This window comes from Palaemon carinicauda, chromosome 8 (assembly GCF_036898095.1).
Source record: "Palaemon carinicauda isolate YSFRI2023 chromosome 8, ASM3689809v2, whole genome shotgun sequence".
Lineage (NCBI taxonomy): Eukaryota > Metazoa > Arthropoda > Malacostraca > Decapoda > Palaemonidae > Palaemon > Palaemon carinicauda.
In genome coordinates, this window is record NC_090732.1 from 152,482,055 (window position 1) to 152,554,143 (window position 72,089).

General features: G+C 38.8%; 1 protein-coding gene and 1 long non-coding RNA gene across 4 annotated transcripts; one reads left to right on the forward strand and one right to left on the reverse strand.

Moving 5' to 3' along the window:
* Positions 1-5,461: 5,461 nt before the first annotated feature.
* LOC137646023 (uncharacterized) lies at positions 5,462-14,267 on the forward strand. The gene is made up of 4 exons (XR_011045381.1): positions 5,462-5,620; positions 12,673-12,799; positions 12,946-13,100; positions 13,248-14,267. It is a non-coding gene; the product is annotated as an uncharacterized lncRNA (long non-coding RNA).
* Positions 14,268-16,093: 1,826 nt separating this feature from the next.
* Positions 16,094-24,269, reverse strand: LOC137646022 (uncharacterized). Of its 3 annotated transcripts, none has more exons than XM_068379152.1 (4): positions 24,158-24,269; positions 18,051-18,463; positions 17,446-17,647; positions 16,094-16,960 (listed from the first exon to the last, which is right to left on the reverse strand). In XM_068379152.1, exons 2-4 carry the CDS (start codon positions 18,051-18,053, stop codon positions 16,812-16,814), a joined length of 354 nt encoding a protein of 117 aa, XP_068235253.1. In that variant the 5' UTR covers positions 18,054-18,463; positions 24,158-24,269; the 3' UTR covers positions 16,094-16,811. The 3 variants fall into 3 exon arrangements, with proteins under 3 accessions (XP_068235253.1, XP_068235252.1, XP_068235254.1); XM_068379151.1 differs by lacking the exon at positions 24,158-24,269 and adding an exon at positions 21,364-21,521; XM_068379153.1 differs by lacking the exon at positions 24,158-24,269 and adding an exon at positions 21,212-21,282.
* Between the last annotated feature and the right edge of the window lie 47,820 nt (positions 24,270-72,089).

The following is a 72,089-nucleotide window of genomic DNA, read 5'->3' on the forward strand; positions in this document are numbered from 1 at the left end:
GTAATGTCCTTCCAGGTGAGGTTACGAGATAATTTGCACCTATCAATAACAGGGTGGTGCATGAGTTCAGTGAGTAGAGTTTGACCAGCTTGAAATGTTAAGGCATTATCGGATACGATGCAATGAGGCATACTAAATCAAGCTGGAAATCTTCATATCACTTGCACAGATTCAATGAGGGTTAAAGAAGTACAGTAGTAACTTCTAATTCTACTACTCGCGTAGCAGGGCATATGAATAGCAAAACCTAGACTGTAACTACATGACTGGTAAACTTTAAAACCGGTGTAATCCATCTCAGTCACAATGAAGGCAAACCTCAGCATTGAGTTGATTAAGGTGAACCGGAGCTAAAAGGGCCATAAGAAAAGGAGGCCCCTGCACTCCTGCAGTGAACACACTGCTTGAGAATATTCTTAACTTGTTGACGCATTTAGGGGACCCAAAACTCCTTACGTAAATGAAAAAAGAGTCGGGGTGTTACAATGAAATAATAGGCTGACAAAAACTGCAGTGGTGCTCTCAACAATATTAGGTCTTCATAATGGGACACTCTTGGGCAATGCTGAAACACGAACATCCTCTTAGACTACCGTTCCTATCAATATAAGGATTTCTTTGACAAAGAAAGATATGCGTTCATCGGAGTTGAGTGCAGTGGGCTTGCCTTTCAATATTCTAATAATATTAGGATAACTACAACTTCTGAGATTCTGATACTAGCTGTAAAGAGTTCTTGTGGAAACTTCCACGACAAATGGGGCAGTTTGTGCTCTATCCAGTGTCTGGTTATGCACAGAAGTGCTGTGTAGCTTCTCTAACTGCCTCGTTGAGAGAAGTATATTAGCAACCCTTTGGGTTTGTTGTGGGGGGGGAGTCTAATGAGACATGCATGTGTTTCCAAGTCAATAGGAAACTTGCCTTGCTCTGGTTATGATGTAGGATCAATAAACCAGGAAGGACCGTGTAGTCATGAATCAGTTTTAAGAAGGATTTTGGAAGCGACTTCATGACGCGTGGTTGGCCGTGTTTCATGTCGAGGGAACATGTTTAAGGAGTATGTTGTAGGATAACTTAATGTAAATTATTTCCTCGACTCTGTTGAGAACTTGTGGGGACGTTCTATTCTGACTGTGCCTCCATTGCAGGGCCGTGGAGGCATCGGACCACATGATAACAGAGGCATAAATATTAGGATGCAACTCTTGAATATTTGGACAAGTAAGACCCGAACAAAAGGGTGGTTAATTCAAGCTTAGGAATGGATTGGCTTTCATCCAATTATAACATGCATTTAGGAATGACGCGAGTTTTAGCAGTAAGAAGATGGCCACTCAAAGGATACACTTGGAGGGATCGGAAAAAACTTGCAATGACGCTTGACTTCCCTGATGAGAATTGTGGGGAACTTTTGTGTTCTTGAAACCCTTGTAATTCTTAATGTTATTGAGCTCATGAATAAGTTCAGAATTAAGGCGGGAATATCAGCCTTCATCCATCATTCGAAGTTTCTGAATAAAAAAAGTTTGTCTAGAATAGTGACCAGCAAAATCAGAATGATAGGATCATAAATTGATGAAAACTGGGAAACAACCCTCCATTTGTTATTAATGTGCAAATAATCGTTATACATCAATTCAGAAGTCATAATGGACAAGGTATCTGACTCTATTGCAATCGAGATTGTAGTCATAGTGGGTGGCCTTGTTAAAGTAATCCACTTGGGCAAGGCATGTTTGCTTCATCATGAGGGATTCGATGAAAATAATTAATGTAGGAAATATATTTGATTTTCAAAGCTATTACACTGTGTTGATTATCCAAATATTGCTGGATAGTCTGATTGAGTAAAATATGGACTTGAGGTAGCGCCAAACAAGACTACTTTATAGTGATAACCAACAACCTTTTCAAAGAAAAGGAACTGACAAAAATCTCTGTGCTCTGAGGTAATCTCTATCCGAAGTAAAGCTTTGGATATATCCTCTGTCAGGCCAAAGGGTTTCTCTCTAAACATTAAAATCACGGACTGAATTTTAGATGCAAGGCTAGGTCCTGTATATAGAAAACTGTTTAGAGACCTCAAATTAGGTCATAACCTAGATGTGGCATTAAACACTATGTGTATCAGAGTAGAAGTTGAGATTTTATGGATGAGATGATGTGGCAAGTAGTGCTCTTGGCGGTCACTAATGCTACTGGTTCAATGAAGCTGTTTGTGAAGGATGTTTTTGTACATGGCAAACAATTGAGGTTTTAAGGACAAGATGATGTGGCAAGTAGTGAATTTAGCTGTCAAAATGAGGCTCTAATGCTACCTGTTCAATGAAGCTGTTCATCTATGAGAACATGATCGGCACTAGGTGGTTGGGAGATGTAAGAGGACAGCCATATGGATCCCTGAGAGTTTGACCTAGTTCAACTTTCTGCAATCACTATTTTTCGGGAAGTGGGGTGTTTGGAGAAGAGAAGCTATTCTCCTCTCCCCGAAAAAAAAAAAAAAAAAATCAGGGCATCTTTGTATACCTACTCGGTCTTGAGGTGCCATATCGAGATCAGAAAACGTGATTAATTTGTCTGTTGAAGTAAAGGTCTTATAGGGTGTCAATACAGAATACTAGGAGTAATATTGTGGTTCCATGAAAATATAATCTGTCTTAAGAATGAAACCTACCTGTCTGGCTTATGCAATAAATGATTTAATGAGGAAAAAAAATCAGGAAATACAATTCCTAATCAAACAAACTTGAAGATTATGCAAAGATGAAATAAAATTACACAAATCTAATGTATAATTTGTAATCAAAACTAGAAAAATAATTCATCCTAGAATACGCAGCTCAAGGAAATAACCATTTCATGCAGACAGCTAATTCGTACCTGAGAATTCTACTTGTCATGCCTTCCCGAACAGACATCTAAATTTATAAGATGAACAACAGAGGGTAACTAAATAAATATTGAGTAAGAGACTTAATTAGAAAACGGGAAATGGGGATAAACTACATCACGCATGAGCTAAATAAAAATAAAAGATTAAAATAGTGAAGATAATTCTTCGCAAACTGTGATAGTGCAGCTGTAATGGTCTAATGTGAGCGTCCCAATGTAATGTCATGTCGTCTTGGACATTACTATCAGGGTTTGATTAATATCTGCCCTTAAACCCACATATCCTGATTGTCATTTGAGTGGTACGTATGTGCTTGTATTCAGTAATATTTCTTTCGGATTTCATCTTGAAAACATGCTGTTTACGTGATAGTTTCTGACGTTCACAAACCAAGAAACGGGGTCCTCATTATTTTAAAGTAAATGTTTTATTTGCTTTGGAATTTATCTCCTTATATTTTTATGATAGTTTTAGTCAAGTTAAGTAATTTATACGACTTGATTACGTTGAAGTAGTGAACTATTAGGATTTAAATTAGATACCCAATAAAACCGTTTTCTGTCTATAAAATAGATATCAAAGAAAATGAATTTTACTATAGACTAATATAGAATTTTTGATGCCCAAAAACAATGGAAATAGTTGTCTTTGGACGTACGGATCTGGAAAAGCACAGCCCTCTGATTTATTAGCGGCAATTTATTTCGGTTAGTGTTTCTAGTTCCTTGTACTTGTTATAAATCCCATAATATGCTAGTATTATTTTACAGCTGGGAAGACCTTTGGTTCCAAGAAATCCTCAGCAGAGTAGGCTACTAGACCAGTCGTCCGTGACGCCCTCTTACAGATTCTTAGCTCACAGGTATGGTAGGACCAGGAGCCCCCACAAACAGGTCAGCAAGATAGGGGATTATTAGTGACTTATAAATCTGATGTGCCATTTTCTGGGCCAAACTATACCTTCCTGGGGCCTGGCTTAGTCAGTACTACGATTAATCCTTTATCATAACGCGTATTAGCAAAAATAGGCTTAATAATCACTAGATTCTGATTGTAAGAAAAAAAATAATAAATAAAACAAACACACAAGATAGACTACTAACGTTTCCAGAGGCCGTGTAATAGTGTTTTTTTTTTTTTTTTTTTTTTTTTTTTTTTTTTTTTTTTATAAATAATTCCTAAAATAACTGTTGGATTTCCGTGATATCAAAGCAGGGAGTGCTTCATACAATGGCTTAATTTTGGGAAATACTGTGCATTACCAATTACGTTTCATTAACTTTCTTACTTAAGAAAATGAGGCTAAAGCCAGTCTTAGCCACCCACACATTCGCAAAAGTGATGACGTCCTTCAGTGACGTAGTTATAATGTTTCTTCCCTTGTACCTCCCATCCCCCGAATTGTTAAACGCCTGTTTAACTCCATAGATAATTGTCATATGACCTACCCCAAGCAATACGAAATTCTTTGTCAGTAAAAGTTCAGCATACCTGGTAATGTGATTCGTGACTTTAGAGTTTAGAGTGAGCTCACCTTGAATTACAATGAGGCAATTGTAACCGTAACTGTCTTGGAATACTAAGCAATTGCATTATGGAACACCTCCAATGTTAGTAGAAATTATTGTTTGCATCCGAGTTAAAGCAAGTTCATATTGAATCCATCATCATCATCATCATCTCGTCCTACTCCTATTGATGTAAAGGGCCTCGGTTAGATTTTGCAGTCATCTCTATCTTGAGCTTCTAATTAAATAGTTCTCCATTCATCATCATATACTTGACACTTTATAGTTCTCAGCCATGTACGCCTGGGTCTTCCAACTCTTCTAGTGCCATGTGGAGCCCAGTTGAATGTTTGGTGATCTAATCTCATTTGAATTACTGGAGGCAATTTTATGTGGAAGTGTCTTGGGATGCTATGTCTGTGCATTATAGAACACCTCCAGTGTTAGTAAAAATCATGGTTATCAGCTGAATTAAAGTAAGTTTACCTTGAGTTACAGAGAGGCTCAATTATATCTGGAACTGTGTCTGGATAGTAAGCGTTTGCATTATGGAACACCTTCAATGTTGGTCAAAACCATGTTTGTAGCCTAGTTAAAGTGAGTACACCTTGAGCTATAGTGATGCAATTGTGTCAGGAACTATCTTGGGATAATGAGTATGTACATCATGGAAAATCGTGGTTATCAGCCGCGTTAGAGTATACCTTATGTTACAGTGTGGCAACTGTATTAGAATTGTCTATATATACAATGTATGTGTATTATGGAACACCTCCAATGTTTGTCAAAATCTGGTTTGCGGCCAGATTTAAAGCAAGTTGAATTTGAGTTACAGTGAGGCAATTTCATCCAGAACTGTCACAGTATCATGATGGAACAGCTCAATCTTTATAGTCAGAATCATGGTTCGCAGCCAGATTTATAATGAGTTCACCCTAAGTTAGGACGAGGCAATTTTATCCATAACTGTCTTGGGATACTGTGTGCATCATGGAACCCCTCCAGTGCGAGTAAAAATCATTGTTACTAGCCGAGTGAAAGTAAATTGACTTGAGTTATAGACTGAAATCTTTCTACCCGGAGATAGCTACCCGAGGATAGCGTTATGTTCGGCTAGCAGTAAATAACTCTCTCGATTAGTAAGGCCAGGTATAATAACAGACGATGCTTTCGGATTTGTTTATCTGGAGGTATTTGTACACGAAAATACATAAAGAAGGTTTGTATAGTGTTTCAATGTTCACTTATCTATTGAATATATCACTATTACAGTAGTAGACGTGTGGGTGGATATATGATAGAGGCCACCTGTATGTATAGTGACGGTTGACGAAGAATAGGGCTGTTTAAGGGGCATGGCTTGTAGGTTTGGTAAGAAGGAGTGAAATTAGTTAGTATCCCTTTTTTATGCACGTTTGGGGGAGCTGACCACTCATATATAATGGTCCCGACCTGTATCGATAGGACCTTATTACTGATAATCATAATAGACCTATCACTGTATCAGTCCGTGACTGGACCCGTGGGTTTGAATGACTGCACAGACATTGAAAAAAAAAAATTCTCATTCCTACATATTATTATTATTATTATTATTATTATTATTATTACTTGCAAAGCTACACCCCTACTTGGAAATGCAGGATGCTAAGAGCCTAGGTGCTCCAATATTGAAAATACCCCAGTGAGGATAGGGAGCAAGGAAAAATAGAATATTTTGAGAACAGAAACATTAAGATAAATATCGCCTATATAAACAAAACAGGAGTAAGAGATTAAGATAGTGTGCCCGAGTGTACCTTCAATCAAGAGAACTCTACTCCAAGGTAGTTTAGGACCATGGTACAGAGGCTATGGCACTACCCAAGAATAGAGAATATTGAAGTAAAATATTGTATAATATTGTATCTAACCCATTTCAGAATTTTGCGATAGAGGGGTAAAAATGGGTAATTTTCACTTTTTTGACTTTTCTCGACTGATATACATATCTGGTTGCCAGACATAGAAACAATTTTTGCGCCACATTGAGTTGGTATAGAATTTGAGCCCCATACATAGTATAATCAGAATTATGAATAATATTGTATCTAACCCATTTCAGAATTTTGCATTAGAGGAGTAAAAATTGGTAAATTTCACTTTTTTGACATTTCTCGACTGATATACATATCTGGTTGCCAGACATAGAAACAATTTTTGCGCCACATTGAGTTGGTATAGAATTTGAGCCCCATACATAGTATAATCAGAATCATGAATAATATTGTATCTAACCCATTCCAGAATTTTGCATTAGAGGAGTAAAAATTGGTAAATTTCACTTTTTTGACATTTCTCGACTGATATACATATCTGGTTGCCAGACATAGAAACAATTTTTGCGCCACATTGAGTTGGTATAGAATTTGAGCCCCATACATAGTATAATCAGAATCATGAATAATATTGTATCTAACCCATTCCAGAATTTTGCATTAGAGGAGTAAAAATTGGTAAATTTCACTTTTTTGACATTTCTCGACTGATATACATATCTGGTTGCCAGACATAGAAACAATTTTTGCGCCACATTGAGTTGGTATAGAATTTGAGCCCCATACATAGTATAATCAGAATCATGAATAATATTGTATCTAACCCATTTCAGAATTTTGCATTAGAGGAGTAAAAATTGGTAAATTTCACTTTTTTGACATTTCTCGACTGATATACATATCTGGTTGCCAGACATAGAAACAATTTTTGCGCCACATTGAGTTGGTATAGAATTTGAGCCCCATACATAGTATAATCAGAATCATGAATAATATTGTATCTAACCCATTTCAGAATTTTGCATTAGAGGAGTAAAAATTGGTAAATTTCACTTTTTTGACATTTCTCGACTGTTATACATATCTGGTTGCCAGACATAGAAACAATTTTTGCGCCACATTGAGTTGGTATAGAATTTGAGCCCCATACATAGTATAATCAGAATCATGAATAATATTGTATCTAACCCATTCCAGAATTTTGCATTAGAGGAGTAAAAATTGGTAAATTTAACTTTTTTGACATTTCTCGACTGATATACATATCTGGTTGCCAGGCATAGAAACAATTTTTGCGCCACATTGAGTTGGTATAGAATTTGAGCCCCATACATAGTATAATCAGAATCATGAATAATATTGTATCTAACCCATTCCAGAATTTTGCATTATAGGAGTAAAAATTGGTAAATTTCACTTTTTTGACATTTCTCGACTGATATACATATCTGGTTGCCAGACATAGAAACAATTTTTGCGCCACATTGAGTTGGTATAGAATTTGAGCCCCATACATAGTATAATCAGAATCATGAATAATATTGTATCTAACCCATTCCAGAATTTTGCAATAGAGGAGTAAAAATTGGTAAATTTCACTTTTTTGACATTTCTCGACTGATATACATATCTGGTTGCCAGACATAGAAACAATTTTTGCGCCACATTGAGTTGGTATAGAATTTGAGCCCCATACATAGTATAATCAGAATCATGAATAATATTGTATCTAACCCATTCCAGAATTTTGCATTAGAGGAGTAAAAATTGGTAAATTTCACTTTTTTGACATTTCTCGACTGATATACATATCTGGTTGCCAGACATAGAAACAATTTTTGCGCCACATTGAGTTGGTATAGAATTTGAGCCCCATACATAGTATAATCAGAATCATGAATAATATTGTATCTAACCCATTCCAGAATTTTGCGATAGAGGGGTAAAAATGGGTAATTTTAACTTTTTTTACTTTTCTCGACTTCAATACATATCTGGTTGCCAGACATAGAAACAATTTTTGCGCCACATTGAGTTGGTATAGAATTTGAGCCCCATACATAGTATAATCAGAATCATGAATAATATTGTATCTAACCCATTCCAGAATTTTGCGATAGAGGGGTAAAAATGGGTAATTTTCACTTTTTTTACTTTTCTCGACTTCAATACATATCTGGTTGCCAGACATAGAAACAATTTTTGCGTCACATTGAGTTGGTATAGAATTTGAGCCCCATACATAGTATAATCAGAATCATGAATAAAATTGTATCTAACCCATTTCAGAATTTTGCATTAGAGGAGTAAAAATTGGTAAATTTCACTTTTTTGACATTTCTCGACTGATATACATATCTGGTTGCCAGACATAGAAACAATTTTTGCGCCACATTGAGTTGGTATAGAATTTGAGCCCCATACATAGTATAATCAGAATCATGAATAATATTGTATCTAACCCATTTCAGAATTTTGCATTAGAGGAGTAAAAATTGGTAAATTTCACTTTTTTGACATTTCTCGACTGTTATACATATCTGGTTGCCAGACATAGAAACAATTTTTGCGCCACATTGAGTTGGTATAGAATTTGAGCCCCATACATAGTATAATCAGAATCATGAATAATATTGTATCTAACCCATTCCAGAATTTTGCATTAGAGGAGTAAAAATTGGTAAATTTCACTTTTTTGACATTTCTCGACTGATATACATATCTGGTTGCCAGGCATAGAAACAATTTTTGCGCCACATTGAGTTGGTATAGAATTTGAGCCCCATACATAGTATAATCAGAATCATGAATAATATTGTATCTAACCCATTCCAGAATTTTGCATTAGAGGAGTAAAAATTGGTAAATTTCACTTTTTTGACATTTCTCGACTGATATACATATCTGGTTGCCAGACATAGAAACAATTTTTGCGCCACATTGAGTTGGTATAGAATTTGAGCCCCATACATAGTATAATCAGAATCATGAATAATATTGTATCTAACCCATTCCAGAATTTTGCAATAGAGGAGTAAAAATTGGTAAATTTCACTTTTTTGACATTTCTCGACTGATATACATATCTGGTTGCCAGACATAGAAACAATTTTTGCGCCACATTGAGTTGGTATAGAATTTGAGCCCCATACATAGTATAATCAGAATCATGAATAATATTGTATCTAACCCATTCCAGAATTTTGCATTAGAGGAGTAAAAATTGGTAAATTTCACTTTTTTGACATTTCTCGACTGATATACATATCTGGTTGCCAGACATAGAAACAATTTTTGCGCCACATTGAGTTGGTATAGAATTTGAGCCCCATACATAGTATAATCAGAATCATGAATAATATTGTATCTAACCCATTCCAGAATTTTGCATTAGAGGAGTAAAAATTGGTAAATTTCACTTTTTTGACATTTCTCGACTGATATACATATCTGGTTGCCAGACATAGAAACAATTTTTGCGCCACATTGAGTTGGTATAGAATTTGAGCCCCATACATAGTATAATCAGAATCATGAATAATATTGTATCTAACCCATTTCAGAATTTTGCATTAGAGGAGTAAAAATTGGTAAATTTCACTTTTTTGACATTTCTCGACTGATATACATATCTGGTTGCCAGACATAGAAACAATTTTTGCGCCACATTGAGTTGGTATAGAATTTGAGCCCCATACATAGTATAATCAGAATCATGAATAATATTGTATCTAACCCATTTCAGAATTTTGCATTAGAGGAGTAAAAATTGGTAAATTTCACTTTTTTGACATTTCTCGACTGATATACATATCTGGTTGCCAGACATAGAAACAATTTTTGCGCCACATTGAGTTGGTATAGAATTTGAGCCCCATACATAGTATAATCAGAATCATGAATAATATTGTATCTAACCCATTTCAGAATTTTGCATTAGAGGAGTAAAAATTGGTAAATTTCACTTTTTTGACATTTCTCGACTGTTATACATATCTGGTTGCCAGACATAGAAACAATTTTTGCGCCACATTGAGTTGGTATAGAATTTGAGCCCCATACATAGTATAATCAGAATCATGAATAATATTGTATCTAACCCATTCCAGAATTTTGCATTAGAGGAGTAAAAATTGGTAAATTTCACTTTTTTGACATTTCTCGACTGATATACATATCTGGTTGCCAGACATAGAAACAATTTTTGCGCCACATTGAGTTGGTATAGAATTTGAGCCCCATACATAGTATAATCAGAATCATGAATAATATTGTATCTAACCCATTCCAGAATTTTGCATTAGAGGAGTAAAAATTGGTAAATTTCACTTTTTTGACATTTCTCGACTGATATACATATCTGGTTGCCAGACATAGAAACAATTTTTGCGCCACATTGAGTTGGTATAGAATTTGAGCCCCATACATAGTATAATCAGAATCATGAATAATATTGTATCTAACCCATTCCAGAATTTTGCATTAGAGGAGTAAAAATTGGTAAATTTCACTTTTTTGACATTTCTCGACTGATATACATATCTGGTTGCCAGGCATAGAAACAATTTTTGCGCCACATTGAGTTGGTATAGAATTTGAGCCCCATACATAGTATAATCAGAATCATGAATAATATTGTATCTAACCCATTCCAGAATTTTGCATTAGAGGAGTAAAAATTGGTAAATTTCACTTTTTTGACATTTCTCGACTGATATACATATCTGGTTGCCAGGCATAGAAACAATTTTTGCGCCACATTGAGTTGGTATAGAATTTGAGCCCCATACATAGTATAATCAGAATCATGAATAATATTGTATCTAACCCATTCCAGAATTTTGCATTAGAGGAGTAAAAATTGGTAAATTTCACTTTTTTGACATTTCTCGACTGATATACATATCTGGTTGCCAGACATAGAAACAATTTTTGCGCCACATTGAGTTGGTATAGAATTTGAGCCCCATACATAGTATAATCAGAATCATGAATAATATTGTATCTAACCCATTCCAGAATTTTGCAATAGAGGAGTAAAAATTGGTAAATTTCACTTTTTTGACATTTCTCGACTGATATACATATCTGGTTGCCAGACATAGAAACAATTTTTGCGCCACATTGAGTTGGTATAGAATTTGAGCCCCATACATAGTATAATCAGAATCATGAATAATATTGTATCTAACCCATTCCAGAATTTTGCATTAGAGGAGTAAAAATTGGTAAATTTCACTTTTTTGACATTTCTCGACTGATATACATATCTGGTTGCCAGACATAGAAACAATTTTTGCGCCACATTGAGTTGGTATAGAATTTGAGCCCCATACATAGTATAATCAGAATCATGAATAATATTGTATCTAACCCATTCCAGAATTTTGCATTAGAGGAGTAAAAATTGGTAAATTTCACTTTTTTGACATTTCTCGACTGATATACATATCTGGTTGCCAGACATAGAAACAATTTTTGCGCCACATTGAGTTGGTATAGAATTTGAGCCCCATACATAGTATAATCAGAATCATGAATAATATTGTATCTAACCCATTTCAGAATTTTGCATTAGAGGAGTAAAAATTGGTAAATTTCACTTTTTTGACATTTCTCGACTGATATACATATCTGGTTGCCAGACATAGAAACAATTTTTGCGCCACATTGAGTTGGTATAGAATTTGAGCCCCATACATAGTATAATCAGAATCATGAATAATATTGTATCTAACCCATTCCAGAATTTTGCATTAGAGGAGTAAAAATTGGTAAATTTCACTTTTTTGACATTTCTCGACTGATATACATATCTGGTTGCCAGACATAGAAACAATTTTTGCGCCACATTGAGTTGGTATAGAATTTGAGCCCCATACATAGTATAATCAGAATCATGAATAATATTGTATCTAACCCATTCCAGAATTTTGCATTAGAGGCAAGAGAGCGTGCTAGAAATAGGAATGAATGGCGAGCAATTGTGACGCAGTTCCAGTAGGCCCTGCTGCTTCCTCCGGTGCCTTAGATGACCACGGAGGTAGCAGCAGTAGGGGATTCAGCATTATGAAGCTTCATCTGTGGTGGACAACGGGGGAGGGTGGGAGGGTGGGCTGTGGCACCCTAGCAGTACCAGCTGAACTCGGTTGGGTTCCTTGTCAGGCTGGGAGGAACGTAGAGAGTAGAGGTCCCCTTTTTGTTTTGTTTCATTTGTTGATGTCGGCAACCCCCCAAAATTGGGGGAGGTGCCTTGGTATATTTATGTTGTATTATTATACTGAAAAAAAAATCATCTTGACTCGGAGGTATTTACATGTGAACAGTCAAGTCATGTATTGTGAAGTTAAATATAAATTCAAATGTCCAATAATATTTTGTGGTTCAAAAAAGCACCTTTAAGTATAAAGATGGCCTTTTGATTGAAATTTATAGTCAAGGTGATTTTTGCCAGATGCCGCTGCCACCAGGTCATGACTGATGCCGCTGTCACCAGGTCACCCCAGATACTGCTGCTACCAGATCACCCCATAATATTTATTGAAGTATTATACTGAAAAAAAAATCATCCTGACTCAAAGGTATTTACATGTGAACAGTCAAGTCATGTATTGTAAAGTTAAATAAAAATTCAAATGTCCAATAATATTTTGTGGTTCAAAAAAGCACCTTTAAGTATAAAGATGGCCTTTTGATTGAAATTTATAGTCAAGGTGATTTTTGCCAGATGCCGCTGCCACCAGGTCATGCAAGATGCCACTGCCAAGAGGGCACGCCACATGCCGCTGACACCAGATCACCTCAGATGCTGCTGCTACCAGATCACCCCATAATATTTATTGAAGTATTATACTGAAAAAAAAAATCATCTTGACTCAAAAGGTATTTACATGTGAACAGTCAAGTCATATATTGTAAAGTTAAATAAAAATTCAAATGTCCAATAATATTTTTGTGGTTCAAAAAAGCACCTTTAAGTATACAGATGGCCTTTTGATTGAAATTTATAGTCAAGGTGATTTTTGCCAGATGCCGCTGCCACCAGGTCATGCAAGATGCCACTGCCAAGAGGGCACGCCACATGCCGCTGACACCAGATCACCTCAGATGCTGCTGCTACCAGATCACCCCATAATATTTATTGAAGTATTATACTGAAAAAAAAAATCATCTTGACTCAATGGTATTTACATGTGAACAGTCAAGTCATGTATTGTTAGGTTAAATATAAATTCAAATGTCCAATAATATTTTTGTGGTTAAAAAAAAAAAAACACCTTTAAGTATAAAGATGGCCTTTTGATTGAAATTTATAGTCAATGTAATTTTTGCTATAATTAAAGTACTATAATAAAAAATTATCTTGAGTTAAAATGATTTCCAAGCAAACATATGAGTCATACTGTATATTAATAGGTTAAATGTAAACTCAAATTGCCAATAACATTTCTGTCTGGCAACCAGAGATGTATTTTTTCGAGAAAAGTAAAAAAAGTGAAAATTACCCATTTTTATCCCCCAATCTGCAGAATTCTGAAATGGGTTAGATACAATATTATACAAGATTCTCATTATACTATGTATGTGGTTCAAGTTCTATACAAGCTCAATGAGTCTTCAAAATTATTTTTATGTCTGGCCACCAGATGTAGTTTAGTTGGGAAAAGTAAAAAATGTGAAAATTACTCATTTCTACCCCTTAGTCTGCAGAATTTTGAAATGGGTTATCTACAATATTATACAAGATTTGGTTTAAACTTATGTATGTGGATCAAATTATATACCAAGTCAATGCTGCGCAAAAATCATTTCTATGTCTGGCAACCAGATATGTATTTTTTTCAAGAAAAGTAAAAAATAACTTGAAAACTACCCATATTTACCCCTCAATCTGCAGAATTCTGAAATGGGTTAGATACAATATTATACATAATTTTTATTATACTACGTATGTGGTTTAATTTTTATACCATCCCAATATGTCGAAAATATTATTTCTACGTCTGACAGAGATTATTATTTTTTCAATAAAAGTAAAAAACATGAAAATTACTTATTTTTATCCCCCATTTTATGTATCTAGGAGTAATCATCAATAAAACTCTATTACCTACCAGCGAATTAACCTATTTCAGAGAGAAAACAAAAATTCGCCTCTCAGCCATAAAATGAACGGACTCCCTTAAATAAGGAGTATCAAACAGCCTCCTAAGGCTGTTCTACATTTAACAATTCAATCCCACATCGACTATGCAGCACCTACAGTCACCTCAGTGAGTGAAACTCAAAAAGCTTCCTTAGAAGTGGTACGAAACAATGTCATGAGACTCATCAGAAGCTCTCAAATATGGCGAAGACTGCTTCTAAAGAGATGAAACTAAACAAATTTTCATTTCGGCTAGGATAGATATCAGAAATTGCAGCATTATATTCAAGTCATTCAAAGCAGACAGAGACTTCTGAACAACAACCTCAATTGACACCTTATCCTTGGCAGAGGAGATTGATCCTCCAAGGACACACGCAAAGAGACTGCTGGATACACTTAGAGGAATGCAAATGCAAAATGAAGCCTATAAGAAATAAAAGCACAATGGCTACATCACTTCGGCCCCGTGGTCACCAAACCCCTTCCAGTACAACTTTACCATCCTCCCAGCAGCAAGCAAAGCTCTCTGCACGCCAGAACAACTTACAGCAGCAGCCGAAAATGCAATCGGCAACACCTACGCCTTGAACATCTGCTATACTGATGGATCACTGGATTATGATATCCTTGCAACAGCAGCAGCAGCAACAATCATTTCTCCATCAGGCTACAGAGAAAACTGGAGGCTTTCCAACCACGCCTCCACCCTGCAAACTGAGCTAGTGGCGATTGCCAAAACCCCTAGAACACTCGGCCAGTCTACCTGGATGAAATACAACAATCCACACGGATTCAAGAGGAGCCATTCGGGCTCTCAGCAAAAAAGAACCCACTGAAAATGTCTACCTAATCACAGCAATTCAGTACTGTATCTAGCATTAGGTCACCAAAGCAACAATAGGCTGATCATCCTGAATTGAATTCCAACACACTGGAATCATTGGAAATGACGAGGCCGATTACCTAGCCAAGTCTGCAATAATGTGCTAGACAATCAATATCACTTCAACATCACTGAAAACCATCAAGAATCAAAGGATAGCCTTTTACAACATGCAAAAGACAAGTGAAGTAAGGCTAGCCTTTCTTGATGGCTCCAGATTGGCCAAATGGTACATCAAAGCAACTAACCTAATCCCGTATCCTATTACAAGAAATATTCCCCGCTAAGTTGCAGTCATTATTTGCAGACTGCAACTAGGATATCTATGCAACTGGCAAATCATCATCGATATCGACAAGGCCACAGCAGCACAACAGACCGGAAAGACAACAACTGTCGGCAACTGACAGATGAACCTCTGCAACACTACCTATTGCATTGTCCAGAAACAAGCCTACTAAGACAGAACTTCAACTCTAATATTCCTGTAACTGCGACAGCAATCGTAAAACACATTATCCCTTTAAAGTCCACCCTAGGTTTTATGGGAAACTTTAAAAAATCCTTTTAGTAGGTTATTATATTGGTAAATATCAAGACCTTTTTACTCCTATGTATTTTCAAAAAAGTTTCAAAATTAGTGAAATAATTGCATGCAATAAAATATCCCATATAGGTAACTTGGGCAAGTTTAGGCGGACCATGCTCATCTCATATGGGATCGTTTGGGCCATAACGGTAAACTTTTTCATGTTTATACTAAAGTTGATTTGCCCACAAATCATATGATTATTATTGATGAATCACTTTTTTTTGTTCCAATGTATAACAGAAACACAGAGATGGCTTTACAATTTAATTAATATAAGAAATACAATATACAATACAAAACAAAAAGAGTAAAAAAATACACAAAATATAATAAAACTTACTCATAATTATAAAAATTGAAACATACAGTACACACTTACTTACAAACCTTATGAAAGGAAGCAAAGCAATTCCTACTTTTAGTGAGGCATAGGGCCACCTTGCATTCCTCGTACATCCAGCACAAATCTAGCCACGCTGGAGCGGCAGAACAACTTGTACCCCCACTTGTCAGGCTTCTTGGCTACATGCTGGTGAAGGTTACCGGCCCTTGTGCCCTTGTAGGTGACGATCACTTCAATGGAGTGGATAGGGGTCTCGGGAAATTCAGGAACTCTTTTGACCTCGGTGAAGGGGACTCTCACCTTGAAGAATCAATCTTGGGAGGCTGTGGTTGCTGCCTGGTCATTGTCGTTGAAGTGAAGGGAAGATCAAATTGACTTGAAGCGGTTCCTGGACATGAAGTCTGCAACTTGAGGACTCCTGGTCTTCACGGCCCAGAAGTCGACTATGCTAGGGAGGGAAACCAGGCCCATGTACATGATGAGGCAAAGGAAAACCATAAGATCCTCTTCTGATATGTGGAAGTTGCTACTTACATCCTTCTGTCTTGAATACAGGTTGGATTGGAACACAATGTGTTCCCACAATTCAGCTGTGAAGAACTGGGAGAAATATTCATAAGGTTCCCTCAAAAAGTCCGGCTGTGGATGAATGAAGTTTGGCAGGGACTAGATATCAATGTCGTCCTTTTTCCATTCATCAGCACAGACCTCTTATGCTCAACCTCAGCTTCCTCTTCCACAGGCATCTCCTGAGGGACAACATTGACCTTGCGAGCTGAAACAAGAATAAAGTAACATTAGTGAAACAGTAAATGAATCATGTGTGCTTGTGTTTGTGCATGCATGTGTGCTTGTGTGTGCATGCATGTGTGCTTGTGTGTGCATGCATGTGTGCTTGTGTGTGTGCATGTGGGTCTGCATGTGTGTGTGCATTGTGTGTGTGCATTGTGTGTGCTTGCGTGTGCATGTGTGAGTGCATTAATGTGTGCTTGTGTGAGAGCATGTGTGTGCATGTGTATGTCAGTGAGAATGCAAGTAAACAAATAAGTTTTAAAAATACCCATTGTTTACACACCATTTAAAGAGCAACAAAATTTAAAGAACCCTTATAACAACAAGACTTTTAAAAACAATTTTTAAAACAGATATATATCTCTCTCTCTCTCTCTCTCTCTCTCTCTCTCTCTCTCTCTCTCTCTCTCTCTCTCTCTCTCTCTCTCTCTCTCTCTCTCTCTCTCTCTCTCTCTCTCTCATACTAACCTCCAGAGATAGAAGGGTCAAAGGCATCCTCCTGAGTAAGGCCTGCGTCAGGAACATCGGTAGGGTCGTCGTCATCACTGTTAACGTCCAAAGGGCCCTCGTCCACATCACTTCCTTCGGCATCGTCAGGGGCTACCCATGGTGTACAATCCTGAATCTCCAATGCAGCATTGCGATGCCCATAAAACATATGGCTGTGAAACTGCAAAAACATAAAAAAAACAATTCTAAATTCATGTAATGGAAAAAATGTAACTTTGCCTAACAAAAACCTATCATTCAATCCCTTGTAAGTTAATAATTTACATGCACATGAACCTAACATCTCTAAATCATCACTATCATTTTTAGTAAAAATATTCAAAAATTTCTAAACCAAGCACTAAAATAAATTTGTTAGGTGTCGTATTCTATTGGCTGGTTTAACCGTTACGGTCCAAAAGGTTCCACGTGGGATGAGCGTGGTCTCTCTAAACTCGACCTAAGTATCCCGCATGTGATCAATACTTTTTTCATTAGTCACTACGACACTTCAGTAACACTAAAGCACTGCAAATCCACATCAAAAGGTAGGCTTCACTATCTCACAGTCACTGTGTACTTACCATGATTACGAAGGTTGGGGGAGTGGGCAAATCTGTGGAGGTAGCTGCGATATGTCTTGACGCTTTTCCAACCAGAGGATGCCTGAGGTGTCTTTCGAACGCCGAACAGTTTTGATGAGAGGGGCAGGCAGCTTTTGATTGGCTGATTCAAAGAGCAGAGGAGTGTAGCTATGAGTTGCCAAAGAGTAAATTTCATTCAAGCATGAACTTGTTCACCTTGAATACCACAAAGTAGGTGTTTTAAAGATCCCGCTCAGGATATTTGGACGTTGAAGTGTTATAGCCTATGTTGATAAATTCTCGGTCTTTTTCCACAGCTAACCTCCAACCCATAACGTAATACTAGCACCAGTATGAAACCTAAGTAACCCAACTTTGAAGTTACCCGTTTTTATCCATCAATCTGCAGAATTCTGAAATGGGTTAGATACAATATTATTCATGATTCTGATTATACTATGTATGGGGCTCAAATTCTATACCAACTCAATGTGACGCAAAAATTGTTTCTATGTCTGGCAACCAGATATGTATATCAGTCGAGAAATGTCAAAAAAGTGAAATTTACCAATTTTTACTCCTCTAATGCAAAATTCTGAAATGGGTTAGATACAATATTATTCATGATTCTGATTATACTATGTATGGGGCTCAAATTCTATACCAACTCAATGTGGCGCAAAAATTGTTTCTATGTCTGGCAACCAGATATGTATATCAGTCGAGAAATGTCAAAAAAGTGAAATTTACCAATTTTTACTCCTCTAATGCAAAATTCTGAAATGGGTTAGATACAATATTATTCATGATTCTGATTATACTATGTATGGGGCTCAAATTCTATACCAACTCAATGTGGCGCAAAAATTGTTTCTATGTCTGGCAACCAGATATGTATATCAGTCGAGAAATGTCAAAAAAGTGAAATTTACCAATTTTTACTCCTCTAATGCAAAATTCTGAAATGGGTTAGATACAATATTATTCATAATTCTGATTATACTATGTATGGGGCTCAAATTCTATACCAACTCAATGTGGCGCAAAAAATTGTTTCTATGTCTGGCAACCAGATATGTATATCAGTCGAGAAATGTCAAAAAAGTGAAATTTACCAATTTTTACTCCTCTAATGCAAAATTCTGGAATGGGTTAGATACAATATTATTCATGATTCTGATTATACTATGTATGGGGCTCAAATTCTATACCAACTCAATGTGGCACAAAAATTGTTTCTATGTCTGGCAACCAGATATGTATATCAGGCGAGAAAAGTAAAAAAAGTGAAAATTACCCATTTTTACCCCTCTATCGCAAAATTCTGAAATGGGTTAGATACAATATTATTCATGATTCTGATTATACTATGTATGGGGCTCAAATTCTATACCAACTCAATGTGGCGCAAAAATTGTTTCTATGTCTGGCAACCAGATATGTATATCAGTCGAGAAATGTCAAAAAAGTGAAATTTACCAATTTTTACTCCTCTAATGCAAAATTCTGGAATGGGTTAGATACAATATTATTCATGATTCTGATTATACTATGTATGGGGCTCAAATTCTATACCAACTCAATGTGGCGCAAAAATTGTTTCTATGTCTGGCAACCAGATATGTATATCAGTCGAGAAATGTCAAAAAAGTGAAATTTACCAATTTTTACTCCTCTAATGCAAAATTCTGGAATGGGTTAGATACAATATTATTCATGATTCTGATTATACTATGTATGGGGCTCAAATTCTATACCAACTCAATGTGGCGCAAAAATTGTTTCTATGTCTGGCAACCAGATATGTATATCAGTCGAGAAATGTCAAAAAAGTGAAATTTACCAATTTTTACTCCTCTAATGCAAAATTGTGGAATGGGTTAGATACAATATTATTCATGATTCTGATTATACTATGTATGGGGCTCAAATTCTATACCAACTCAATGTGGCGCAAAAATTGTTTCTATGTCTGGCAACCAGATATGTATATCAGTCGAGAAATGTCAAAAAAGTGAAATTTACCAATTTTTACTCCTCTAATGCAAAATTCTGGAATGGGTTAGATACAATATTATTCAGGATTCTGATTATACTATGTATGGGGCTCAAATTCTATACCAACTCAATGTGGCGCAAAAATTGTTTCTATGTCTGGCAACCAGATATGTATATCAGTCGAGAAATGTCAAAAAAGTGAAATTTACCAATTTTTACTCCTCTAATGCAAAATTCTGAAATGGGTTAGATACAATATTATTCATGATTCTGATTATACTATGTATGGGGCTCAAATTCTATACCAACTCAATGTGGCGCAAAAATTGTTTCTATGTCTGGCAACCAGATATGTATATCAGTGGAGAAATGTCAAAAAAGTGAAATTTACCAATTTTTACTCCTCTAATGCAAAATTCTGAAATGGGTTAGATACAATATTATTCATGATTCTGATTATACTATGTATGGGGCTCAAATTCTATACCAACTCAATGTGGCGCAAAAATTGTTTCTATGTCTGGCAACCAGATATGTATATCAGTCGAGAAATGTCAAAAAAGTGAAATTTACCAATTTTTACTCCTCTAATGCAAAATTCTGAAATGGGTTAGATACAATATTATACAATATTTTACTTCAATATTCTCTATTCTTGGGTAGTGCCATAGCCTCTGTACCATGGTCCTAAACTACCTTGGAGTAGAGTTCTCTTGATTGAAGGTACACTCGGGCACACTATCTTAATCTCTTACTCCTGTTTTGTTTATATAGGCGATATTTATCTTAATGTTTCTGTTCTCAAAATATTCTATTTTTCCTTGCTCCCTATCCTCACTGGGGTATTTTCAATATTGGAGCACCTAGGCTCTTAGCATCCTGCATTTCCAAGTAGGGGTGTAGCTTTGCAAGTAATAATAATAATAATAATAATAATAATAATAATAATAATAATAATAATATGTAGGAATGAGATTTTTTTTTCAATGTCTGTGCAGTCATTCAAACCCACGGGTCCAGTCACGGACTGATACAGTGATAGGTCTATTATGATTATCAGTAATAAGGTCCTATCGATACAGGTCGGGACCATTATATATGAGTGGTCAGCTCCCCCAAACGTGCATAAAAAAGGGATACTAACTAATTTCACTCCTTCTTACCAAACCTACAAGCCATGCCCCTTAAACAGCCCTATTCTTCGTCAACCGTCACTATACATACAGGTGGCCTCTATCATATATCCACCCACACGTCTACTACTGTAATAGTGATATATTCAATAGATAAGTGAACATTGAAACACTATACAAACCTTCTTTATGTATTTTCGTGTACAAATACCTCCAGATAAACAAATCCGAAAGCATCGTCTGTTATTATACCTGGCCTTACTAATCGAGAGAGTTATTTACTGCTAGCCGAACATAACGCTATCCTCGGGTAGCTATCTCCGGGTAGAAAGATTTCAGTCAACTCAATGTGGCGCAAAAATTGTTTCTATGTCTGGCAACCAGATATGTATATCAGTCGAGAAATGTCAAAAAAGTGAAATTTACCAATTTTTACTCCTCTAATGCAAAATTCTGAAATGGGTTAGATACAATATTATTCATGATTCTGATTATACTATGTATGGGGCTCAAATTCTATACCAACTCAATGTGGCGCAAAAATTGTTTCTATGTCTGGCAACCAGATATGTATATCAGTCGAGAAATGTCAAAAAAGTGAAATTTACCAATTTTTACTCCTCTAATGCAAAATTGTGGAATGGGTTAGATACAATATTATTCATGATTCTGATTATACTATGTATGGGGCTCAAATTCTATACCAACTCAATGTGGCGCAAAAATTGTTTCTATGTCCGGCAACCAGATATGTATATCAGTCGAGAAATGTCAAAAAAGTGAAATTTACCAATTTTTACTCCTCTAATGCAAAATTCTGGAATGGGTTAGATACAATATTATTCATGATTCTGATTATACTATGTATGGGGCTCAAATTCTATACCAACTCAATGTGGCGCAAAAATTGTTTCTATGTCTGGCAACCAGATATGTATATCAGTCGAGAAATGTCAAAAAAGTGAAATTTACCAATTTTTACTCCTCTAATGCAAAATTCTGGAATGGGTTAGATACAATATTATTCATGATTCTGATTATACTATGTATGGGGCTCAAATTCTATACCAACTCAATGTGGCGCAAAAATTGTTTCTATGTCTGGCAACCAGATATGTATATCAGTCGAGAAATGTCAAAAAAGTGAAATTTACCAATTTTTACTCCTCTAATGCAAAATTCTGAAATGGGTTAGATACAATATTATTCATGATTCTGATTATACTATGTATGGGGCTCAAATTCTATACCAACTCAATGTGGCGCAAAAATTGTTTCTATGTCTGGCAACCAGATATGTATATCAGTCGAGAAATGTCAAAAAAGTGAAATTTACCAATTTTTACTCCTCTAATGCAAAATTCTGAAATGGGTTAGATACAATATTATTCATGATTCTGATTATACTATGTATGGGGCTCAAATTCTATACCAACTCAATGTGGCGCAAAAATTGTTTCTATGTCTGGCAACCAGATATGTATATCAGTCGAGAAATGTCAAAAAAGTGAAATTTACCAATTTTTACTCCTCTAATGCAAAATTCTGAAATGGGTTAGATACAATATTATTCATGATTCTGATTATACTATGTATGGGGCTCAAATTCTATACCAACTCAATGTGGCGCAAAAATTGTTTCTATGTCTGGCAACCAGATATGTATATCAGTCGAGAAATGTCAAAAAAGTGAAATTTACCAATTTTTACTCCTCTAATGCAAAATTCTGAAATGGGTTAGATACAATATTATTCATGATTCTGATTATACTATGTATGGGGCTCAAATTCTATACCAACTCAATGTGGCGCAAAAATTGTTTCTATGTCTGGCAACCAGATATGTATATCAGTCGAGAAATGTCAAAAAAGTGAAATTTACCAATTTTTACTCCTCTAATGCAAAATTCTGAAATGGGTTAGATACAATATTATTCATGATTCTGATTATACTATGTATGGGGCTCAAATTCTATACCAACTCAATGTGGCGCAAAAATTGTTTCTATGTCTGGCAACCAGATATGTATATCAGTGGAGAAATGTCAAAAAAGTGAAATTTACCAATTTTTACTCCTCTAATGCAAAATTCTGAAATGGGTTAGATACAATATTATTCATGATTCTGATTATACTATGTATGGGGCTCAAATTCTATACCAACTCAATGTGGCGCAAAAATTGTTTCTATGTCTGGCAACCAGATATGTATATCAGTCGAGAAATGTCAAAAAAGTGAAATTTACCAATTTTTACTCCTCTAATGCAAAATTCTGAAATGGGTTAGATACAATATTATACAATATTTTACTTCAATATTCTCTATTCTTGGGTAGTGCCATAGCCTCTGTACCATGGTCCTAAACTACCTTGGAGTAGAGTTCTCTTGATTGAAGGTACACTCGGGCACACTATCTTAATCTCTTACTCCTGTTTTGTTTATATAGGCGATATTTATCTTAATGTTTCTGTTCTCAAAATATTCTATTTTTCCTTGCTCCCTATCCTCACTGGGGTATTTTCAATATTGGAGCACCTAGGCTCTTAGCATCCTGCATTTCCAAGTAGGGGTGTAGCTTTGCAAGTAATAATAATAATAATAATAATAATAATAATAATATGTAGGAATGAGAATTTTTTTTTTTCAATGTCTGTGCAGTCATTCAAACCCACGGGTCCAGTCACGGACTGATACAGTGATAGGTCTATTATGATTATCAGTAATAAGGTCCTATCGATACAGGTCGGGACCATTATATATGAGTGGTCAGCTCCCCCAAACGTGCATAAAAAAGGGATACTAACTAATTTCACTCCTTCTTACCAAACCTACAAGCCATGCCCCTTAAACAGCCCTATTCTTCGTCAACCGTCACTATACATACAGGTGGCCTCTATCATATATCCACCCACACGTCTACTACTGTAATAGTGATATATTCAATAGATAAGTGAACATTGAAACACTATACAAACCTTCTTTATGTATTTTCGTGTACAAATACCTCCAGATAAACAAATCCGAAAGCATCGTCTGCAACTACCTGGCCTTACTAGTCGATAAACATTTCTTATGTTCAGGTACTATAAATATAAAGGGTTTTGCCTATAAGAAGTCCAAAAAGTCTCCAAATTCATCATTAAGAATATAAAATCCCATAGGAAATCTAGTAGGCGGTAGTAGGAAGGATCAACTGATTGTACCCCAGGTTTATCATGTACCTGTAATATATCTAGCTTACACAAGAATGACTGGAGAACATTTTGGTATCATTAAAACTTGTGAGAGAATCTTCTGACAAGTATTGATTACCTGGTGTATTACAAGAGATTTCCAGGTTTTGTAACTCCTGTGACATGCTAAGAAAGTGAATATTCTTAACTTGTTGACGCATTTAGGGGACCCAAAACTCCTTACGTAAATGAAAAAAGAGTCGGGGTGTTACAATGAAATAATAGGCTGACAAAAACTGCAGTGGTGCTCTCAACAATATTAGGTCTTCATAATGGGACACTCTTGGGCAATGCTGAAACACGAACATCCTCTTAGACTACCGTTCCTATCAATATAAGGATTTCTTTGACAAAGAAAGATATGCGTTCATCGGAGTTGAGTGCAGTGGGCTTGCCTTTCAATATTCTAATAATATTAGGATAACTACAACTTCTGAGATTCTGATACTAGCTGTAAAGAGTTCTTGTGGAAACTTCCACGACAAATGGGGCAGTTTGTGCTCTATCCAGTGTCTGGTTATGCACAGAAGTGCTGTGTAGCTTCTCTAACTGCCTCGTTGAGAGAAGTATATTAGCAACCCTTTGGGTTTGTTGTGGGGGGGGAGTCTAATGAGACATGCATGTGTTTCCAAGTCAATAGGAAACTTGCCTTGCTCTGGTTATGATGTAGGATCAATAAACCAGGAAGGACCGTGTAGTCATGAATCAGTTTTAAGAAGGATTTTGGAAGCGACTTCATGACGCGTGGTTGGCCGTGTTTCATGTCGAGGGAACATGTTTAAGGAGTATGTTGTAGGATAACTTAATGTAAATTATTTCCTCGACTCTGTTGAGAACTTGTGGGGACGTTCTATTCTGACTGTGCCTCCATTGCAGGGCCGTGGAGGCATCGGACCACATGATAACAGAGGCATAAATATTAGGATGCAACTCTTGAATATTTGGACAAGTAAGACCCGAACAAAAGGGTGGTTAATTCAAGCTTAGGAATGGATTGGCTTTCATCCAATTATAACATGCATTTAGGAATGACGCGAGTTTTAGCAGTAAGAAGATGGCCACTCAAAGGATACACTTGGAGGGATCGGAAAAAACTTGCAATGACGCTTGACTTCCCTGATGAGAATTGTGGGGAACTTTTGTGTTCTTGAAACCCTTGTAATTCTTAATGTTATTGAGCTCATGAATAAGTTCAGAATTAAGGCGGGAATATCAGCCTTCATCCATCATTCGAAGTTTCTGAATAAAAAAAGTTTGTCTAGAATAGTGACCAGCAAAATCAGAATGATAGGATCATAAATTGATGAAAACTGGGAAACAACCCTCCATTTGTTATTAATGTGCAAATAATCGTTATACATCAATTCAGAAGTCATAATGGACAAGGTATCTGACTCTATTGCAATCGAGATTGTAGTCATAGTGGGTGGCCTTGTTAAAGTAATCCACTTGGGCAAGGCATGTTTGCTTCATCATGAGGGATTCGATGAAAATAATTAATGTAGGAAATATATTTGATTTTCAAAGCTATTACACTGTGTTGATTATCCAAATATTGCTGGATAGTCTGATTGAGTAAAATATGGACTTGAGGTAGCGCCAAACAAGACTACTTTATAGTGATAACCAACAACCTTTTCAAAGAAAAGGAACTGACAAAAATCTCTGTGCTCTGAGGTAATCTCTATCCGAAGTAAAGCTTTGGATATATCCTCTGTCAGGCCAAAGGGTTTCTCTCTAAACATTAAAATCACGGACTGAATTTTAGATGCAAGGCTAGGTCCTGTATATAGAAAACTGTTTAGAGACCTCAAATTAGGTCATAACCTAGATGTGGCATTAAACACTATGTGTATCAGAGTAGAAGTTGAGATTTTATGGATGAGATGATGTGGCAAGTAGTGCTCTTGGCGGTCACTAATGCTACTGGTTCAATGAAGCTGTTTGTGAAGGATGTTTTTGTACATGGCAAACAATTGAGGTTTTAAGGACAAGATGATGTGGCAAGTAGTGAATTTAGCTGTCAAAATGAGGCTCTAATGCTACCTGTTCAATGAAGCTGTTCATCTATGAGAACATGATCGGCACTAGGTGGTTGGGAGATGTAAGAGGACAGCCATATGGATCCCTGAGAGTTTGACCTAGTTCAACTTTCTGCAATCACTATTTTTCGGGAAGTGGGGTGTTTGGAGAAGAGAAGCTATTCTCCTCTCCCCGAAAAAAAAAAAAAAAAAATCAGGGCATCTTTGTATACCTACTCGGTCTTGAGGTGCCATATCGAGATCAGAAAACGTGATTAATTTGTCTGTTGAAGTAAAGGTCTTATAGGGTGTCAATACAGAATACTAGGAGTAATATTGTGGTTCCATGAAAATATAATCTGTCTTAAGAATGAAACCTACCTGTCTGGCTTATGCAATAAATGATTTAATGAGGAAAAAAAATCAGGAAATACAATTCCTAATCAAACAAACTTGAAGATTATGCAAAGATGAAATAAAATTACACAAATCTAATGTATAATTTGTAATCAAAACTAGAAAAATAATTCATCCTAGAATACGCAGCTCAAGGAAATAACCATTTCATGCAGACAGCTAATTCGTACCTGAGAATTCTACTTGTCATGCCTTCCCGAACAGACATCTAAATTTATAAGATGAACAACAGAGGGTAACTAAATAAATATTGAGTAAGAGACTTAATTAGAAAACGGGAAATGGGGATAAACTACATCACGCATGAGCTAAATAAAAATAAAAGATTAAAATAGTGAAGATAATTCTTCGCAAACTGTGATAGTGCAGCTGTAATGGTCTAATGTGAGCGTCCCAATGTAATGTCATGTCGTCTTGGACATTACTATCAGGGTTTGATTAATATCTGCCCTTAAACCCACATATCCTGATTGTCATTTGAGTGGTACGTATGTGCTTGTATTCAGTAATATTTCTTTCGGATTTCATCTTGAAAACATGCTGTTTACGTGATAGTTTCTGACGTTCACAAACCAAGAAACGGGGTCCTCATTATTTTAAAGTAAATGTTTTATTTGCTTTGGAATTTATCTCCTTATATTTTTATGATAGTTTTAGTCAAGTTAAGTAATTTATACGACTTGATTACGTTGAAGTAGTGAACTATTAGGATTTAAATTAGATACCCAATAAAACCGTTTTCTGTCTATAAAATAGATATCAAAGAAAATGAATTTTACTATAGACTAATATAGAATTTTTGATGCCCAAAAACAATGGAAATAGTTGTCTTTGGACGTACGGATCTGGAAAAGCACAGCCCTCTGATTTATTAGCGGCAATTTATTTCGGTTAGTGTTTCTAGTTCCTTGTACTTGTTATAAATCCCATAATATGCTAGTATTATTTTACAGCTGGGAAGACCTTTGGTTCCAAGAAATCCTCAGCAGAGTAGGCTACTAGACCAGTCGTCCGTGACGCCCTCTTACAGATTCTTAGCTCACAGGTATGGTAGGACCAGGAGCCCCCACAAACAGGTCAGCAAGATAGGGGATTATTAGTGACTTATAAATCTGATGTGCCATTTTCTGGGCCAAACTATACCTTCCTGGGGCCTGGCTTAGTCAGTACTACGATTAATCCTTTATCATAACGCGTATTAGCAAAAATAGGCTTAATAATCACTAGATTCTGATTGTAAGAAAAAAAATAATAAATAAAACAAACACACAAGATAGACTACTAACGTTTCCAGAGGCCGTGTAATAGTGTTTTTTTTTTTTTTTTTTTTTTTTTTTTTTTTTTTTTTATAAATAATTCCTAAAATAACTGTTGGATTTCCGTGATATCAAAGCAGGGAGTGCTTCATACAATGGCTTAATTTTGGGAAATACTGTGCATTACCAATTACGTTTCATTAACTTTCTTACTTAAGAAAATGAGGCTAAAGCCAGTCTTAGCCACCCACACATTCGCAAAAGTGATGACGTCCTTCAGTGACGTAGTTATAATGTTTCTTCCCTTGTACCTCCCATCCCCCGAATTGTTAAACGCCTGTTTAACTCCATAGATAATTGTCATATGACCTACCCCAAGCAATACGAAATTCTTTGTCAGTAAAAGTTCAGCATACCTGGTAATGTGATTCGTGACTTTAGAGTTTAGAGTGAGCTCACCTTGAATTACAATGAGGCAATTGTAACCGTAACTGTCTTGGAATACTAAGCAATTGCATTATGGAACACCTCCAATGTTAGTAGAAATTATTGTTTGCATCCGAGTTAAAGCAAGTTCATATTGAATCCATCATCATCATCATCATCTCGTCCTACTCCTATTGATGTAAAGGGCCTCGGTTAGATTTTGCAGTCATCTCTATCTTGAGCTTCTAATTAAATAGTTCTCCATTCATCATCATATACTTGACACTTTATAGTTCTCAGCCATGTACGCCTGGGTCTTCCAACTCTTCTAGTGCCATGTGGAGCCCAGTTGAATGTTTGGTGATCTAATCTCATTTGAATTACTGGAGGCAATTTTATGTGGAAGTGTCTTGGGATGCTATGTCTGTGCATTATAGAACACCTCCAGTGTTAGTAAAAATCATGGTTATCAGCTGAATTAAAGTAAGTTTACCTTGAGTTACAGAGAGGCTCAATTATATCTGGAACTGTGTCTGGATAGTAAGCGTTTGCATTATGGAACACCTTCAATGTTGGTCAAAACCATGTTTGTAGCCTAGTTAAAGTGAGTACACCTTGAGCTATAGTGATGCAATTGTGTCAGGAACTATCTTGGGATAATGAGTATGTACATCATGGAAAATCGTGGTTATCAGCCGCGTTAGAGTATACCTTATGTTACAGTGTGGCAACTGTATTAGAATTGTCTATATATACAATGTATGTGTATTATGGAACACCTCCAATGTTTGTCAAAATCTGGTTTGCGGCCAGATTTAAAGCAAGTTGAATTTGAGTTACAGTGAGGCAATTTCATCCAGAACTGTCACAGTATCATGATGGAACAGCTCAATCTTTATAGTCAGAATCATGGTTCGCAGCCAGATTTATAATGAGTTCACCCTAAGTTAGGACGAGGCAATTTTATCCATAACTGTCTTGGGATACTGTGTGCATCATGGAACCCCTCCAGTGCGAGTAAAAATCATTGTTACTAGCCGAGTGAAAGTAAATTGACTTGAGTTATAGTGAGATAATTTTATCTGGAACTGTCCTAGAATACTGTGTGCATTAGCAAAAATCATGATTATCAGCCGAGTTAATACAAGTTGCCTTTGAATTACAGTGAGGCAATTGTATCCAGATCTGTCTTGGGATATTATGTGTGCATTATGGAGTATTTCCTGTGTTAGTCAAAATTATGGCTAGCTGCTGAGTTAAAGCAAACTGACTTTAAGTTAGTTGGACAATTATATCCAGAGCTCTCTTGGGATATGTGTGGGTATTATGGACCACATTTAGTGTTAGACAAAATCATGGTTAGGAGCTGAATTAACGCTAGTTGACTTTGTTACAGTGAGGCAATTTTATCCTGAACTGTCTTGGTATACTGTGTGTACATTATGGAACGCTTTTAGTGTTATTCAAATTCTAGGTTTGCAGCCAATGTCAAAGTTAGTTCACCCTGAGTTACAGTAAGGCAATTGCACCGGGAAATGTCTTGGGACTCTATTTGTACGTATTATAGAACACTTCCAATGTTACAGTCAAACAGTTGGGTTGCAGCTGAGGTAAAGCAAGTTAGCCTTGAGATACAGTGAGGCAATTGTAATCAGAATTGTCTAGAGATACTTTGCGTTCATTTTGGAACAACAATGTTAGTCAAAATCATGATTTGAAGCAGAGTTAAAGCCGGTTCAGCTTATGTTACAGTGAGGCAATTGTATCACAACTGTCTTGGGATACCATGTATGTGTATTATGGAACACCTCCAGTATTCATGGTTAGAAGCCGAGTTGAAGAGAGTTCCCCTCGAAATACAGTGAAGCAAGTGAATAGGAATTATCTTCGGATACTATATATATGCGTATTATGTAACACCTCCAGTGTTAGGGTGCCCTGACACTGGCACAATTTTTTTAAGTCGTGCCATTTTGGGGCACGAACTGGGAGGCTCCCGCACTGTTCACGGCTAGTTCACGCATAGTTCACGATGAGTTCACGACGAGTTCATGAATAGTTGACGAATGCGTGCACGTTCGTTTCCACATTGATACGAACTGGCACGACGAGTTCACGCATAGTTTGAGCATAATTTGCGTACTTGCCGCATTGGCACGACGAGATTCCGCAATTTGGATGGTGTCGTGCTGACTTGGCCACGCCATATAAAAACGGGGCCTCTCCATCCTTTGGTTATTCTTCTAGCTAACAGCTTAGTGAGAGGATCACCTCATCGGCCGTTTCTGCAGCAGAGGAACTGAAATATTTAGTGCTCTGCCCGTAGATTTTTTCCGAGTGTTTATTCAATTTCATAACTGAACTGTGCATTAGCACTTTCTTTTTTCTTGTGTTATTGAGACAACACCTAAAACCAAGCACCGTTCGACAGCTGAAGGCTACCATCATGTGTTTGGGATGGCAGCTAGGGGTTCTTTCCCTATCCCTACCTCCTCCTCTCGAACTAGAGTGGAGAAGGGAAGGGCTAAAAAGCGCAGATGTCTCACCTTGAGGAGTCATAAGAACCTACCAAAGTCACCTGCAATTGAACCAGTTCCAGGCACCTCGAGAGACTTCCAAGAAGGGACCTCAGATCGCCCAGCAGTGCTAGAAGATGATGATGATGAAGACGAAGACCACCAGGACACCGCCAACAACCCCACTCAACAGCCACCTTCACTGCAAACCAAGGATAGCACCTCGAATCCTACCAAGTTCAGGCTGACTCCAGGACCCAGCACGACCTCCTATGCTGCTGTTGCCGCCATAGAGGCCAGCAACCCGCACCTAAACATGACTATACGTCCTAACTGCAGGGGACAGTTAATCATCTCTGCCCAGGATCTACCCACCAAGACCTTCCTTGAGCAGCAGGACAACGTGCGCAAGCTCAGTTTCGCAGATAGGCCCACCACCATCATCATAGTCTATGACCTCGACCTCCCACTCGAACTTGTGCTCCAACATCCTTCCTTCTCACTGCCAAGAGATGTGAGGGAAAGAGGTTCCACAATCTGGAGGCAGTCTTCACCCCCCTCAGCTCTCTTTTGGCCTCTGGGGCACCTTTTGCACCGAGGAGTACTTTAAAGAACCATCCAGATGCTTCCGATGCGAGAATTTTGGCCACCACAAGAGCCACTGCACGTGTTCGGAGATCTGTGGAGTTTGCAGCAGCAGGAAGCACCCTACCAACTACTGCATTGCCAGGCACAAGGCAGGATACCACACCACCGCCCCCTGCCCGAACTGCAGCGGGTGTCATCATGCTTGGCATGATAGATGTCCCTTTTGACTTCAGCGCATCGCAGACTGGCAGGGAGTAGATCGCCACTACAACCTCCACCCGTCAGCCACGTCGAATGCAGCGACCTCCAACCAACCACACCCCGTCCTCCAACCAACCGCACCTCCCAAAAAAATCCTAATCCCTCCAGACATGCCATTCCTGAACTTCCTTCTCCTCCAAGTCTCCCTTCAGCACCTAAACCTCAACGTCCTCCTAGACCTCCTCCAGAGTAAAAAAAGATCCCCATCCCGCACTCCTTCCACTCCCTCACCTCTAAGATTTACCTCTCCTCCCAATCCTCCCGCTGCCCCACAGCCAAAAAGACCTTCCTCATCCTCCTCCGCACCTGTAACCCACACACCCAGCTCCTCTCACTCCTTAAAAGAATTCCCCAGTCTACCTAGTCCCGTTGTCAGAAGCCAACCAAGCGCCTCACGCCCCGCCAAACCCCCTCGAACTATTGATAGTAATGCGAATGACCTCTCTGCTTGCCGCATGTATGCTCTTGTAGCAGCCATTAGCAATATTCTTCGCAATTTTTTTGCGATTCCATAAAATAAAGTTTATGCAGAAGTCTCTTGACGAATTCATTTTTGACAACGCGGCCCTTGAAATTAACGCTCACCTCCCTTCATAGACGCTCCCACAAACGATCCTAACACAACCACTCACAACCACCAAAACACCCACCAAAACACCGAAGTGAAAGTGCTCCAATGGAACGTGTGCGGACTACGGAACAAGTTCGTATTCCTGCAATCCCAAACTTCAGTGCAAAACCCTGACATAATTGTACTGCAAGAAACTCTGCTTAATGAGAACACACCATTTACGTTCTCAGGATACAAAGTATACACTACGTATATATCACCAACAACAAGACGACTAACCACCCTTGTCAAAAGCAGCATCCCCTCCAAAATAGCACCAAGCATAGACTGTGGGACAGAGGCAGAGAGACTGAGTGTTCAGATATCTCTGCTAGCCACAGCTCTCACAATCCATAACATCTACAAATCCCCAGCAAAAAGCATTAATGCAGAGGCGCTCTTCGCCACTGCCTCCGAGGACGACTCTATAATTGCAGGCTATTTCAATGCCCACCACCCGTTCCTGAACTCAGTATCTGCAGCAAATCAAACAGGCAGACACTTGCATGCCTTACTGCAAGAATTTCCTAATGTAACACTGCTTAACAACGTTACAGAAGCCACCCATCTAAAAGGAGGTCGCTTAGACCTCACCTTCCTCTCTAGTGCCATACAAAGAGGTGCTAGATGGCAGCTGCATCCTGTACTAACGAGTGCTCACCTTGCCATAGAAATCAAACTCGAACTGGAGCAATACCCCTCTCTTCCTCCACCCCCAAAAAGGTGGAACCCAGACTTTGCCAACTGGGAAAAATTCGAAACAGCTATGACAGAATGGGCTCTGGAATATATCAAAAACCATCACAATGATATTTCCACCCTATCACCTGATTTCAACAAACAACTAGATGCAGCCGCCAGTGTTTCCATGCCTCAGAAAAAGCACTCTGAGAGGAAACACACCGACGCCTGGTACTAGAACAGTCGCATCAAAGAAGTGAATACCAGAATAAATAGAACCAGAAAACTTCTCAGAAGACACAGAACTGATGAGCTCCATGATTTCCTTGTGGAGATCATCAAACACTGTGCAAGTATCACTGGAAGTCAAAGCAGACAAATGGTACTCATGGTGCCATGAAGTCAACTTCAGCATATCCCTAGCCAAAATATGTGGGTGGTTCAACAAAGTCTCTGGGAAGTATAGCACACCCAGAGTCACACACCCAGACCCATTAGCTGAAGCCAACAGAATTGCCAACAACTTTGCTGACAGAGCAAAAAGCACCAACCTACCTCTGCAAACTATAAACAGACAGAGAACACTGCTCCCAATCAGGAACAATATCATTGAAGCCACCTGCAACATGGTAGATGATACAGACAATCCCTACAACATGGAGGAATTAAACACGGCCCTTGCAAAAGGCAGAAAGGACACTGCCCTTGGAGTCGACCTCATCACATACAGCATGTTGAGGAACATGGGAAGCCACACGAAGTTGGTGTACTTGCACTTGATTAACAGGACACACACAGAAAGACTACGCCCAACTACATGGAACCAGCAGGACACTAAACCCTTCCCAAAACCCATGGAACCAGACACCTACCGACCCATAGCTTTGATTAGCTGCACCGAGAAGGTAGCTGAGAGAATGGTACTCAGCAGACTGCAGTGGAAAATAGGCCAATTATATCACCGCCTATATGCCTACAGGAATGGCATAGTCACTCAAGAATGTATTACAGATGTCCTTACAACAATTAATTACAAAAAAGCCTTTGTCATATTCCTCAATCTCGAGAAAGCCTTTGAGCTAGCCAGCTCACCTGCATCATCTTTACTCTTGTAGAAAAAAGAGTAAAAGGACATTTACTGGCCTGGACTCGGAATTACACACTGAACTGAGAAGCCAGAGTCACCTTCCAAGGAAAAACCACCGATTTCATCCCCCTAGAAAACGGAACACCACAAGGAGGTATACTAAGCCCCTACCTTTTCAATCTACTAATGGAGAACCTAACCACTTTAAACCTTCCAAATGGAGTGGAAATCTTCATATATGCAGACGACATATGTATCATATGTCCACACAAAGCACATGCAAGAAATGTTACCCAAAAGGCATTGGACATGATCCAGACCAAATGCAACGAACTTGGCCTAAAGATCAACACTAATAAAACCAAAGCCATGGCCATAAGACACTCGCAAAACCCTCAGAATTTCACTCTGAGGGGTGAAGCCATTGAATGGGTAAATAAATTCATGTACCTTGGAGTAATCATTAGCAAAACCCTATCACCTGCTAATGAAGTAACCTACCTCAGAGAGAAGACAAAGATTCGTCTATGGGCCATGAGACGAATGACCTCCCTCAAACAAGGAGTATCAAACAATCTCCTGAGACTGTTTTATCTACAAGCAATTAGATCCCACATCGATTATGCAGCACCTACACTCACTACACTGACTGACACCCATAAAGAATCATTGGAAGTAGTGCAAAACAACGCCACGAGACTCATCAGTGGCTCTCCAATGTGGACAAGACTCTGCTTACTTAGAGCAGAAACCAACCTAATCTCTCTGTCAGCTAGGATTGATATTAGGAATAGCAGTATTATATTCAAGTCAATCATCGCAGACAGGACAAGCCCACTCAACAACAAACTGAAAAGACTTCTACCTCTAGCGGAAGAGATAGACCCGCCGAACTCTCATGCAAAGAAACTACTAGACACACTCAGAAGGATGCAAATGCAAAATGAGGCACACAAAACCAAGGGACAACAAAAGCACGATGGCTACAGCACTCCTGACCCTTGGGCCCAGGACCCTATCAAATACAACTTCACCATCCTACCAGCAGCAAGCAAAGCCTTCTGCACACCAGAGCATCCCACTGAAGCTGCAAAGAATGCAATCAGGAACACACCTGCACCTAACATCTACTATACTGATGGATCATTGGACAGCGCAATCCCTGCAGCAGCCGCTGCAGTTCTCTTCATCAGGATATAGAGAAAATTGGAGACTTTCTAACCACGCCTCCACACTACAAACTGAGCTAGTGGCTATTGCAAAAGCCCTAGAACACTCTGCCAACCTACAATATGGAAACACAACAATCCATACAGATTCCAGAGGAGCCATCCTGGCCCTCAGCAACAAAGAACCCACAGAGAATGTTTACCTCATCACAGCAATCCAATTCCTAGCCTTAGCCCACCAAAGCAACAACAGGCAAGTAACTTTGAATTGGATTCCAAGCCACACCGGAATCTCTGGCAATGACGAGACCGACCACCTAGCCAAATCAGCCTTAATGTGCCAGACCATAAGCATTACTCTGCAACCTTCACTTAAAACCACCAAGAATCAAATGGCTGCCTACTACAACATCCAAAAGACTAGTGAAGTACGGCGAGCCTTCCTAGATGGATCAAGATCTGCAAAGTGGTATATTGAAGCTACAAACATAATACCACACCCAATTGTAAGACAAAAACCCCGCCAGGTCGCTGTTATCATCTGCAGACTGCGACTGGGATATCTAGGCAGCTGGCAAATCATCTTGGACAACGGTGAACAGCCAGCAACACAGCATAGATCAATAAGACCATGCAATTACTGTGATCAAGACACAGAAGAACCTATACAGCACTACCTACTGCACTGTCAGGAAACGAGCCTACTTCGGCAGGATCTCAACCCCAACAATCCTGCAACAGCAATTGTCAGACACATAATTGCCAATGTTGATGCCCTCTCAGCCTTTCTCCGCAGCTACCCTCCACCAAAATAACGTAGTAACAGCACCAGTTTGCAACCTAAATAACCCTTTCAACTTCTCTGTTGGAATCAAAACAATTGTTGGTGGCTGAGGGCAATAACTTGTACTCCTTATAAGAAGACAGTTTTGTTCTCCCGTCCTTCTTTTCAACGTTGAAAATGGGGGCGGAGCCGTTGGCGATTTTTTGGTTTCTAACACCTCTTTCACTTGCAATCTCTCTCTCTTCAGTTCAGGTATCCCCCCAAACCACTAATCTACTGACGTCTCAATAATCACAATTACAAGTAATTCTTTACTTTTATTTTTGTTCTAGTTTTACAGGTACAGGAATGTTTAATCCACCCTTTCCTTACTGCTCAAGCAGCTACTATTCCCTCCTTTCAGCTGTCTCTTACTCAGCTGAAATCTCACACTATACCTTTACCTAATAACCCAAGCTTAAACCACTACGAAGTTTTTTACTTCACCTAATACCAACATCTCCAACTAAAACTTCTCAACTCCTTCCCGAGCCCTCCTACTTATCGGGACTTGCTATTATAACTCTTTTTCTCTAACTAAAGACTGGAGCCAGTGGGCTCTTGGGAAGGACATCCCCTTCCCGCTACCCCCTTCTTCCTTCTCAAAACAGGCATGGAACCATCGCCTGTTACCATCCACAACCCAAAACCTAAACCAATATCCTAAAATGAAGGTTGCAGAATACCCCCATCCCAACTACCTATCCCCAAAATCCTACCAAAGCACCTACGGGCTGCAAAAGTGCAAGAGCCCGTGTCTGGCCAAACGGGCCAGGCAATCTTCAACAACAATCCCTTGGTCATTCTTGGATTGGCTTTGGAAGAGACAACCATGCCTACTGTCAGACACACCATTGCAAAGAGGAGAAGATTCCTATACCTGCCAGCAGCTCTAACCATTGTTGAAGAGTAGCAGAAAAGGCTGGCAGAGGCAGAGGAGCAAGAAAAGGCAACCCCACCTCGAAGGCACAATTAGCACAAGCGCTGATCCAAGTTAATTATAATTATATCATATTTTCTATCACAACAATATATAAACGTTTTCCCTATGAATGCGAGTAAAATGAAATCACCCTCAAATCGAAAGTACAAATAATGTGAGTACTTTGAGAAAATCGCTTATAACTTTTTTCAACTTACAAAAATACGATGTCACCTGCACACACACACACAAGAGAGAGAGAGAGAGAGAGAGAGAGAGAGAGAGAGAGAGAGAGAGAGAGAGAGAGAGAGAGAGAGAGAGAGAGAGAGAGAGAGTGAAACCATCAGTTATTATTATTATTATTATCATTATTATTATTATTATTATCATTATTATTAGCTAAGTTTCCTTTCCAGTGAGGAAAGGAAACAATGAAAAATAAAATATTCTAAAAGTAACAACATTAAAGTAAAAATTTCCTATTTAAACTATAAAAACTTTTACAAAACCAGAGAAGCATCCAGGAAGCTCCATATATAACCCCACACCGACGCGAGTGCCAATGTCGCGCAGTAGTCTTGAACTATTCGTGAACTGTTCGTGAACTGATCGTGAACTGCTCGTGCCCTGCACAAACTGTTCGTGAAGTCCGTAAACTAGTTGTGAACTGCTCGTGCCATCAATGCGTGAAGTACACGTGACCATGTCAGTGGGAAGGCAAGGCCACACTGCGACTCGCGCATATTCGTCAACATGTCGTCAACTACTCGTGAACTCGACGTGAGTTGTTCATGAATTATTCATGGTAATTCGTGACAGTTGTGGCATGGCACGCATTGCCACGCATCCTCCCGCACCGTCCCGACGAGTTCACGAACAGTTTGCGCATAGTTCACGACCCGGTCGCGAAATTTTGTTGTGACCAAAATTTTGAACATTTCAAAATTCTCGTCACGACATGCCCCGATGTCACGACGGGTTTGCGTCCACTTCACGCCAGTTTATGACTAGTTTGCGCATTGGCACGACTCAATGTGTGCCACAAATTCGTGCAAGTGTCAGGGTGGCTTTAGTCAAAAACTTGGTTACAAGCCGAGTTGGAGCAAGTTTAACGCGAGTTACAGTGAGATAATTTTATTGGAACTCTCTTAGGATACCATGTATGTTTATGGAAAAATTCCAGTTTAGAGGCAAGTTCACTTCGAGATACAGGGAGGCAATTGAATAAGAACTGTCTAGGGATACCATGTAAGTGTATTATAGAAGACGTGTTATTCAAAATCATGGATAGTATCCGCGTTAGAGTGAGTCGTCTTCACAGTGAGGCCATTCCACCCGGAACTATCTAGCGATGATATTTACCTTCATTATGGAACACCCCCTGAGTTAGTCAAAATCATGGTTTGCAACCAGTGTTTAAGTAAGCTGACTTTCAAGTTACTGTGCTGCAATTTTATTTGGAACTGTCGTAGGGTAGCCTATTGTATGTGTGGATTATGGAACACCTCCAGTGTTAGGCAAAATTGTGGTTAGCAGGCGAGCTAAAGGGAGTTGGTTGAGATATGTCCTGAACTGTTTTGAAAAACTGTGTGTGTAGGTTATGGAATATCTCAAGTGTATGGCAAAATCATGGTTAGCAGCAGAGTTATTTCGAGTTGACCTTGAGTTACAGTGAGGCAATTGTATCTAGAACTGTGTGTATGCATTATAATGAACCACCGGTCATAGTCAAAATCATGGTTTGCATACAGACTTGAAGCAAGTTGACCGTGAGTTGCAATCAGGCAATTTCATTTGGAACTGTCAGGTTAAACTATGTGTGTATGTTATGGAACTCCTTCAGTGTTAGCCAAAATTATGGTTAGCATTGGGTTAAAGTGAGTAGACTTCGAACTACAGTGAGACAATTGTTTACAGTGAGACAATTATATCTGAAACTACCTTTGGATATTAGGTTTGTTCATTATGAAGCACCTCCAATGTTAGTCAAAAGCATAGTTCGCAACCAGAGTTAAAGCGGATTCACCTTTAGTTATATAGAGGCAATTGCGATTGGAACGCTCATGGGATAATGTGTGTGTGCATTATGGAACACTGACACTGCTCGTCGAAATCAGTGAAATCAGTTGTAACACAAGATTTTTTTTTATAAAAAGTAATTTGTACAGATTTAGATACGGAACATCTGGTCTTGCTTTTCTATCTTTCATTTTTACAAGAGCTACAGATATATTTGGGTAGCCTATGCATGATAGGCTAGTGATCTATTTTATTTCTGGTGATACGCGAATGGAACAATGTTCAACATACCTGGCTGACATATTTGAGATCCTCATCATCATGATCATCATCATCATCATGATCATCATCATCATCATAATCATCATCATCACATAATCATCATTATTATTATTATTATTATTATTATTATTATTATTATTATTATTATTATTTGTTCCTACACTAGATACAAACCCTCATTTTTTACTATAGGAGATATTTTAGCGCGAGCAGAAAACCTTAACAAGGTCGTTAACGACCGGGCCGGTAGTTATCCCCCTGTTGGGGGTGGGGAACTGCCGGCCGGTAGCTACAGAGTACCTCCAATCGAATTCTAGCCGTCGCAGTGGTAACACCGCTACTCCCGCTTTTGTTTGACTGGCAGACTAGCCTTTCTTTAAGTGAGTTTTTTTTTTTTCATTAACTTTTTCTTTTTTCTCTTTAATTAGATGTGATGTCCTCTAATTTGAGAAAGTGTCCCGGGATTCCTCCGAAATCTTGTGGCACATTTATGTCACCACCGGAAGTGGATCCTCATTCCCTTTGTCCTTCATGTAGAGGTCATAGGTGTACTGAAGGCTCCCCCTGCCAAGTATGTAAGGAATGGTCGCCTACGCAGTGGGATAAGTTCATGAAGAGGAAGAAGAAGAAATCCAAGAAGGATTCGTTACCTCCAGGTTCGCCGTCGAAAGGTAAGGAGTCTCGGGCCTCTTCTTCGGCCCCTCGATCTCTTCCTTTCCTCCTTCCTCCGGGGGGAAGTCAAGGAAGAGCAGCACCATTGACTTAACACCCATTCCCCCGGGGCAGGCGAATCAAGTTGCCCCCCCAGTGGGATAATTTCGTCCGTCATCGGAAATAATTCTATTACCGCTTCTATTCCAGATAACTTGCGAGCGGTATGGCCTGCTCTTGGACTTCCTGGTTCTCCTTCGGTGGAGGTGTGGAACCAGTTCCTCGCAGGCACAGTTTTACCTCAGGTCCCTTCTGTTTTGGAACCCTCGGGAGTTCCGGACCCTGCCGATTTCCCATCAGCTCAATCGGCGACGCTGAAGTGTCAGCGGAGGTAATAACGTCAGCCCCTGCGGAGCCTACTTCGCTCCTCGTTTGCATTACTGTATGACGAAACAACGTCGCAAGGGTGATCATCGTGATTCCTCCTCCTTCTCCTCCTCCTCCTCGTCGTATTCTTCCTCCTTAGAGAATAGGAGAGAGAGAGAGAGAAGAGGAAAAGGAGAGCTCGCTCTCCTTCGCCAAGACGTTCTCGTCGGAGAGAGAGGTGACATAGGAAGAGACGTCATCGTTCTCGTTCTTCCTTGCCTTCTATCTCTTCACGAAATTTCTCGCCAATAGACGATAAGCGCTCTCATCACAAACATAAGAGGAATACTTCCTCGCGCTATCGTTCGGCTTCGCGATCGTCTTCCCCTCGCGGGGAATCATCTGGGTGCTATAAGAAGAGCTCTACGAGACGTTCGCGCTCTTTTTCACGAGAGTTCTCTCAAGAGCAATAAGCGCTCCCGTTGGGGCGAGGTTAAATCTGATCGTCCCCAGAGCGCAACCAGGGAAGAGAAAACACTGAGCGCGATTCCCCTCCTTCACATTTCTTCGCGAGGAGCTCAGCTCGCGCTTGGAAGGCGAGAGAGAACATTTCTCGACTTCGCCTAGTATCATCAGAGAGAGAGCGCTCCCGTACGTCAAACTTCCGAGAGCGCAAGTCTCCGGACATATCCGCGCGAGGTCATTCTCCGCGCCCTTACGTTTCAGACAGAATAGCACTCATTCCCGTACTTTCTAATGAATCACGAAATATAGGCTTCGCGAGAACTTCGAAAGAAGACGCAGGGGTTCAGCCCTTCTCCTCTTCGGCTGAGAACAGAGGTGAAAGGCCGGGCCGCCGATCAACGCATTCTCTTATTGAGACAATACTGTTAATTCGGTCGCCTTCACCTAAACCTTCAACTTCCATGCAGGATCTTGCGTGCGCGGTGCCATCAACCAGCGCTCAGCCTTCCTCTGGATTGTCGGCAATGGAGTATGTTACCTTGCCGTTACCTTCAGACATTCGGGCTTCTACCGCCCTCCCTCACGAGGAATTAGCGCGACCTGAGGATTCCTCGGAGGAACTACCATCAAAAGACTTAGAGTCCGCTATCTGAGGGCTCTAAGAACGATGTGTAATATCTCAGGTCTCGGAGATTTACACCTGTCGCCTCGTCATACCGACGCTCCAGCTTTAGACAGACTATGTCGTCCTCCACCTAACCCTAAGTCTGAGGAAGGTCTCGCAGGAGGTCTTGGGGGAAACAAATTCCTTGAAGTCTCAAGGATCCCATAAAATGTTGCAGTTTCCTTTTTCGAGGCAAAGGCGCTTTCACAAGGTCAGAGACTCCAACCCTTCGCCTCTGACACTTTATCCCCTCACAGCAAGGCTTACAACTGGCTGCTCTGCAGCGAGACTCTCTTCCCTTCCAGTCTCCTTTACCGCAGCAGAAGCCTCGTCAATGTCTCTTCTAGAGGCACTATCCTGGTTTGACACATGGTCTGGCACAGTGGGCTACCTTGCAAATCACGGGGACCTTTCAAACCAAAATTCCATGTAGTCTCTGCAGGAAGTCCTGGCTGCTGGGGCCAAGACAATGGACTTTCTAACTGCTACGGCTGCAACGATGTGGGGCAACTGGATTCTCAAAAGGAGGGAATCGGTAGTCTCCAGACTGCATAGGAGCATCGGAAAATCTGAGAAATCTGATCTCCTACAACCTCTCCTCCTCTCTAGACAAGCAGTCTCCTCCACCTTAGTAACTTGGAGGAAGAAGACGCAGGACACTGCAATGCAAAAGGCTGCTTCCTTAAGTCCAATGCAACAGCAGCCAACTCCACAACCCAAGGCAACAACTGCATCTCCACTGCCAGCCAAGAACCCCAGCCGCCCCTCTTTTACACCCAAACCTATGGGCAGAGGAAAGTCGGCTCCTCCTAAGGCTAAAGGCAGAGGGAGCAACCCTAGACAGAAATAGGGTCTCGACTCCCTCCTCGCAATGCGTAGGGGAGTGCCTGCAGGGGAGTTGGAGGAGGTGGAAAGCTATGGGGGCCATGCAATGGACCATAAGGGTGCTTCGTTGGGGATACCGCATTCCCTTCATAGATTCTCCTCCTCCTCTAATTCCTCCCCCGATCTCGTCCTCCTAGGTCCCTCGGGATCCCAGGAAGCAGCAAGCCCTAGCTCGGGAGATACAGAGCATGCTTCTAAAAGACGCCATTCAAGAGGTCTCCGACTCTTTCCCGCGGTTTTTCAGTTTCCTCTCTCTGGTAGAGAAAGCCTCGGGAGGTTGGAGACCAGTAATAGATCTTTCGACTCTGAACCAGCTCGTGAAGCAGACTCCATTCAGAATGGAGACAGCGGCTTCCGTCACCCAAGCAGTACACCCAGGAGACTTCATGGCATCTGTAGACTTGAGAGATGCTTATTTCCAAGTGCCAATCCATCGCACATCTCGGAAATTCCTACGCTTCCTGGCTCAGGGTCAAATCTTCGAGTTCAAAGTCCTGTGCTTCGGCCTCTCGACAGCCCCAAAGGTCTTTACGAAGATCTTCGAACTCGTATCTTCGTGGGCGCACAAACATGGAATTCGTCTGCTAAGATATCTGGACGATTGGCTACTCCTGGCCTCGTCCAAGGAGCTAGCTCTGGATCATCTGCGAAGACTTATGAATCTTTGCAAGGATCTGGGGATCCTTGTAAACGCAGAGAAGTCTTGCTTAACTCCGACCCAAGTCTTGAACTATCTGGATATGTCCATCGACACCCAGGCAGGGAGAGTGTTTCCGTCGGAAGACAGGCTTCGGAGACTGGATCAGTCCATCACCCATCTCTTGTCTCCACTACCACCTTCAGCCAAATCGTGGCAGCGTCTTCTGGGCCATCTTGCCTCAATGGAGAAACTAGTTCCAGGGGGGAGATCGAGAATCAGAAGTCTCCAATGGCATCTGAAGACCCATTTGTCTCAAAAGTCAGATTCCCCATTCTTGGCAGTGGAGGTCCCAAGTCTGGTGCTACAGGATCTTCATTGGTGGTCGACCAGAGAGAACACCCAAAAGGGCATTCCCCTCCAAAACCCGAGTCCGAAGTTAAAACTCTTTTCGGACGCGTCGCTAGTGGGTTGGGGTTCCCACCTAGGCCCCAAATTAGCATCGGGAGTTTGGTCTCCGATAGAGAAGTCTCTCCATATAAACCACCTAGAATTATTAGCTGCCTGGACGAGAGGTGGTTCTGATGAGCGACAACTCCACAGCCGTCTCGTACATCAACAAACAAGGGGGTACTCTGGTAAGAGAGACCTGTCTGTTAGCAGTCCAGATCTGCCAGTGGGCAGAAAGCCACAACATTTCTCTTTCAGCCAGGTTTATTCCGGGCCGGAGAAACATTGTGGCGGATCAGCTGAGCAGGCATCACCAAGTGCTGAGTGGAGAATGGTCTTTGGATCCTCGAGTAGCAAAGACAGTAATAGCTTTGTGGGGTTTACCCACAATAGATCTGTTCGCCACCTCTCTGAATGCGAAGCTTCCCCGCTACGGGTCCCCAGTTCCAGACCATCAGGCAGCGATCCAGGACGCCCTTCAACACTCCTGGGACAACCTGGACGCTTATGCCTTCCCTCCCTTTTGCCTGCTCAGAAAGGTGATCAACAAAATCAGGATCTCTCGGGACTGCAAGCTAACTCTAAGGGCTGATTCACACCTGACGCTCACACTCACATGCACGCAATTGATTGCGCTCAAATATTCTTTAATGATAAACAGGCAGAGTATTCAAACCATCCAGTCAATCATTTTTGCTCAACTCCAGTCACGGTCACAGTCAAGCTCACGATCAAAGCAAAAGATATTTTGAACGTGCTCAAACTTGAGCGAGAGTGACTTTTTTTGAATTTGTGGACTTGTTTTTTTTTTTGGTAGGGTAATTTCTTTTTTTTTACAGTATATGGAACTTTTTTGCTTTTTAAGTAAACTTCTATTTTCAGTTCAAATAGGAAGGTTCGTTTTTTATTTAGCCTATACTAAGTCCAGAGATGGAGAGAATATTTGCATAGCATTTGCGAATATAATTATATTTGATAATAAATTAATTAATTAATTTTGTGGGTTTTTTTTTTTACCTTAAACATAGTCAATCTTTCTCTTGAAGATATCGATTCTCTGAAATAGGTGTCTTCCTTCATTATATCTGATCCAATTTTGGACAAAATATACTCAAATGTCCCTTTTGGCATGCGGAAATAATTAAAGAATTTTTCTTCGTCATCTATAAGATGGGGATATAAAGTGTTATATTCTCCTTCACTCTTCACTAGCATAGGATGCACCCAAAATCTCCTTCTTTTTCTCTCTCCCGCTAATTCTAGAGCCGAAAAATCACACATGGTTCACTAATGCCAACACAAAACAAACTGAGCTCAGGAGAGCTTGAGCGGCATATGTGAACACACCAGTAAAATGAGCGGAGTGAGAGCTTGACCGTGACTTGGGCGTGAGCGTGAGTATCAGGTTTGAATTAGCCCTAATAGCTCCGGCTTGGCCAAGCAGAGAGTGGTACGCAGATCTCCTTTCTCTTCTGGTTCAAGTGCTGAGGTTCCTGCCTCCATAACCCCGTTTGTTGATGCAGCCACACAGTGGTATCCCCCACGGGAGAATCCACTTCCTGAAACTTCACGCCTGGAGGCTGTCCAGTCTCTCCTCAGAAGCAGAGGTTTTTCAGGAAAGGTGGCTGAACACATGTCCAGGCACCTGTGCCAATCTTCCACAAACCTCTACCAAGCAAAATGGAGAGTGTTTGCAGCTTGGTGTAGAAAGAGAGGCGTGTCTCCACTTGATCCCTCTCTTCCTTTAGTGGCAGACTTCCTAGTTTACCTCAGGGAGGAGAAACTCCTTTCAGTCTCGGCAATTAAGGGCTATCGTTCAGCCTTAAGCCTCATCTGCAGACTGAGAGGAGTTGACCTTTCCACCTCAGAAGATATCACCTTGTTGATTCGAGGTTTTGAGAGATCTTGCCCCCCAGTGGAGATTAGACCACCACCTTGGGACGTGTCCCTGGTCTTACGCTCCTTAAAGGGGCCTCCATATGAGCCCTTAAATAAGGCATCTGATTTCTTCCTTACCCTTAAGACCGTCTTCCTAGTAGCTCTGGCCACGGCAAAAAGGGTTAGTGAACTTCACGGTCTATCCTACGAAGTCACACATACTAGAGGATGGGGGGAAGTCTCTCTCAACTTCGTGCCAAGTTTTGTGGCCAAAACCCAGAAAACCTTCATCTGCCGATGAGAGGTTTAGAGAATTTCAATTTTCCAGCCTCGATAGGGCAACTCAGGATACAGACCAATTGCTACTGTGCCCGGTCAGGGCGCTAAGGAAATACCTGAAGCGCATCATACCTTTTAGACCACGCCTCCGTCATCTCTTCCTCAGTGCCAACAAGGTTAAGAAGAGAATCTCTTGCAACACCATCTCTTTCTGGCTCAAGAAAGTTATTGCGAGAGCCATTCACGGAGACCCTGAGGCAGCTCAACCCAAAGCCCATCAAGTTAGGGGAGTAGCTGCCTCACTGGCGTTTAAGAAGAATTTCTCAGTCTCCCAAGTCTTAAGAGCTGGAGTCTGGAAGCGCCAATCTACATTCACCACTCATTATTTATCAGATGTGACACATAGGTCTCTAAACACCTTTTCTATAGGACCTATTGTGGCAGGTCAGCAGGTGCTGTAACTACCTTTATGCCCTTTTAGGGGACAGTAGCCATTGATCGAAGATTCTGAGTTACATTAGGTTTTAGAAGAACATCCATCTATCTTCTGCTCTTTCTTCTTCCTTCCATCTGGGTAGCCTAGTCTGTGACCAGTTTCGGCTGGACTCATCAATGGAAATAAGGTATGAAACTCATCTGACTCCTATCACAGGGTATAAGTTATACTCGTAGTCACGAGAGTTGCCCTTTTCAAGGTCAGGGGAACCCTTTGTATGAAAGGGTCCTGGTATTGCTCCCGACCCTCTTCATGCTGAAACTGGTTTCTACGTATTTACAAACCTTCAGTCATGCTGGATTTGGGGATCTACAAAGAAAGTTAATGGGAGATTGTTCATTATAGAGTCTAGTCTGAGGACAATCTTCTCTAGGTATAGAGAACCCTTCGTCCACCCTGACCTCAAGACTAAGTCTCCTATAGTAAAGAATGAGGGTTTGTATTTAGTGTAGGAACAAATGACAAGCTTATAACAGAGTTTGCATTTTTCCTAACATACAAACCCGAATTCTTTACTCAAATCTTCCCTCCGTCACCGCCCCCTAATAAAGTCCTAGCTAGAATCCGATTGAAGGTACTCTGTAGCTACCGGCCGGCAGTCCCCCATCCCCAACAGGGGGATAACTACCGGCCCGGTCGTTAACGACCTTGTTAAGGTTTTCTGCCGTATTTTCCAGCTCGCGCTAGAGTATCTCCTATAGTAAAGAATTCGGGTTTGTATGTTAGGAAAAATACAAACTGTTATAAGTTGTTTATTATTATTATTATTATTATTATTATTATTATTATTATTATTATTATTATTATTATTATTAGCCAAGGTGGTCTTTGTCCAACGGACTTTCCCCTGTTCTCATTGTAAATTAGAAAAAAGTTAAAATATTGTTTTTTTTATCAGAGCTCATTTTTTTTTCAGCGTAAAATAGTAGAGCTTTTTGTAGCTATTTATCTCCCTGTAGAAATGTAGGAAAAGGATAATACAGAAATTTGCAACTACTTATACTGATTAAATGTAATTATATGATATAGATATAAATTGCATTTAAAGGACTCAATACTATCAACTAATTTGTCTTATCATGTATAAAAATTCTACGAAACTCTAGCTATAAGCAGAGTAAACTGTTTGATGTAGCGGTGAAACAATTATAGAAGTTATCGTTATTTTACATTTTCTGTGAAATAAAGATGTTGTAGAAAACGAACTCAAAATATTTTACTGGGAGACTATAAAAAGTTTTAACGACGAATCGCTAGGGTGGAAATGAAAATTTGAAATACGTTTTTTAAGTATATAACAATCTTAAATGTAATTATAAGATAACGAAAAAAAAGATACACAAGTAAAGAAATTAAAATATTAGAAATTAGATCGGGTTGTCCTAATTAAAAATTAGATGACTGGACTTGTGAAGGTAATGAGAAATATCCATACTTTTAAATCGAGTAACAAATTAGGAAGGTAAGGCGTTATTTATTTATTTATTTATTTACACCGGTTTAATATAAGCTGCAGACTCGCATAATTTGCCGGGCGAAAACTTGCTGTCTTGAATTTATTATTCCTTAACTGGATATTGATATCTGGCATCGTCGTTCAGTTAGTTTTCTATGCATGCTACATAAGATTTTTCATAATTTTGACATTCCTTTGCATTCAAATTTTCTCATTGTTGAGATTGACATAAGTCTCCCTTAATAGTTTATATATGACAGTTCTATATTTACTGTGTAACTAATCTCAAAATATATATTTTTCATCGTTATTTCTTTTCCTCACTGGATTACTTTCCCTGTTGGATCCCTGAGGTTTGTAGCATGCTACTTGAAACTTGCTGCTTTTCCAGCTACTATTGTAGCTTAGCTGCTGCGGCTAACAACAACAATAATGATGATGATAATAATAATAATGATAATAATGCCAAACTACTTAAAGTAGTTTAATGATTTCAGCACGTATTACACAGTTCAATATAAGCATTAGTGATAATAATAATAATAATAATAATAATAATAATAATAATAATAATAATAATAATAATAATAATAATAATAATAATAATAATAATAATAATAATAATAATAATAATTAGTAAAGGTTTCTCCAGCAACCCTTTGGTTTGCATTTGCATCATCCATCTTCTATCTATCTCCATTACCACAGTTTCCGGTTTCTTCTATCTTACTTTCCAACCTCTTTACTTTTTTCCAGTACAGTGGTAGCTCTGTTCTTGCATTCTCTATTCTTGGGTAGTGCCATAGCCTCTGTACCATGGTCTTCCACTGTCTTGGGTTAGAGTTCTCTTGCTTGAGGGTACACTCGAGCACACTGTTCTATCTAGTTTCTCTTCCTCTTGTTTTGTTAAAATTTTTATAGTGTATATAGAAAATATTTATTTTGATGTTATTACTATTCTTTAAATATTTTATTATTCCTTGTTTCCTTTCCTCACTGAGCTATTTTCCCTGTTGGGGCCCCTGGGCTTATAGCATCCTGCTTTTCCAAATAGGGTTGTATCTTGGCATTTAATAATAATAATAATAATAATAATAATAATAATAATAATAATAATAATAATAATAATAATAATTCATTGGTTGATAGATCATGCCTCATGTGGGTCTGGACCTGCGAGGTTAAAGCGGTCTAGTGGGAAGTTTACTGTGGTAGTTAAGTCTCTATTGTGGAGGGTTGTGATTGCCAGACTGACGTTCTGATGAGAGTGTACTCAGATAAAATTTAAATTGAAACCCAACCACTTTAGATTTAATAGGCCTACTACTGTGGTGCTTAATTCTCTCAATAACTGCTCTCTAATGCTATATCCACCGCCAGCATCGTGTCGTATGGCCTAAATTCATAGGTTTTCCAGAGTTCCACATCGGCATTGACTGACTACTGGCCCTAGTGCTGGGTCAATTTGCTCAAGTTATGTCAATCCAAATCATACAGATTGCCGTTAATAGTTAACTGTCAACAAACAAAGCCTTTCAAATTTATTGCAATTTTTTTTTTTAAATTTACAATTTTTTTACTTATATGATGATAAAAATTACCGTGCTAGGCAGTATATCTTAGCAATCCATGTTTGTCAACGGTTATTCTCGTCTAAGCGGATGAGCAACTTGGTGGAGTAATGAGAGCTTCAGGTTTGGAAGAAATTCCCCCCTAAATCTTGATGAAGTCACTGGCAGCAGGGTGACGGATTGGGTTTAAGGCGATGGAAAAACTCTTTGGCTTTTACTCCTGATGCAGTTGATCTTATTAGAATTCGTATGGACCGGCAGGGGTCACTTGCCTTAGTTAGATAGGCACTGCACATCACAAGGAACTGGTTATCCTTTGATGTATCAGGCCAATGAATCCTCTATGACAGAATGGCCTCCAGTCCTGGGCGTAGCAGGGTGCTAAGAATCACCCAACTTATAAATACTAAAGAAAAATTGAAAATAGGTAATTAGAATCATGAATCAGATTGGGAAGGTACAGCAAGTGAGAGTGAATTTATGAAATATATTTCAGAGATCTTTGCCCTAAGTGAAACACGTTGTAAGGGGATTGGTAAGGAAACTAAAGACCAAGGCAATGTACATATCTACTCAGGAAGATCAGATGGAGTTGGAAGAGAAGGGGTAGGAAGGATGATGACACCAGGAGCAGAAAAGGCATTAACCGAGTGGAGAGCGGTAAATAGTAGATTGTTACAAGGAAAGTTTAAATCAAAGCAGTGCAATATGAGTATTAAAGGTTGCTATGCCCCAACAAATGAATCCCCTAAAGAAAAGAAGATGAATACTATGAAGAACTGCAGAGGGTAATAGATGAGATCCCTGAGAGAGATATAGAAATTGTGATTGGCGACTTCAATGCTAAAGTTGGAAGAAATAATCAAGGGATGGAGAATGTGATGGGTGTCAAGGGTCTTGGCGAAGTGACAAATGAAAATGGAGCACATTTCATCAGTTTCTGTTCAGCAAACAATCTTGTCATTGCTCGCTGCTCTACCCCTTACGACACCCCGACTTTCTAAGCAAGTGTTCAGGCGGTTTGCCGTACGGCGCACCGGGCCGTGGGATGTTCTCCATTAGAGAGAGGGGGAGGGCCGTAGTCGTCGTACTTGCCGCCGAGCCTGGCGCGACAACCTCCCAAATGACTTTCTCTCTTTGTAAGGCAAGGGCACTCTCCTTCAGACTGGCTCGGTTGAATCAGCCCTGCCGCTGGCCGTCCCGGTGGCGCGGCGGCCAGGTCCGTCTTTTTCGGCTGGTTCCCAGCGCTCTGCACAATACATCCTGTTGATACTAACTCAAGCCCGGATTCCGTCTTAGAGGCGTTCAGACGTAAATCCGGCGCGCGTAGCCTAGCTCCCTTGGCGTCTCCGCCAGGAGCAACACCAGCGGCCCGGTCTTGCGGTTCCTCTCGTACTGTAGAAGACTGCTATCGCAACGACGTGCGCAATAACAGTAGGGTAAAACTAACCTGTCTCACGAGATGTTTGAGAAAAAAGGGAGCCCCTGAGAAATACGTAAGAACCACCCAAGATATGTATGAGAGGGCACAAGCAAATGTTAAGAGCAGTATAGGCCTAACAGAAAGTTTCCCAGTAAATGTAGGACTACATGAGGGGTCTGTATTGAGCCCTTACCTGGTCATGGATGTAGAAACACAAGGTATTAGATATGTCTCCTTGGTGTATGCTTTTTGCTGATGATGATATACTGTGTAGCACTAGGCGAGAGATAGTAGAAGAGAAACTGGAGGAGTGGAGAAGAGAAATGGAAAATAGAGGATTGAAGATTAGCAGGAAAAAGACAGAGTATTTGAGACTGAAAAATGTGGAGAATGGGAAAGTTAGTTTACAAGGAGAGAGATTGAAAAGATTTGAAAATTTCAGGTATTTAGGATCAACAGTTGCAGAGGATGGTGATCTGGGGGCAGAAGTAAACCATAGAATACAAGCACGATGGAAGAATTGGAAAAAAAGTGCGTGGAGTACTATGTGACAGGAAAACAGGGGTTACGTTGAAATGTAAAGTACACAGGACTGTTGTGAGACCGGCAATGATGTATGGAGCGGAGACGTGGGCAATAAAGAAGACAGAAGAGAAGAAACTGGATGTGGCAGAGATGAGAATGTTGAAATGGATGTGTGGGGTGACAAGAAGAGATAATATATGGAATGAAGTAATTAGGGGTACCTCAGGCGTTAGAAAACTATCAGATAAGATCCAAGAAAGTAGACTGAGGTGGTATGGTCATATCATGTGAAGAGATGAACAGTATATTAGGAGGAGGGTGATGGAAATGGAGGTACAGGGAACGAGGAGGAGAGGGAGACCAAAGCGAAGGTGGATGGACTGTATCAAGGATTACCTCCGATCAAAGGGATTAACCGGTAATGAAGTGTGGGACAGAGGTAGATGGAGAAAGCTGGTCAGAAACATCGACCCCACATAGAAGTGGGGCAAGATGAAGACAAAGAAGAAACAATCTTGTCATTGGAGGTACTCTTTTTCAACACAAGAACATCCACGAGTATACATGGACTTCACCATGTGGCATTTACAGAAATTAGATAGATCCCACTGCCACAAATAAAGAGAGAAGGACGACTCTGGGAAATGTAAGAAGCTATAGAGGTGCTGATATTTGTAACGATCACCAGGTCCTCATTGCCACACTGGAAAGCACCCATCAGAAAGATGCATACAATACATATGTTTAATACAACTAAGCTTTTAGAAGAAGAGCACAGAGAAACATTTGCAATTGAATATAGGAATTGATTTGCAGTCTTAGAAACTTTAAGAGAAGAAGAACAGACAATTAATGAAGAAAGGTGTGATATTAAGAACATATATCAGTCAGTTGGTAGTGAAGCTTTGGGACACGCATTTACAAGGAGAAAGCCATGGATATCAGATGATACTTCGGATACCATGAAAAGGAGACAAAGAAAGTTTTCGAGAAGTAATGAAAATTACAAGGTCGAGCATGCTAAGTATTCCAGTATTGACAGTGATGTCAAAAGAAAAGCCAGAAATGACTGGAGAGAATATTTAGACAGTAAAGCAGATGAGGCTGACAAAGCTATGAATTCACGAAGTGGCTATGGTGTAAGAATTGCTCATAGAATTATTAATGAAATCTTGACTGGGGCAAAGAAGAAGCATATACCCACCAAAAAGATAGATGGTTTTGTTATAGGTACAGAAGATGAAGAAAGACAACGTTGTATGGAACACATTAGTGAGGTTATGAATAGGAGATATGAAGGGAATAATTTGATTGATATACCTGAAGCTGATGAAGACCTTGTTGTGCTCATGAATGAATTCAGTGTGTTTGAAGTCAAAGCTATTCTAAAAAAACCAAAGAGATGGAAAGCCACGGGATACGATGGAATAACTGCCGAGATGATACTGGCCGAAAATGAAGTGACTCCCAGACTACTTACAAGATTTTTTTTGTAGAATGTGGTATGAAGAGGCAAAACCTGATGAATGGGAGTTAGGAATGTTGGCGAAAATACAAAAAAAAAAGGAAACCTGACTGATTGCAATAATTTCAGAGGCATAACACTTACGTCAGTTATGAAAATATATAGTATGCTTATTCTAAAGAGACTGGAGAGAAAGATTGATGAAAAACTGAGAGATGAACAAGCAGGATTTAGAAAAGGTAGAAGTTGCACTGACAACATTTTCATTTTGCGATGTGTTGTACAGCAATGTGTAGAATATAGAAATCCCCTTTTGATGGCGTTTTTGGACTATGAAAAAGCCTTTTGACAGTGTGGACCGGCCAATTTTGTGGATAGTCTTATGTTATCATGGAATTCCTCTTAAATATGTAAATTTCATTAAGTCTGTTCATGAGCATAGCAAATGCAAAGTTAATGTTAATGGAGTCTTATCAAATGAATTTCCGGTAAACAGTAAAGTACTCCGAGGGAATGTTTCGTCGCCTATGCTGTTTATCCTCCTCATGGATTTTGTAATGCGTAGAACACAGGTTTGCCAATATCTCTAGGAAACGGTACAGCATGATTTATCCTTGTTTTCTAATAAGGAATCACAGACTGGACGACAAATTTTCCACAAACAGACCACAAAACGCACGTCCACTACAAGTCTTTCATGATCCATTATATTTAGCCTTGTCCAAAGAACACTTAATAGCTCTCACAAGGCAAAGGAATTAAAAATTGTAGCTGTACTTTAAACTAAAGTCTTAACTGTCAGGTTTCTTAACCTGAGTCTACTTGTAGTTCCATAGTATAGTACAATAATAAAGCTATGCGCCACATTTCCACTTTCAGGGTAATCACACAGCAAGAGGCAGAGATTGCAAAGAAATATAAAGACCTCAAGGGAGCAAGACAAAAAAAGAACAGGCATACTTCTTTGCAGCAGTGACTTAGTACTGAGAATTATACCTGCAAGAGGTCCCAAACTAAAAGTCAGTTATTCTGTCGTCTACTGGGCTTGCAATCCAGATCTAAAATGATCAAAACAGTCCTTTACTGGGTTTGCCCTTTAAAATTCTAATGGCTCTACTAAGTGTAGAGCATTGCACAAAACTGAAGAAAAAAAGATAATTAAATGGCTTATGATATAAGAATTTTTACACTAACAAAACAAACTCTAATGTTAAATAATAGCTTTATCATTTCAATACTAATCCTACGCCCATGATCCGTATTACAACGTAAGAAGTAAAGACCCGAGAAAAATGCAGTTAAGATATATATCTGATAAAAGATAAGAAGAAAATAATCCATTAGCTATCTTATCCTTTCAACCTAGATATTCAAGTACAAAACTACCTCATTACAAGTCTAGTTGGAATATAAACTCAAGAAAGCTCACCCGTTTCGTTTCACCTTTTGAATAACCATAACCTAAGACACTGATCTCATATATTTACTTTAGTTTTTCTAATTGGGTAAAATAATGCCTTTTGGACTTTTCCATGGGATATTTCTATTTCGAATTGCGGTGATGATAAAACCCTCAGGAATTATATAATCAACAACGATTATATAGTAGTAAATAAAAATCCACAATATTTCTATATATAACACAACGGCAAAAAATAAGATAGTGCAGCTGAAGATTAGGCTTTTGAAAACCACCAACTGTTTAATTGTCAATTATAATTCTGACCTTGTAATATACTGCTATTACCAAATAATTTTCGATGACACTTCTTGATTGAATAATTATGATACTGTGAAGCCTTTCTTGCGAAAATATTAGTAATAATGATTATTGCTATCTCTCTCTCTCTCTCTCTCTCTCTCTCTCTCTCTCTCTCTCTCTCTCTCTCTCTCTCTCTCTCATACAGAGATTACTTTCGTCCGTGTTCTGTCGGGGGCCTTTAGCACACACTACTTTAGACTACTATGTGAGTATAAAAAATCCCCCAAATGACTGGGGATTGTTTTTATCCTATAACCAGCAATTTCTCGTATTTTATGATTCCCAGGATTTTGTTTAAGCGGATGTGTTTATAGCTCTCTTGAGATAAAGCAGCCCTCTTTAACGTTCTTGTTTTTAAAAATTATTTCTCATGTCTATGGTAGAAAATGGGCACTTGATTTGTATGTACTCCTATTCTTTGTAAAGAATAAAATGAAATATAGCAACGTAAAAATGAAAAAAAGGAAGCTGTTGATCTTATCATAGAAAACAACATTCAAGGTTTTGGCTTTTACAGTTTACGGAAATAAACGAATTATGTAAAATACAATTGCGAAATCACTTATAAAAGTAAGATGTAACTATGGTCTATGATTCAGTTCAAATATTTCGTTTCAAAGATATTCTATAGTTTCGTAACATTTTAGGTGTTAACAAACCTAAATTACAAGTTTAAAGTTATTAACATTTAATTTTTAGTCCATTTTTTTCATTGGTAGGTGATGATCAAAAGCTGTGAACAGTGTTTATATAAAACTGTGAAACTTCACAGTGCTTTTAATGCTACAGAGTTTTGATTTTATTTCAGGCCTCCTGACAATGTACCTATTATTTTGCTCTATGAACACTAGAAAAATCCCACAAACCATGGAGATCTTGGTTAAATATTATCCAGATGTATCTAATTTTCCGTACTGGGATGGAGTCTTTCTTGTGAACTACAGCGAAGTAGTAGGGAAGGGGTAGAGTGTGGGGCGGGGGGGGGGGGGGGAAATTGGATCAAGCAATAATTTGCTTCTTTCTCAAGGAGCAGCATGAGTATTAATTACACTAACTATTATTATTTCTATTACTAGCCGAGCTACATCTGTAATTGAAAACAAAAACAAGATGCTATAAGCCCAAGAACTCCAACTGGGGAAATAGGCCAGCGCGGAAAGGAAATAAGGAAACATAGAATAGTGTACCTGAGTGTACCCTCAAGCCAAAGAACACTATTCCAAGACAGTGGAAGACAATGATACAGAGGCTATGGCACTGCCCAAGACTAAAGAACAATAGTTTGATTTTGGAGTGCCCTTCTCTTAGAAGAGCTGTTTGCCATAACTAAGGAGTCTCTTCTACCCTTACCAAATGGAAAGTAGTCGCAGAATAATTACAGAGAAGAAGATTTTTTTCGGATATCTTAGTTGTGTCGGGTGTACGAGGAAAGAGGAGAATGGATAAACAATAGGCCAGACTGCTCAGTGTATGTGTAGGAAAAGGAGAATTAGCCGTAACCAGAGATTGATCCAATGTGGTACTAATTCTATACCAATCTTAGTCCTCTAGCCCTCTGTGTGATGGGCTGATTAATGTCTTGATGGTCCTACTTAAGTTTTGGATGAATGATACTTGGAAGCCTTCACTCATTTCAGAAACAATTAGGCGGTTAGTGCATCTCGCTCGATGTCCTACATGCAATACTTTAAGGGTCTCTACAGAGTTACTTTGTCTCCTAGCAGCACTTATTATACATCCTTCTATTTTATGCACCTCCTAATAGCAGAACGAAACTGATTTTTTTCAAGCCGTGGCATGTCTATTATGCAAATTTGGGTGGTAGCAGTGTATAAACTGGGGTGTAATGGGTAATTTTTACTTAGTTTCTTAGGTATCCTCATCTACGACAACTGTTCAGGAGCGATACATGAAACGACGTACGTCCTCACACCTCTGGTTTTAAATATTATAGAATAATAATCTTGGTATTTAAAAGTATGTTTTTAGGTCAAGGAATCCATTATTGAACTTTTTATTCTCCCATCACTGGCCATTTTTAAGAAATTTGAGGTTTCCGTTTCAAAACTCTTGCATTAATTCAATACCCATCATCATCACTATTATAGTATGGTGAGAAAGCATCATCATCATCATCATCGCTCTCATCTACATCATTATTGCTGTCACGGTGCTGGTCCTGGAAGTTGATTAATTCATTAGGTAAAGCACTACCATCAAACCACAGTGGTTCCAGCTTCAAACCACAATGGTTCCAGCTTCCATCAACTCGAGTCCAACCATGACTCTTATTGGCAACACGAACATCAGGCTTTGAAACGAGATTGTTTCTATATAGCCACCTGGTAATGAATATGTCTTATATGTTGCTCCAGGCTTTTGAAACATGGTGCTACCTCGTTCATGTCCATGTTCCGTGGTTTGTCGAGTTCTTCGCATCCGAAGTCGTTCAGTTGTAGGTAGCAAAGTTTGTAAACATGTTTGATTCTTGGTCTACCGTTGACAGCACAGGTGAAAGCATGCAGCTCACCAACCAAATCCAATGGCTCATTCCAACAGTCACCTAATCAGGAACGGGAAACTTCAAAGTGGACCATCTTCTGAAGGATTTTCAGAGGCTTCAACTTTCCGAGGGTTCAATTTTCCGATCCCCTTAAAACAGCTTGTTGAATCACATGCTGTGAATGTATGCAGTGACAACAATGCTTCTTTATCTATGTCAACCCCTACCCAGTTCAAATACACTTGTAAGCCGTCTCTTGTATCCTGTGCCAGTGTGAAACAAAATACTGACATCTTGCATCGTTCGTGCATAGTAAAACAGTAGGGAGAGGACTTGCTCTTGAATCTAACTGAGCGGTAACCATACCTCTTGCCATGCATGCAGTATAGGATGATCATGAAAAGTTAAGAGATGCTTTCAATATGTCGTGCAGTTATTAAAATACCACAAATGAAGGTATCTATAAGTGCCAAAGATCAATACTCAGTACCTTGAATCTATTTGTTCTATGAATGACTGATGTGGCCATCATTCGTCTTCAGCAGGTAGACCTGGCCATCACACACCGTAGTAATTTCTCTGCCGCATAGTCTATTAGTGCATGCATCATGGCTCCAGAGCTTGGTGAGTAACTGAAAGATGATGTTTTATCATATTCATTTGTTCATGTCAGTATTTAATTTGATTCAAATACTACTATCCTAATTATAGTGTTGTAATAGCTGCTTCGTAAGAAGTACTACCTGAACGAACTGCTGCTTGTTGGAATCATTGCTCTGGAAGACCTTCCAATCATCCTGTCATTTAGTTTTCTCACCTTGTACGACAAACCTCTTGCCACAGCCTCGGCTGGTGCATTCAATGGCCTGTGTATTGACATACTTCATATCATTTACCAGATGAATAACAATGAATTAACATTCATATATAGAATGAAATTTTGAAAACATTGTGTTCTGAAAAAGTATTTCATCATAATGTTAAAGAGCATTTTTTATATACGATATCTTCACAGACCCTGGTATGTACATATGTGCTGAATACTGCATATCCTTCCGTGTACATCATGCCAAAGACCTCCTGACACATCAGCATGAAGTTATTTGAGATATCTCTATCATGTAGAAGCAACCATTTTCATATAGTTTGTGGGTTTCTTTCCCAGTAGGTTTTGATGCAGCATCTGCTACTTTTGTTAGGTGATGTAATGAATGATGTATTAGTTTTCCAGAAGAAACCGTCAATGGTTTATAAACTGTATTTGATCAGCTCTTCCAGATTCAACTTAATTGCAAGTTGCTGATATTTCAAAGTAAGCCACATTTCCTTAATGCTTGAACTGTATAACTTTGTTTTCCACTGATCTCTTGGTACTTTTCTTGAGGCTTTGTTTCTTAATTGGCTCGAAGTTTCTATTGTTCTTCAGCCTGTCCTCAATGAAAGCATCACATACTTCTGATCAGACCTCCTCTGCTCTTAGTACAACATGCTCATCATGTGTTGCCACCTTACCTTACTAGAAAATAGAATCAGCAGCTTATTTTTTTGTATCTACTGTGAATGGGTTGAGAAAACTGCACTGCCTCGATGATCACCTCAGTGTTTTCTTAGGCTCCTAGCAATTTCTGTTGGATCAATGTTTCTATGTTCATGACTTTGATTGTTGCATGTCTGCCAGATTCAACATTGAGATGACAAATTGAGACCTTGTGTATGATTTTTTTACCCCTCTCTTGTATGCTTCGTTGTTTGTGAGTATTCCTGTGATGTCACTACCTCTGCCTCTGCCTCCACAAGGCTTAGCATGTGGCATGAAAGTTTCCTCCACTGTTTTATTTACACCTAAGTAAAGTCTCGGAATGAAGGAACATGCAACACTTATTGTACCTTATTTCAGCAGATCTTTTGTTCTCAGGTTCCTTAATTCTATGTTGCACCTAATGATTGAAAAAAAAAAATAAGTACATTGCATAGTTTTGCCCCTAAAACTGAAGAAAATAGGTGCCATGGAATGTATGCAGTCAGTTTAAATGGTGAAATTGTTGTGCTTGGAGTATCAATTAAAGCCAGAAGTACTCACACAGGATCCATGTAAGACTGCCACAATTGAGCTGTCTTTCCGAGGGATCCTTTTCCGCATTCTTCAAGGGAAGATAGGAATCTTTCTAGCTATTGTTACACTACCTCATTCTTTATGACTGATTCAATGGTATTGGGAGAACAGTTTGTTATAATATCATTGAGAATCTTCTGACCACCTTGTGAGAGTCCTTTGATACAACCTAGTGTTAGTGAAGTGCCCCATTATGTTGTTTCCATGAAAGAACACCTTGCAGTGATCCTAATCCAATAAGTCCAGCTTCAAGTAGGATATCTGAGAACTCACTTCCATCCATCTTCTTATCCAATATCCTCATGAATGCACAGTATGATAAGGTTTTGGTACCTTCAATGTCTTGCAGCATTATCCCATTTGCTGTATGAACAGAATCCTTTCCAGTAATGGAATTCAGAAGCTGATCAAAATTGTCGAACAGAGTGAAACAGATTTAGATTCTGGGGCTCTTAACACTTGAAGTTGAGAGAAGTGTCGATATGTCTATAATTGCTCTAGCTAAGTCTGTCTCCCTCTCCAAGGTGTAGCAATAATTCTCACTGTACCCCATTCTATTAGGAATAGTTAAAAGTTGCTCACTTCTATAGAAGTGCCTCAGAGTCATACTCAATAGAATGTGTTTTGGCTATCTCCATTCGCCTCGAGTCTTGTTCAATTGATAAGATCAATCGCTAAATATTTGTTATTTTAGGGACAGTTTCTTTTTTTTTGGGGGGGGGGGGCGGGGGGGGGTAGGGGGGGGTAGGGGGTGGGGGGGGAGATAAGGCTCTGAAACATTTCAAGTTCTGTTGGTATCTTTGCATTGCATTCTAAATCAATCCCATAAGGAGACCAATTCAGCTCATCAGTTTCTTTAAAGCTTTTGGTAATAGCACCATTCAGTTGCATCCCTGAATTTTTTATTATATTGGATGACCCAAGTACATTATGCCTTCCGAATAGCATCATCAATGCTCATGCTACTTTTTGTACGTGCTGTGTCCGTAGTACTCTGGTCCGCTTTCATGCACGCCATAAAATCCAGACTGCTTTTAATGCTGCTACATCTTGGGCCAGTGCTAGAGGGTTCAAAAAAAAAAAAAAAAAACTAAAGCCATACGTTTTTGCCGACTGAGAAGAATGGAAGAGATTCCTACGTTGTTTTTAAACGATTCCACTTTACCATACGAAGATAGCATAAAGTACCTTGGTGTTTTATTTGATGAGAAATCAACTTTCCCTCAACATATTAATGAGGTGGTATATAACGTTAAACTTAGACTTAACATCTTTAAAGTTGTGTCTGCTTTCAACTGGGGAGCTGATAGAACATGTCTGTTGAGGATATACCAGGCATCGTGCCTAAGTAAAATAGATTATGGATGTCAGATGTATGGACCTGCATGCAAAACCACTTTAGAAAAATTTGATGTGGTTCATAACATGGCCTTACCCTTTTGGCTGATGTTTTTGACAGTAAACAGAGTAATGAAAAACTTGAACTTCCTCATTCCTGTTTTCCTGTGGCTAAACTAACTAGTTTAGCTTTTCGATCTCGTGAGATTAAAGCTCTGTTGATGGACCTTAATACTTATGGAGGTGTAGACCCAAATGGCATTTTTCCTTTGTTTTTTATAAAGACAGTAGATTTCTTAGCTCCAGAGTTATCTGTCATTTTGCGCAAGTTAGCAAGAAGAGGAGCTTTTAGCACTTGTTGGAGAATTGGTAATGTTACTCCTCTATGTAAATGTGTTTGTGGTAGCTCAAGTTCCACTGATTACCGCCCAATTTCCATAATTCCCATATTATCTAAAGCTTTGAACGTCTTCTGGCAAAACGTCTTGACAGGTTTGCCGAAGGTAATAATCTATTCCCTAGTTTGCAATTTGGTTTTCGTAAAGGCCTTGGAGCATGTGATACCCTTCTTACAATCTCCAATGCTGTACAGAAATCCCTTGATTGTGGTCAGGGAGTTCGTATGATTGGCCTTGATTTTAGAGCTGCCTTTGACCGTGTTAATCATGAGGCCCTTGTTTTCAAACTCAAACATTTGGGAGTGGGTGGGTCGTTTCTTAGCCTTATTATTGATTTTTTAAGTAATAGATCTCAAAGAGTTGTTGTTAATGGGCACCATAGTGAGTATAGGAATGTGATATCCGGTGTTCCACAGGGAGCGTTCTTGGCCCATTACTTTTCATACTATATACACATGACATGTGGTTTGGCGTTGAAAACAAGCTTGTTGTATATGCTGATGATGCTACTCTCTTTGTGTCAATTCCATCCCCTGAATGTAGATCTGGGGTTGGTGAATCCCTTAATAAAGATTTAGCTAAAATTAGTGCATGGTGCAAAATATGGGGTATGAAGTTGAATCCTTATAAAACTCAAAGTATGATTGTAAGGAGGTCAAGGACGGTGGCTCCTCAGCATCCGGATCTCAGTATTGATAATGTTTGTTTAAATTTGTATATGACTTTTAAAATTTTAGATGTGATTCTCGACAGTAATTTTACTTTTGAGAAACACATTAGGTCTGTGTCTTCTTCATTTACACAAAATACTGGCTTATTGAGAAAGTCTTACAAGATTTTCGGTGATCAATCTATTCTGAAGACGTGTTTTAATTCTTTCATTCTACCTTGTTTTGAGTATTGTTCTCCTGTCTGGTGTTCAGCTGCTGATTCTCATCTTAATTTATTGGACAGAAACTTACGGTATATTAAATTTCTTATTCCTGATCTAGATATTATTCTTTGGTACCGTCGTTCAATTAGTTCATTATGCATGTTGCATAAGATATTTCATAACTCTGACCATCCTTTACGTTCAGATCTCCCTGGGCAATTCTATCCTGTTCGTAATACTAAGCAGGCAGTTAATTCTAATAACCAGGCCTTCTCCATCATGAGGCTCAATACTACACATTATTCTAGAAGTTTTATTCCAGCTGTTACCAAGTTGTGGAATGATCTTCCTAATCGGTTAGTTGAATCAGTAGAACTTCAAAAGTTCAAAGTTGGAGCAAATGTTTTTATGTTGACCAGGCTGACATGAGTCATTTTATGGTTTATATATGACATATCTGTTTTTGACGTTGTTAATAGTTTATATAGGACATATCTGTTTTGGGGTTGTTACTGTTTTTAGAATGATTTATTGTTAATTTATTCTCATCTTTTATTTATTTCATTATTTCCTTTCCTCACTGGGCTATTTTTCCCTATTGAAGCCCTTGGGCTTATAGCATCTTGCTTTTACAACTAGGGCTGTAGCTTGCTAATAATAATAATAATAATAATAATAATAATAATAATAATAATAATAATAATAATAATAATTTGCACAGGCGCGTATAGAACATCACCTGTTGATAGTTTATACGTGGATTCAGGGATTCCTCCCCTTTTTATTCGCCGGGAAGATTTGGGTTTGAGGTATATGTCTCGTGTTCTTACCTCGAAACTCAACCCAAATTTTAAATTCGTAAAGCAACCCGTTGATAGAGCACCAACTAGGACTAGGTTGTCCAAACCACTAGAAATAAGATTAGAAGCCTCAGCTATTGACGTGGGATTACTTCCCCCTACAGTGGCTGAAATCACCCCTTCAAAATATCCTCCTTGGAATAGGCCTAAGATAGAGATTTGTCCGGTTATGGATAGTAAAAAGAACAGCTCAGATGAGCAGTTAAGGGCTAGTTTCCTCTCATGCTTCCGAGCATGATGATGATTATCACATTTATACAAATGGCTCCAAGAGTTCTGATGGTGTGGGTTGCTCAGTAGTGACAACGGAAAATATAATTATAAAAAAGGCTTCCGCCAAGTTCCTCTATTTTTACGGCAGAACTGTTAGCAGTTTTGACTGCTTTGAAATAATTTTTTTATTATAATTTTTCTAATACAATTTTTACCATTTTTACCGACTCATTGAGTGTTTTATTAGCATTAAGAAGTTTAGTCTCTTGCCATCATTTGGTGCAAGAAATACAAGATTGGTTTTGTATTTTAGTGAATAGAAAGCATTTTACGATTAAGTTTTGCTGGGTTCCATCCCACGTTGGAATTGTAGGAAATGAGCGAGCCGACGTTGCAGCTATGGCTGCCACTAGGTTTAATCATATTTCCAGCATGGGTGTCCCAGTATCAGATTTTAAAAGTAGTATTAGGTTTTACTGTAGAGACAAGTGGCAGGCTCACTGGTCTAATTTAAATAATAATTTAAAATTAAAGTTAATTAGTTCTTCTGTCCAACCATGGTCACATTTACAGGTGGACAGATGATCTAGCATTGTTTTAACACGTTTGCGTATAGGGCACACATTATAGTCATAGGTATCTGATGGCAAGTGGGGCGGATAGGCTGGAACCTCGCTCCTCTGCTTGCTAAGTAGATAAAACCGTTTAACATATTTTAGTGTCCTGTTCTGTTTTTAGATGTCAACGTAGGAAAAATCATTTATTCAAAATGTCCCTGGGGGGAAATTTTAGGTGAGACTGCTCCAGTGGAGCAGGTTGTACAGTTTTTAAAAGAAATTGGTATTTTTTGAGTTATAGATTTATGTTTTTATTGTGATTTTAAATTTTAACCTGTTGGTTTTATTGTGATTTTAAATCTTAATCTGTTGGTTTTATTGTGATTTTAAATTTTAACCTGTTGTATAGATTTATTTTAATTGTTTTACTTTTATTTATATACTTATAATCCATTCTGAAAGATATATATGCGCTGAATGGCCTTGCGGATCCGGTGTTTGGCTTCGGGCCATAAATTTCATAAATGAATCAATCCACTTTCATGCAGTTGAGAAAATGAAAGTGCAGATGGATACTTGGGATGATTCTGGAGTTTGTCTTTAATCTTTATGGCTCTGTATTGGGAAATTCGGTTCCTTCTAAGTGTGTTATATGCAGTTCCACCAGGTCACAAAGTTTCAACACTTTATTACTGATGTGGACTTCTTTTTCTATGACCTCACATACTTTGTTGAAAGCAAATCTGTGAGCCTCTTTCAATGTCAGCTGTTTGCATCTCTGTTCTAAACTGTCCCTTTGCCAACTGTTTGGATCTTGAACATGGTATAATTCTCTACATGATTGATGATACTTTGCTTCACATTCTAGCAAAGTTTTGCTTCTGATCTCATTAAGTACACGGTCATCATTCCTTGACTCGGCTTGTTCCAGAACATACCATCATTGAAAGTCAAACTGACAAAGATCTTTAGTAGTCCAACATCCTTTTACTTTTATCTTCTTGCGTTTATCAAATTTACAGAATATAGCTTACTGCCAGGTGTGAAGATTATACTTTCTAAGGATGTTTTCTTGGCCTTAGATGGGACACTCTGTAGGTCTGTTTTCTAAGCAAGGCGATTCAAATTCATAGTGAAACTCTTTTAGGAATATCAGTGATAACCCCGATGAGAGGGTAACTTGTCAGGAATTTAATTACTGACAGCTGGCATTCTGTATGTTGAAGTTAAAGACTTGGCAAGTCTCTTCCTTTTTATTTTCTATAGTTTAGCATATGTTTTTTTTCTGCATATTCTTTGGAAGTGAATTGTTGAATTTCACAAAACTTGTCTGTTTTTAATCCTAGAGTGCCGGCAGACGTACAATCAGTCTTGTCACTCTGACACACTTCACTCTCAGTCCTCCTCTTGCACCTGGAAAAAGTTGAAAGGAAATCGAACGATTTTAAATGAAATGATTTAACTTTAGGCGTAAATTTTCTCTCCCTTAGACTGAAGGTGAATAAATGAATATAAAATAGGTAAATAGAGTAATAAAACATGAGTTTTTACAATTGAAGCCTCAAATTTCTTAAAATTGGTCTGTGATAGGTGACTAAAAGGTTCATCAATTGATTCCTTGACCTAAAAAAAGCATACATTTTGACACCAAGATTATGATTCTATGATAATTAAAATCAGGGATATGATGACATCCATCGTTTCATGTATCACTTCAATAGCTGTTGCAGATGAGGGCATCTATGCAAATAAGTAAAAAAATGACATATTGCATGCAAGTTAATATGCTGCTACCACTCTGATTTGCATAAAGGACATGTCAAGGCCTTAAAAAAAATCAGTTTTATTCTGCCTTGGGAGAGGGGGCAGCCGTATGTGGGGATCCCTCTTGACTGGTGGCTTAAAAAGAACAGTTTACAAAATTGTTCGAACAATATTAGTACATCATGGGACTTAATCGATTTCTGTATATTACCCGTGAGACCTTCACTTTATTTTTATTTAGTGACAAGATCCAGGGAGATATTCATTCCTAATGTCATTTGGGCATACAGTTTTATTATTATTATTATTATTATTATTATTATTATTATTATTATTATTATTATTATTATTATTATTATTATTATTATTATTATTATTATTATCAGTTTTATTCTGCCATGGGGGTGGGGGCAGCCGTGTGTGGGGATCCCTCTTGACTGGTGGCTTAAAAAGAACAGTTTACAAAATTGTTCGAACAATATTAGTTCATCATAGGACTTAATCGATTTCTGTATATTACCCGTGAGACCTTCACTTTATTTTTATTTAGTGACAAGATCCAGGGAGATATTCATTCCTAATGTCATTTGGGCATACAGTTTTATTATTATTATTATTATTATTATTATTATTATTATTATTATTATAATTTGGAGAGTTCTTATGATCTTATCTAACTTATTCTAGAACTCGAGAGAGAGAGAGAGAGAGAGAGAGAGAGAGAGAGAGGAGAGAGAGAGAGAGAGAGAGTAGCTGCTAGAATAATGCAAACAAAGGATATATCATTCGACGTATATTAATTGGAATAGTCAGTTCCCACAGTATTTAAGGATTTTCCATATAAATAAAGAATTCAAATATATCGGCGTGATTATATTTTTCGATAACTATTCTCGAAAACGATTGCATTTCTCAAAAGAATAAGAGATAAGACCTCTCTATCTCATTCCAATTAATATACTCGGAATGATATATCCTTTGTTTGCATTATCCTAGCAGTTGCTCTCTCTCTCTCTCTCTCTCTCTCTCTCTCTCTCTCTCTCTCTCTCTCTCTCTCTCTCTCTCTCTTTCTCTCTCTCTCTCTCTCTCTCTCTCTCTCTCTCTCTCTCTCTCTCTCTCTCTCTCGAGTTCTAGAATAAGTTAGATGAGATCATAAGAACTCTCCAAATGCTTAAACTAAATCGCTCTACCAAAGAGCAAATGGAGTCTCTCTCTCTCTCTCCTCTCTCTCTCTCTCTCTCTCTCTCTCTCTGTATATATATACTTCATAAATGTTAATACATTCATGATACATAACCACGTGTTGCAAACTCACCAATCATAGTGGAGAAGGGTTACTTTCAAGTCTAAGAACAGATTCCTGAATTCGACAGGAATATGTACGGTAGACTTGTAATAAACTTGTATTTGCCTTGATAGCATGCTTGGTTATAGTCTCTGCAAGCATGGTTTCGGCTATGAGGCATAGGTTCGAATTTCTGACCAGCCAGAAACTGTTATCATTAGTGAATTTCTAGTGGATATTCATTCCCAAAGATAGAATTCGATATTAAATGCCATTGTAATTGATATTTACATTAATTAAAATAAAGTTTGTTAGTCATACATATATATTTTTTTTTTTCTATTTTTTCAATTTTTTCTTTTTATTTTTACTTGCCAAGTTACAATCTTATTTGTGTCTGATCTATCGGAGTCCAGACATGGATGGCTGTATATGAAAGGTCTGGGACTCACTGACGGGTGTTAAGTACCAGGAGCCTGCATGGTGAGGATCAGGTATGCTGGCTGTTTAGTTCGCCACTCACCTGGCTGAAGCGGGGTCATTTCATTCATAAAAAATACCTGAAGTATATGCTGTATTTAATTGTAGCACCTCTTTGGCCCACATGTTGAGGTTCATTACCTCTACTATCAGGGGCTTTTTGACCTCTTATTTTGAGGTGCCTTATGTCTAGCATTTGGGGTCCTTTGACCTCTATTTTGAGGTGCCTTATCTCTAGCATTAGGGGCTTTTTTTTTTAACTCCATTTGAGGTGTTTTAACTTTAGCTTTATGACCTCTATATTTTTAGGTGCCTTATCTCTAGCATTAGGGTTTTTTACCTCTATTTTTAGAGGCCTTAACTTTACCTTTCCGGGCTTTATGACCTCTACTTTTAGGTGCCTTATCTCTAGCATTAGGGGCTTTTTTTACCTCGATTTTGATGTGAATTATCTCTAGCATTAGGGGCTTCTTGGCCTCTTATTTTGAGGTGCCTTATCTCTAGCATTAGGGTTTTTTTTTACCTCTGTTTTTAGGTGCCTTAACCTTAGCTTTACGGGCTTTATGACCTCTATTTTTAGGTGCCTTATCTCTAGCATTAGGAGCGTTTTTACCTCTATTTTGATGTGCATTATCTCTAGCATTAGTGGCTTTTTAACCTCTATTTTTAAATGCCTTATCTCTGGCTTTAGGGGATTTTTACCTCTTATTTTGATGGGCCTTATCTCTAGCATTAGGAGCCTTTTTACCTCTATTTTTGGTAGCCTAATCTATAGCATTATGGGCTTTTAGACCTCTGATTTTGTGGTACCTTATCTCTAGAATTAGGGTATTTTTTTACATCTATGTTGAGGTGACTTATCTCTAGCATTAGGAGCTTTTTGACCTCCATTCTTAGGTGCCTTAACTTTAGATTTAGGGTCTTTATGACCTCTATTTTTAGGTGCCTTACCTCTAGTATTAGGGTCTTTTTTTACTTCTATTTTAAGGTGCCTTATATCTAGCATTAAGGGCTTTTTTACCTCTATTTTTAGGTGCCCTATCTCTAACATTAGGATCTTTTAACCTCTATTTTTAGGCGCCTTATCTCTAGTATTAGGGCTTTTTGACCTCTGTTTTGAGATGCCTTGTTTCTAGCGTTAGGGACTTTATGACCTCTATTTTGAGGTGCCTTATCTCTAGCATTAGGGGCTTTTTGACGTCTGGTTTTGAGGTGTCAGGTGCCTTATCTCTAGCATTAGGGGCTTTTTGACGTCTGGTTTTGAGGTGTCAGGTGCCTTATCTCTAGCATTAGGGGCTTTTTGACGTCTGGTTTTGAGGTGTCAGGTGCCTTATCTCTAGCATTAGGGGCTTTTTGACGTCTGGTTTTGAGGTGTCAGGTGCCTTATCTCTAGCATTAGGGGCTTTTTGACGTTTGGTTTTGAGGTGTCAGGTGCCTTATCTCTAGCATTAGGGTATTTTTTACCTATATTTTGAGGTGCCTTGTCTCTAGTATTAGGATAATTTTTACCTCTGTTATTAGGTGGCTTAACTTTACATTTAGGGGGTTTATGACCTTCGATCAAAGGGATTAACCGGTGATGAAGTGTGAGACAGAGGTAGATGGAGAACGCTGGCCAGAAACATCGACCCCACATAAAAGTTGGGAAAGATGCAGACAAAGAAAATGATGATGACCTCTATTTTTAGGTGCCTTATCTCTAGCATTATGGGGTTTTTGACCTCTGATTTTGAGGTGCCTTATATCTAGCATTAAAGGATTTTTTACCTGTATTTCAAGGTGCCTTATCTCTAGCATTAGTCTTTTTTTTACCTCTATATTGAGGTGCCTTATCTCAACAATAAGTTGTTTTTTTTTTTTTTTTTTTTACCTTTATTTTGAGGTGCCTTATCTCTAGCATTAAGGTCTTTTTGACCTCCATTTTGAGGTGCATTACTTCTAGCATTAGAGGCTCTTTGACCTCTATTTTTAGGTTCCTTACTTATAGCATTAGGGGCTTTTTTACCTCTACTTTTGAGGTGCATTACCCTAGCATTAGAGGCTCTTTGACCTCTATATTTAGGTGCCTTATAGCATTAGATGCTTTTTTACCTCGATTTTGAGGTGCATTACTGTACTTCAAGCATTAGAGGCTGTTTGACCTCTATTTTTAGGAGCCTTATATATAGCATTAGGGGCTTTTTGAAATACTATTTGTAGGAGCATTATATATAGCATTAGGGGCTTTTGGACCTTGATTTTGAGGTGGATTACTTATAGCATTAGAGGCTCTTTGACCTTTATCTTTAGGTGTTTTATTTATAGCATTATGGGCTTTTTTACCTCGATTTTGAGGTCATTATTTTTAGCATTAGAGGCTTTTTGACCTCTTTTTAGGAGCCTTATTTATAGCATTAGGGGCTTCTTGATCTCTTCTTTTAGGAGCCTTATATACTGCATTAGGGAATTTTTGACCTCGATTTTGAGTTCATTACTTCTTGCATTAGAGGCTGTTTGGCCTCTTTTTTTAGGTGCCTTATTTATAGCATTATGGGCTTTTTGACCTCGATATTGAGGTGCATTACTTCTAGCATTAGAGGCTCTGTGACCTCTCTTTTTAGGTGTCTTATTTACAGCATTAGGGGCTTTTTGACCTCTTCTTTTAGGAGCCTTATATACAGCATTAGGGGATTTTTTACCTCTATTTTGAGGTGCATTACTTCCAGTATTAGAGGCTGTTTGACCTCTACTTTTAGGTGCCCTATTTATAGCATTATGGGCTTTTTGACCTCTATATTGAGGTGCATTACTTCTAGCGTTAGAGGCTCTTTGACCTCTCTTTTTAGGTGTCTTATTTATAGCATTAGGGGCTTTTTGACCTCTTCTTTTAAGAGCCTTATGTACAGCATTAGGGGATTTTTTACTCGATTTTGAGGTGCCTTGTTTGTAGCGTTAGGGACTTTATGACTTCTATTTTGAGGTGCCTTATCTCTAGCATTAAGAGCTTTTTGAAGTCTGGTTTTGAGGTGTCAGGTGCCTTATCTCTAGCATTAGGGTATTTTTTACCTATATTTTGAGGTGCCTTGTCTCTAGTATTAGGACAATTTTTACCTCTGTTTTTAGGTGGCTTAACTTTACATTTAGGGGCTTTATGACCTTCGATCAAAGGGATTAACCGGTGATGAAGTGTGAGACAGAGGTAGATGGAGAACGCTGGCCAGAAACATCGACCCTACATAAAAGTTGGGAAAGATGCAGACAAAGAAGAAGAGGATGACCTCTATTTTTAGGTGCCTTATCTCTAGCATTATGGGTTTTTTACCTCTGATTTTGAGGTGCCTTATATCTAGCCTCAAGCATTAGTGGTTTTTTGACATTATTTTGAGGTGCTTTATCTCTAGGATTAGGGGCATTTTGAACTATATTTGGAAGTGCCTTGTCTCTAACATTAGGAGCTTTTTTACCTCTTATTTTTAGGTGCCTTATCTCTAGCATAAGGGGATTTTTTACCTTTATTTTAAGGTGTCTTATTTCTAGCACTAGGGACTCTTTGACCTCCAATTTGAGGTGCCTTATCTCTAGCATTAAAGGTTTTTTTTACCTGTATTTCAAGGTGCCCTATCTCTAGCATTAGTCTTTTTTTACCTCTATATTGAGGTGCCTTATCTCAACAAAGGGTTTTTTTTTTTTTCTATTTGAGGTGCCTTTTCTCTAGCATTAGCTTACTTTTTACCTCTATTTTGAGGTGTCTTATCTCTAGCATTAGGGTCTTTTTGACCTCCATTTTGAGATGCATTACTTCTAGTATTAGAGGCTCTTTGACCTCTATTTTTAGGTTCCTTACTTATAGCATTAGGGGCTTTTTTACCTCTATTTTTAGGTGCCTTATATATAGCATTATGGGCTTTTTGACCTCGTCTTTGAGGAGCATTACTTATAGCATTAGAGGCTGTTTGACCTCTATTTTAGGTGCCTCATTTATAACATTAGTGGCTTTTTTACCTCTACTTTGAGGTGCATTACCCCTAGCATTAGAGGCTCTTTGACCTCTGTATTTAGGTGCCTTATAGCATTAGATGCTTCTTGACCTCGATTTTGAGGTGCATTACTGTACTTCAAGCATTAGAGGCTTTTTGACCTCTATTTTCAGGAGCCTTATATATAGCATTAGGGGCTTTTTGACATCTTATTTGTAGGAGTTTTATATATAGCATTAGGGGCTTTTGGACCTTGATTTTGAGGTGCATTACTTATAGCATTAGAGGCCCTTTGACCTCTTATCTTTAGGTGCCTTATTTATAGTATTAGTGGCTTTTTACCTCGATTTTTAAGTGCATTACTTCTAGCATTAGAGGCTCTTTGACCTCTCTTTTTTAGGTACCCTATTTATAGCATTAGGGGCTTCTTGACCTCGATATTGAGGTGCTTATTTTCTAGCATTAGAGGCTCTTTGACCTCTTATTTTTAGGTGCCTTATCTACAGCATTAGGGGCTTTTTGACCCCTTCTTTTAGGAGCCTTATATACAGTATTAGGATCTTTTTGACCTCCATTTTGAGGTGCATTACTTCTAGCATTAGAGGCTCTTTGACCTCTGTTTTTAGGCGCCCTATTTATAGCATTAGGGGCTTTTTGACCTTTTCTTTTTGGTGCCTTATCTATAGCATAAAGAGCTTTTTGACCTTTATTTTTAGGAGGCTTATATATAGCACTAGGGGCTTTTTTTTTTTACCTCGATTTTGAGGTCCATTACTTGTAGCATTAGAGGCTCTTTGACCACTATTTTTAGGTGCCTTATTTATAGCATTATGGGCTTTTGGACCTCGATTTTGAGGTCATTACTTCTAGTATTAGAGGCTTTTTGACCTCTCTTTTTAGGTGTCTTATTTATAGCATTAGGGGATTCTTGATCTCTTCTTTTAGGAGCCTTTTAAACAGAATTAGGGGATTTTTTACCTCGATTTTGAGTTCATTATTTCTTGCATTAGAGGCTGTTTGACCTCTATTTTTAGGGGCCTTATTTATAATATTATGGGTTTTTTGACCTCGATATTGAGGTGCATTACTTCTAGTATTAGAGGCTCTTTGACCTCTCTTTTTAGGTGTCTTATTTACAGCATTAGGGGCTTTTTGACCTCTTATTTTAGGAGCCTTATATACAGCATTAAGGGATTTTTGACCTCGATTTTAAGGTGCATTACTTCTTGCATTAGAGGCTGTTTGACCTCTTTTTTTAGGTGCCTTATTTATAGCATTATGG

Bases quoted from the DNA above. Each gene is read 5' to 3' on its own strand.
- LOC137646022 (XM_068379152.1), bottom strand. The intron at 16,961-17,445 runs GTTAGTATGAGA...TTCTTGTTTCAG, and splicing joins TGACCCTTCTATCTCTGGAG to CTCGCAAGGTCAATGTTGTC.